At 50.2% G+C, this 70541-nt stretch overlaps 2 protein-coding genes across 2 annotated transcripts; one reads left to right on the top strand and one right to left on the bottom strand.

Annotated features, from left to right (window-relative positions):
* Nucleotides 1-41622: 41622 nt before the first annotated feature.
* On the bottom strand, nucleotides 41623-46163 carry Irx3 (iroquois homeobox 3). Its single transcript, XM_052728960.1, has 4 exons — nucleotides 44097-46163; nucleotides 42790-43930; nucleotides 42549-42615; nucleotides 41623-42076 (listed from the first exon to the last, which is right to left on the bottom strand). The coding sequence occupies exons 1-4, from the start codon at nucleotides 44370-44372 to the stop codon at nucleotides 42022-42024; spliced, it is 1539 nt and encodes a 512-aa protein (XP_052584920.1). The 5' UTR covers nucleotides 44373-46163; the 3' UTR covers nucleotides 41623-42021.
* On the top strand, nucleotides 44371-57392 carry LOC128104591 (uncharacterized). Its single transcript, XM_052729519.1, has 5 exons — nucleotides 44371-44571; nucleotides 45507-45646; nucleotides 47641-48086; nucleotides 48544-53033; nucleotides 56329-57392. Exons 1-4 carry the CDS (start codon nucleotides 44371-44373, stop codon nucleotides 48999-49001), a joined length of 1245 nt encoding a protein of 414 aa, XP_052585479.1. The 3' UTR covers nucleotides 49002-53033; nucleotides 56329-57392.
* Nucleotides 57393-70541: the final 13149 nt, after the last annotated feature.

Here is a 70541-nt window from a genome sequence, read left to right as displayed (position 1 = left end):
TTGATGTCTTGCTAGGAGTAATTTAAAATACTCAAGATTCGGGCTTGATTTCTAGATGAGCCGGTGGTCCAGTCCTTCCTGCCCTCACTGAGACCACCTTACCTGGGCCTCACTAGCCAACCCCAGGGTGGACAAGGACTGAACATTTAGGACACTCTCATGCAGCCTGAATCTGTTCCTGGTCTCTATCAGAAGCTGACATCTCAGCTTCTAAGGGCCATGGTGTAGAAGACAGCCTGTCTGAACACCACCTGGAGCAGCCAGAAGCAAAGACAAATGCTCAGAGCTCCAACCATCCGGCCTCCTGTTCTTGCCATTTCCCTAACATATGCTAACATATGCTCTCCTCGAGAACTTCAAACACATGCTTTTTGCAGCAATGAAAATAGGCCCATGCATCCAATTCAACTCTCCACTTCAGACTTTTCCTCTAATGCCATTACCTCATGTACAGAGGGAAATGTAAATCTAAAATATGCTGGTGATTATAACCTTTCTTCCTGACAGACATTGTAATATAAATGCACATAAATTGAATTTCTTCTTTAAAGAAATTTGAATACCTTTGGAGCATTTTAGCAAATCATCCCCAGCCCTTGTGGCACCACATCAATGATCTGTGGAAAACGATCTGTCTGTAGCATGACTTCTGCGATCGAGGGATGGAGCGCTGCTGGGACATGCCAAGAAAAATAGAACGTGCTTTATTGATATTCAAAATTTATTTTTATTAAACTTTCACAAAAGACAGAAGCGCAGGGAGCTGCCGGCTACCAAGAATGCAGCCTCAGATATTAACTGCCTATATCCTGCCATGGCATCTGCCTGCCAGCTTGGACTGGAGAGGAGGAAGAAGAAGAAAGATTACAGGCTGCAGGTGGGCACTGGACAGCCTTGGCTCCATGGCTGTGGTGGAGGCTTGGGGAACTACAGTCAGCAGTGGCCATTGTGAAGGGTGCTGGGGGAGGCCACATCAAGTGAGGAGTTATCAGGTTCAGGAGGTACTTCTGGTACTCCCAAGCATACACCTGTGTGGTTTATGGGCATCGGGCAGCTAAGATCTTGCATCACAGTCCTCAGAAGAAATAAACCAATAGAGTGCCCAGTCATTGCTCTGTGATGTCCAACAGTGGACCACACGTATGCTAGGGACTCCATCATATTATAATGGGGCCAGGTGTGATGACACACACTGATCATCTCAGCACTGGGGAGGCTAAGGCAAGAGGATGGAGAGGTGGAGACCACATCCTGCCCCTAGGCATAAACCTCCCCTCTCAAAAAGAAAAACTAAAACAAAAGACTAATGATGATGGAGGTGCATAATTTCTGTTGGGTTTCAGTTGCTCATGGCACTCAGTATAATAGCATGCCGTATAATGCTAAGTCTCAGAGCAACAGGCCTTCCCATGTGCCTGGCTGTGACCCTCTACACTTGTGTAAGTATATGCTGTGATGTTTGCATCATGATGAGGTTACCTAACAACGCGTTTCTCAGAACATACTCTGGTCACTAAGCCCTGTATGGCTACATACATGCACTCGCAGTCTTCACAACCTCTTCATGCACACACAAATATGAAGAAACGATCACAGGTTATTGGTTCACATAGAGGCTAAGTTCCACAGTCAACGAGTGCAAGTTGGAAGCTCAGGAGATCTGGCAGTGTAGTCCAAAGGTCTAAGAACAGGCATGCTAAAGGTAAAAAGAGCCTCAGGTTCCAGTCAGTCAAGGAGGGCACATTCAGCCTCCTCACCTTGTTCTAGATGCCCATCCACCCTGAGAATGCAGTCTGCTTTATACAGTCCCCAAAGAGCAACGCTAACTCCTTCTGGACACCCCTTTGTAGACACACCCAGAGAGAGGGTCTTATCAGCCATGGGACATTGTAACCTCTGGAATGTTTCAGAGAGGTTGGAAAAACCTCAGTCAGTGATGGAACTTTTAAATTAAGAATATTGCTTAGGTCTCCACCACCTGCAAACATCAAGAAAGCCATGAACCACACAGCCAGGCCTCCTCCTCTAGAAGTCTGTATAGTCCCTGCTCCCCAAGGCCCATCTGGTCTGCAGAAGCCACCACAGATAGTGGCCCATGTCTACTATTACACCCAAGCTTCATCCATGTCTGTCAGCCAGCAGAGGCCCACAGGTCATGGCCAGTAAGCCCCTTCCTAGGGCCACTGGTCTAGGGTCATAGGGTGAGTCTTTGCAGCTTTTCCTGGATCTGTTTATGAAACAAAAGCCCTCCAGGTCTGGATAACGGAGGACTGCTACAGCAGGCCTGTGGAGGATCGGGGAGCGGGTAATGCAGAGTGGGTCTCCTAGCCCCACCATGAGTGAGCATCCTGTGTTTCTCAGAACACAGCTAGACCCTCTCCAGGCCACTTGACTTCTCCACACCCCATTTCTCATGGCACCTAGGAAAGAAAGTCTGCAGATCCTGGGAGCATTCACTGTCACTCAGGGAGCACTCACACTCATTTGGGTGATTTACACAGCCCTTAACTACAGCGGGGCAGGAACATTCCAGAAGGACTGGTGAGAGACATCAGGTCCCAGAAGGCAGAACAATTTGTAGATGGCAAATGTGGACTCCAGAGTAAAGCTAGACAATTGCAAGAAGAATTCAGCTTCCAGAATGTTCCAGGCACGCAGCTCTGCACAAGGCCAATAACTGGCTTTAAACCTCATTTCCTCCCTATAAGATGGACTTCCTGGACAGAATTGGTCTGTGAAGCAGGAGGCTCAGCCCTGCCTGGGACACATTAAGTGCTCAATAAATACTGGCTGCTACTGAGAAGTCACAGAGCTGTGGGGGGATCATGCTCTTCCGGTCTGAAGGGTGAACTCGGGAAAGGGACACATTTACACTCTTCTGCACCTAATGTGGGGTCTGATAACGGTTGCCTGTTGAAAACAAGGTCAAGAAGGAAATGTCATATTGAGAGAGCTCTGTGACCTTCTCCTCTCTGGAACTCAGGGTTCTCATCTGTGAGGTGTGGGCTTGGCCTGGAAGCAACATGGTTAGTCTGGCAAGTTGGGGGAAAAGGAGGAGTCTGAATCCTTGGGTGTTTAAGAAAGTGTCACACAAACAGTAAGTCAGTTTCCTTGGCAGGACTTTGCAGAGCTCTATGCAGTCCCTGCTTCCAGTCACTCTGAGAGGTGCTAGACTCCCTCCAATGTGCTCCATGGCCTTTCTGTTCCAGGGAGTGACCTCTGAGGTGCTCTTGGGGTGGGTAACTGCTTCACTGGGCCTTTGCCGGGTCAGGAGAACCCTCTGCAGTGGCAGGGAAAGGAGGGACCTGGAAAGTGTCTGCAGCCCTCAGCTCAAGGTCAAGATTGGATAGGGGTTATTTACGAGGATCAGAGTGCATTAAGTGCTCAGGAGTTTGGGGTGAACAAAAACTAAGGAGGACCCCCTAGAGATCTCAGTGGGAGGCCCCTCAGCTGGTCTTAGCCCCTTCTTCCCTGCTGTTGGACTATGTTGAAGTGCAGGGACCACGTGGGTATCTGAGGGAACCAAGTAGCAGGTCCTAAGGTCCTGAGCTATGGACGTACTTTGCAGACTTAGGGAACAGAGAGGGCCCTAGTGGGTGGGTCATTACAGGGAAATGAGTGGAGGGGAGGTGGGAGAACGCACTTTTAGATGAGTCTGTGGACACACACACACACACACACACACACACACACACACACAATCACGAGGGAGAGAGAGCGAGAGAGAGTTCAACCTTTTTCAAGAGTACAATCCAGTGCTATAAAAAGGGTATGTTTACTGAATTCTGCAACTGTCACTCTAAATCCTTCTTTAAAATTTTTAAAAATTAATTTATTTTATGTATATGAGTATTTTGTCCACTTATATGTCTGTGCACCAAGTGTACACCTGGTACCTGCAGAGGTTAGGAGAGGTCACCAGAGGTCACTCCTGGAACTGGAGTTATGGATGGTTGGGAGATGCCACGTGGGTGCTGGGAACCGAAATGGCTCCTTTGGAAGAGCAGCCAGTGCTCCTAGCTGCTGAACTGTCTCTCCAGCTCCATCCTAAATTCCTTTTAGATTGTCGTCATCGCCCAATGCCACCCCTCTGACACACTTGCTGCTGAGTGCCCACCAGCTCCCACTCCACTGTTTGCTTCCCATAACCTCCCCTCTTTGGGCTACTTCACTACACAGTCTCTCCTGTGTGGATTCTTTGGAAGAGCCGTGCTGTGTTATAGCACCCACTAGGAGCTGCAGCACCCAGTAGGAGCTGCAGCACACACTAGGAGCTGCAGCACACAGCAGGAGTGCAGCACACAGCAGGAGTGCAGCACACACTAGGACTGTAGCACACAGCAGGAGCTGCAACACACACTAGGAGCTGCAGCACACACTAGGAGCTGCAGCACACAGCAGGAGTGCAGCACACAGCAGGAGTGCAGCACACAGCAGGAGCTGCAGCACACACTAGGAGCTGCAGCACACAGCAGGAGTGCAGCACACAGCAGGAGCTGCAGCACACAGCAGGAGCTGCAGCACACAGCAGGAGCTGCAGCACACAGCAGGAGTGCAGCACACAGCAGGAGTGCAGCACACAGCAGGAGTGCAGCACACAGCAGGAGTGCAGCACACACTAGGAGCTGCAGCACACACTAGGAGCTGCAGCACACAGTAGGAGCTGCAGCAAACAGTAGGAGTGCAGCACACAGCAGGAGTGCAGCACACAGCAGGACTGTAGCACACACTAGGAGCTGCAGCACACACTAGGAGCTGCAGCACACACTAGGAGCTGCAGCACACAGTAGGAGTGCAGCACACACTAGGAGCTGCAGCACACACTAGGAGCTGCAGCACACACTAGGAGCTGCAGCACACACTAGGACTGTAGCACACACTAGGAGCTGCAGCACACACTAGGAGCTGCAGCACACACTAGGAGCTGCAGCACACACTAGGACTGTAGCACACAGCAGGAGTGCAGCACACAGCAGGAGTGCAGCACACAGCAGGAGTGCAGCACACACTAGGAGCTGCAGCACACACTAGGAGTGCAGCACACAGCAGGAGTGCAGCACACACTAGGAGCTGCAGCACACAGCAGGAGTGCAGCACACAGCAGGAGTGCAGCACACAGCAGGAGTGCAGCACACACTAGGAGCTGCAGCACACACTAGGAGCTGCAGCACACAGCAGGAGTGCAGCACACAGCAGGAGTGCAGCACACAGCAGGAGTGCAGCACACAGCAGGAGTGCAGCACACACTAGGAGCTGCAGCACACACTAGGAGCTGCAGCACACACTAGGAGCTGCAGCACACACTAGGACTGTAGCACACAGCAGGAGTGCAGCACACAGCAGGAGTGCAGCACACACTAGGAGCTGCAGCACACACTAGGAGTGCAGCACACAGCAGGAGTGCAGCACACACTAGGAGCTGCAGCACACAGCAGGAGTGCAGCACACAGCAGGAGTGCAGCACACAGTAGGAGTGCAGCACACAGCAGGAGTGCAGCACACACTAGGAGCTGCAGCACACAGCAGGAGTGCAGCACACACTAGGAGCTGCAGCACACAGCAGGAGTGCAGCACACAGTAGGAGCTGCAGCACACACTAGGAGCTGCAGCACACAGCAGGAGCTGCAGCTCACAGCAGGAGTGCAGCACACACTAGGAGCTGCAGCACACACTAGGAGCTGCAGCACACAGCAGGAGCTGCAGCTCACAGCAGGAGTGCAGCACACAGCAGGAGTGCAGCACACAGCAGGAGTGCAGCACACAGCAGGAGTGCAGCACACACTAGGAGCTGCAGCACACAGCAGGAGTGCAGCACACAGCAGGAGTGCAGCACACAGCAGGAGTGCAGCACACAGCAGGAGTGCAGCACACACTAGGAGCTGCAGCACACAGCAGGAGTGCAGCACACAGCAGGAGTGCAGCACACAGCAGGAGTGCAGCACACACTAGGAGCTGCAGCAAACAGCAGGAGTGCAGCACACAGCAGGAGTGTAGCACACAGCAGGAGCTGCAGCTCACAGCAGGAGTGCAGCACACACTAGGAGCTGCAGCACACACTAGGAGCTGCAGCACACAGCAGGAGCTGCAGCACACACTAGGAGCTGCAGCACACACTAGGAGCTGCAGCACACAGCAGGAGTGCAGCACACAGTAGGAGCTGCAGCACACACTAGGAGCTGCAGCACACACTAGGAGCTGCAGCAAACAGCAGGAGTGCAGCACACAGCAGGAGTGCAGCACACAGCAGGAGTGCAGCACACAGCAGGAGTGCAGCACACACTAGGAGCTGCAGCACACACTAGGAGCTGCAGCACACACTAGGAGCTACAGCACACACTAGGAGCTGCAGCACACACTAGGAGCTGCAGCACACAGCACGCAGTAGGAGCTGCAGCACACACTAGGAGCTGCAGCACACAGCACGCAGTAGGAGCTGCAGCACACACTAGGAGCTGCAGCACACAGCACACACTAGGAGCTGCAGCACACACTAGGAGCTGCAGCACACAGCACACACTAGGAGCTGCAGCACACACTTGGAGCTGATTTCTCTTTACAGTAAGCAGCATCTCAGCTCTTAAAACGGATGGGATTCAGTAACTGATCTCATGTCTGCGAGAGAGGTACACCCCAACTGGCCCTGCCCCTTTTAGACAAGGTAGCACTTCTCAAGGAAGCCCATGGCCCTGCAGATATGCATGGGTTCAGGTTCCACCATGCAAGCTAACACCATCCACGGGTCTTTCTTTTCTGAGCTTTAGCTCATTTCTGTGTGTTTTTTTTTTCTTAATCAATTCTTGACTTTAGTAAGTTTACTTAACAATAATTGGTCACATCAGCCCTGGCGACGATACAGTGAACCACAGTAAGCAGTGTGTTTGCATTGCTGCCCAGCTGTCACCATGCCCATTTCCTGAATGTCTTTCTCTCTCAAACACAGCTTCCCAGGCCCCCTTTCCCAGCCCTTGGCAAGCGCCGAGCTACTGTCCCTAAGAACCTCACTGCTCGAGCGGCCCCGCACACATAGATCAGGACAGTGCTTGTCCTTCTGGGTTTGTCTGATGGACATCACATCTGCAAGGCTCATCCCTGGTGTAGTGAGTGTCAGGCTTCCTTTATTTTTAAAGGCAGAGTTCTCTTCCACTGTTAGGACATACCACATGCTGCTTACCTCTTTATCATTGATGGACATTTGAGTTGTTTGTAAAGATACTGAGTCCTGAGCGAACGCCTTCAAAGGCCATCTGATGACAACAGGGTTGTGACCGTTGATGATGAAGGTCTGAGGCCAAGCACTCAAGAGAAGTTTCCTAAGACAATAAGTTCACTGAGGGCAAAGGTTACTTCCTTCCTCTGTCCCTTCTCTTTTAGTATAGCCCCAACCTTAATTTTATTTTAAAACATTTTTCTTTTTCATTTTGAGAGATGAGGTTTGAATACATTGTCCAGGTTGGCCTTGAACTTACAATCCTCTTGCCTAGACTTGCTGGGATTACTATGTAACACTACCCCTGGAATCCTTGTGTGTGTGTGTGTGTGTGTGTGTGTGTGTGTACATGCACTTGCACACACATGTGTGTTGCTAGTGATCAAACTCAGGGCCTCAACACATGCTAGACAATCGCTCAACCACCACCCAGCACCTCCAGCCCCACTTAAAATAATATTTTTAAAACAGTGAAGAAAAGACACCGTCCATCCCCAGCCTCTTGAATGAGTTTCAATTTCCTCCCCCTTCGGTGAATTAAACAACCTTTCAGGTAGGAAGAACCTGGGCCCAGGGCTGGCGGGTTTCGAAAGAGCTTGCTGGAAGCCCTTTCCCCAGGTATTCTGTTTGGAAAACCCTGGGCGACGGGCTCCGCCAAGGAAGGGTGAATATTTGGCTGAGGCACTGGGAGAGAGGAAAGACAAAAAAAGGAAATATCGTTTCCTTAACTAGTAGGTATTGATAGCCCGTTTAATTTCATTTTGGCTTTCTGCGCCGATGAGCGCTTTCCTCCCTAACATGTAGTGTCAGCTTGGCAGGGGGGCTCTGACAGCATCCAAAGAGGATTTAGCTCTGAACCCTTGCCATGAAAGTGTCTCTGTCTGCACACAGAAGAGAGCATTGTGTCCCGCGAAGACGGTAATTGAGTGAATGGGGCCTGGCACCTGGGCCTGCCGTGGAGCCCTGATAAGGACATAAAGACAGGCTTAAAGGGCTTGCTTGCCAGAGGCAGAGCCACTGGAGGAGGCAGGCCGGTCGTCCCTGTGGAGAGCTTGAGCAGAGAGCCTGCTCGGCCCCTGCAGTGATGCAGAAAGGGGGCCCTGGACAGATGGAGGCCTGAGCGTTCTGCACTTTCACAGTGGACAGGCACTTGGGGGAGATAAGCGAACAGCGGTGGATGGGTGGTTCTGGCTCTGGCTGGCTGCTGTGCCCTCCTCTCCTGATAAGCACACTGTTCTTCTGTGACTGGTTTTGCAGACAGCAGAAGAGCCAAGATACAGCCTGAGCTGTCTGGGCTTGCTTGGGTTCAGCCTTGCCTTGAGATGCTGAAAAGCCACTCGAAGTGAGGTTGGAGCCGTAAGTCCTGTGGCGAATGTCTCTAGTAATTCTGTGTGCATCTGACTGCCCTTGCTCAGGTCTTACAACCCAAATAGGCATGTAAGGCTTGTGCTGTGGGATGTTCTGTATGGCAAATGTGTTGCTGATTAGTCAATAAATAAAACACTGATTGGCCATTGGCTAGGCAGGAAGTGTAGGCGGGACAAAGAGGAGAATAAAGCTGGGAAGTGGAAGGCTGAGTCAGAGAGACACTGCCAGCTGCCATGATGACAAACAGCATGTGAAGATGCTGGTAAGCCACGAGCCATGTGGCAAGGTATAGATTAATGGAAATGGATCCATTTAAGCTGTAAGAACAGTTAGCAAGAAGCCTGCCACGGCCATACAGTTTGTAACCAATATAAGTTTCTGTGTTTACTTGGTCGGGTTTGAGCGGCTGTGGGACTGGCAGGTGAGAGAGATTTGTCCTGACCGTGGGCCAGGCAGGAAAACTCTAGTTATAGGCTTGTCCCTTTGAGAACCCTGGGCTGAGTTCATCACCTCTTCCTACATTTCAGGAGAAGATCAATGACTATGGGGTCAACGCCCACCAGTCCCAGCTATCCACCCACCCAACTGCTCATCTATCCATCCATCCACCCATCCATTCATCATCCATCCATCCACCCATCCATCAATCTATCCATCTACTTACCTATTAATCTATCTGTTCATCCATGCATTCGTTCATTGATCTACTCCCTCAATCTTCAATCTATTCCCATCCACTCAGTTGCCCATCTACATCTGTTGACCCATCTATCCATTTCTCCACCCACCCACTCCTACCCACCGATCTATCCATCCATCCAACTTTGGAGAGTCTGTGATGAAACCATTTTTTAAAACAGACTTTTAATGGTAAAGACTGTGGACATGTAGCTGAAGCCTGACCCTCTTACCATATGATCCTGCCTGGGTCAGTGTTCCAGAGTCTGCACAGATGGGGTCTGCATTGGAGTCACAGCTCCCAGATTCCAGTGGGTTAACAGAGTACACACTTAATGCTTAGCAGCTATCCTGTGCTGTGCTCCTGACTGAGATAGGCAGCTTTCGCTCACACTGTGATCTGCGTTACGTCTGCCTGGGGACATAGCCTCCTCTGGTCCGAGCAGCCCTCTCTTACATTCAGTAAGAGAGAAATCAGAAATAGGTCTGTGAGGCCTGGCGGTAGTGCTCATCACATCTGCATGACCGCTCACACCCCACCGCCAGGATGCAGTCAGATGACCTAACTGTCATGGTGGCCTGGTGCCCGGGAAGGAGAAAGGAGCCATGTGCACGGGGATGGGGGTGGGGGTGGGGTGTTTCTGCTGCTGAGCCTGTGTTTTTTCGTTTTTTTGTTTTTGTTTTTTTTTTTTTGTCACAAAAAAAGGTAAGTTAGATGTTGGAAAAAAAAAAAAGTAAGCTTCCTAATATGTTTTATTCCCAGAGCAAAAAGTTAAAAAGTTAGATGTGAGCTACATTGCCTGATCCCCCAAAAGGGAGTGTCTTCAACTGTGCAAATAGCCTGGGCACGGTGGGTATAGTTGGGAGGGGAGAAATGGGGAGGTTTTCTGAAACCCTTCAGAATACTGTCCCGTACCTGAATACTATCCCATAGTGGAGGTGGGGGGTGCTGACATCTTTGAAGCATGTGACCTTGGAATGAAACAAAAGGGAGGTAGTCCCAGCATCTCTGGAAAAGAAACATGTGGGATATTATCTTCTTTTGTGTGGACTTGTGATGGGCAGGTTTCTGGCTAGGGCCTTTCAGAAACATATACATTTCAGAGATCCTTACAGCAGCAGACTGATGGGGTGAGTGTGGTGAGTACCCATTTCCTGGCATCAGTGGTCCTCACACCCAGGGCAGGGGATTGTATGTCTGTTTTTGCATGATAAAATGGGGAGGCTGGCGGACCTGCCTCTGTGGCAGCCTTCTGGAGGGAAGCACTTGAGAATGGGTTTGGAAGCATCATTCTGGGGGATGATGTCACAGCTGTGCAGAATCACTGCTCCTAAGCGCTAGCATTTGTTAGCCTTTTGATGTCCCCCTCTCTTAAAAGGGGGGTCAAGTGACTTATTCAGCAAATTGACATCTTATGACAGAACGCAGCGTTCCAGTTCCATCCCGCCTTTGTAATGGGGACCCCGGGAGGCCGGGAGGAACTGGGAAGTGCAGCACCTTCCCTCAGCCCTTGCCGCCTGCCCAGCTGTCTGTGGTTTTCCCAGCCCCTTCTCTCCAGATGTTTCCAGGTCTGCGGAGCTGTCACCATGTATAAGGGGCCATGAGGCACCAGCTCCGGGGCCTGCATCCTGCCGTGAGTTCCCTTCACCCTCCTCAACGTCAGTGCAGGGGAGAGTAGACAAAAGCACAGACATTGGGAGCTGCTTTGCACCTGGGCCTGCCTGCAGACTAGCAAGAGTGAGCAGCTGGGCAGGGGCAGCCAGTCTGAGGAGAGACCCACTCCTCTGCAGACAATCCACCTGCTGGGGTGGGACGGATAGTTCCCTGTGCAAGGAGCCAGAGAAGCTCACCAGGTGGAGTGGTGGGTGGGTGGGGGTTGCTTTCTAGAGGTTCTGGGACCATTTTTCCTGAAGTCTCTCTGGTTCCGTCTGAGAGCTCTGGAAGTAGTTAGAACAAACAGCTGGGTATTTGAGGGAAAATGTCCAGTGTGTTTAACATCTTTATAAAGCTAGCACATGGTTAGAAAAGTGAGTGATTAGAATGGATTCTCCACACACTGGCTGGATTTTCCCCATGCAACAGGCTTTCCTGAAGCTTCCAAGTGTTTATAGGGTCAATTAACAAGCTGGAGGTCAACAATAGCAGCTGCTATTGAAACAGAAGCATCAGGGACTCCAGCATCTGATGACTGAAGACGCAGAAAGCCACTTGTGAAGTGTGCAGCCAGCCACCCCATCTGCCTTCCTCTGCCAATGGCTCAGAGAGTCTCACAAAGGTTCCGAGCATTAGGTCACAGCCTGGCAAAAGTCAGGGGAGTTTGGAGAAGTCCTACGAGGCTTTTCACATTTCCTCCCTTGGTTTGAAATCAGTCGGACCAAGCAGCTGATGCAAGCTTTGAACCAAATTACACATTTCAATAATGTGTAATTATTGAACCATGTAAGTCATGGTTTCAAACTGTAGTTGTTGGGAGGAATTCAGACCTGTGATTGGCTCCGAAAGAACATTCTTGAGGCTCTTTTGAAAGTCTCACCAAATGCAAGGCTGGGGAAGCAACTGGCTATCACTGTTCTCCAAAGACAGGACTCACTGGTTCCTGGCTGAAGGTCATGCAGATCAGCACATAAGCACAAACCAGTCTTCCTGAGTGGCCTCCAAGGACCATCACAAATTTAATAAACCAAGATCCAAGCACCTCCCAAGAGTGATACAGGCAAGACATGAGTCCTAGTCAGGGTACTGTTGCTGTGATGAAATACCATGACCAAAAACAAGTTGGGGAGGAAAGGCTTTATACGGCTTACACTTCCATCACTGAGGGAAGTGGGGACAGGAACTCAAACTGGAACCTGGAGGCAGGAGCTGATGCAGAGGCCATGGAGGGGTGCTGCTTACTGGCTTGCTCATCATAGCTTACTTAGCCTGCTTTATTATAGAAGCCAAGACCACCAGCCCAGGGATGGCACCACCCTCCATGGGCTGGGCCCTCCCTCATCAATCACTAATTAAGAAAATGTCCTACATCTGAGTATTACATAGGCATTTTCTCAATTGAGGTTCCCCCCTTTCAGATGACTCTAACTTTTGTCAAGTTGACATTAAACTAGCCAGAACAACTAGTTCAGCACATTCACACACACAAATAAATGTTTTAAAATACCTATCACATCGAAATATGTTCAATCCCATGGATTCAGAAAGCCTGAGAAATGGGAACTTTGAGTGTTTTCTTTTCTTTCTTTCTTTTTTTTGGGGGGGAGGGGGGCCTTGGTTCACCCACAAAACCATACCTGTGATATCCATAGCCACAGGATAAAAACATGCTCTCACCATGACCACTAACTTGTAAATGTGTCTCTGGAGCATGGTAGAGTGAGCTAGTTGCTATCCATCCACATTATCCCCCTTTTCCTCTTAGGAATATGTCTGCCTTACAAACCACAGAGGATTTAAGAATCTTATTCATACTGTCACCCTGATACTGCGGAGATGTCACCTTGAAGGCCTTCACCTCCCATCTGGCTCTGATACTGAGCACTAGATAATGTGTGCTAAGGGAGTTCTGAACAAAAGGAAATGCTGAAGGACCATGGCCGTCATGTGATTCTCTCCCAACATCATCTCCATGAGAACGAGGGTTTGTCCTCTGGAGTGAGATGTTGGAAATGAACTTGGCTGTGCAGGTAAACTTGTAAGAGTCTGGCTAATGCCTGGTGATTCTGTCAGCTTATGAAAACTCGGCCTTTTACTTGGCCATATTTTCAGAAGAGAAGACAGCTAGTGGGAGTGAGTTCCTTACATTAAAAATATCCTCACAGTTAACAGCAGCAAAGCACTTAAGTTGGCAGCCGACCAATTATTAATGAAATGAATGGCCTTTTATAAATCCCTCTGCAGCCCCAGGACAGCTGATGGCTTTATGGTCCTTGCATTAGGGAGCATGGGTCCTCTGTGGTTATAGCTATCCACAGTTTCTGCAATTTGTGGGTATGTTGCACCCCAAAATCTGTGGAATGAGCATGTTGTTCTGTGCTGTCATGGAAGTGAAGGGGGGAACTGAGGTGGAGGGAAAGACTGGTTCTAGTGCCCTTTGATCTCGGGAGGTATCTTGAGCAGCCTCACGCTGTGTGTGGACCTAGCATTCTAGATTTCCCTGCTCAGATCCCATCCCTTTTGCTTGCAATGCCTCGGCTCCCCTTCCCTACGTTTAGCCCATTTGGTTTGAGGAAGGGCTCTTGTCTTAGCTCTAGGAACGGACATGTGATTTGTGCCTGATCCATGCCAGAATGCTATCTCTTTCTGGTTTCAGTTAGCTCAGATCTAGTCTCTGGTGCCACAGAAACAGTGGCTGTCGGTGGGGAGCAGAGCTAACTTGTTTTTGTGTTGACAGCTTTGCCCATGTCTGAGAAGGTTTTCAAGTTAGAAGCTTTGGAAGTGAAGTTTCTGTGATCATCTTTAGAAACATCTGGAAGACTGGAAACCAATTGTATTCATAAGACAAGGCACAGAGAGTGGTGCTTTGACTCTCGGTGGGTAGGGCTGAGAAACACGGATTCTATGGAGAACTTCTCAGACCTCTGTTAATCAGTGAACATGCTTGGTGGCCTGCACACACACACACACACACACACACACACACACACACACACACACACACACGGAGAGAGAGTGCATTTAATTTTCAGTCCCATCACTGCCTCTTGACAGTGGGTAGGAGGGACTCCATGTCCAGGTTCTTTGCACCTCCTGGCTCCATCCTGCGTCTGCTGCATTCCTGTAAGGTATCCCCATCCTGACAGTAGGTGGCAGGGAGAGCATGGAGTGTGGTGCTGAGATCTGAGGGAAGGCTAGTAAAGTACACACCAGCTTTTCCAGAATTTAGTAGCTTGGCTATGCCAGTGCAAGGGAGGCTGGGAAATGTAGTCCCGTGGGATGCCCGAGAGGAAAAGGGGAAAATGTGGATGGATAGCAACTAGCTCACTCTGCCATGCTCCAGAGGCACATTTACAAGTTAGTGGTCATGGTGAGAGCATGTTTTTATTCTGTGGGTATGGATATCACAGGTGTGGTTTTGTGGGTGAACCAAGGCATAAAAGAAAACAAGAAAAACCCAAAGTCGCCATTTCTCAGGCTTTCTGGAACCATGGGATTGGACATATTTAGATGTGATAGGTATTTTAAAACATTTCTTTATTTGTGTGTGTGTGTGTGTGTGTGTGTGTGTGTGTGTGTGTGTGTTCCACTGCACACATGTGAAGGTCAGGGGACACCTTGCAGCAATTGGTTCTCTCAAGCTCAGATCTGCAGGGTTGGTGGCAAGGGTATATGTGCATGCAGAGCCATCTCACGGGCCCATGACTGGCTTTTTGTTTATCCTTTGAAACCTCCTCCATCTTAGGTGACTTTCTGGATAGCAGATGTGAAGGGTCCATGCTGATCCAGTTAGAACTAGTCTTTCCCGTGACACATGCACTCTCTTGTTTATGGCTGTCGTGAAGGCTCATCCCCGGCAGAGCTGGAGTTGCACATCCATCAAATCATTGTAAGGCTCCCCTCCAGTTCTGTGGGTGACATTCTGTGTGTTCATGAGAAAATCATTTCAAGGGCTACAAATGAGTCCTTTAGTAATCCCCAGGAGTCATAATGTCTGTGACATAATGAACCTTCCTAAATTACAACCTACACTAATTACATCACTTACTGCTGCATTCCAGACCCTGAAACAATTTGCTTAAAGTGATAGTTACCTCTAATGAAAAGATACATAACGGAAAATGTCAGCAACCTTTTAAGTCCTCGGTGACTTATCATGAGGACTGTCTAGTGCAAAGTGCCTGTGGAGCGACATCTGTGGGACCATTTCCTCCTAAATCAGGTGAGGATTTTATGATCTCAGGGACAAAGAGAGAATTTCTCAGGACTGGAAGAAGATTAGGTAAGGGCTGGCTCTACCTTGGCCCCGGTCTCTCCCAGCATCTTGACTAGGAAGCTCCATGGCTGCCACTACTCACCAATGACATGTGGATGCCTGGAGTCTCTGATCACCTGCAGGAGAAGGTTCCTTGGCCCCATGGAGCAGACTTCACAGCCCTTTCACTAAAGAGGTTGGAAGGGGTGCTCTGGCCCTGGGGCCGATGGAGAGCTGGCACTGTCGGGGTCATTCAAAGAGGCCTCTAAAAGGCACTGTCTACACATGTGGCGAACCTTGGGGGTGACAGTGATCCCCATCACCACCTCAGCCCCAAGGCACAAGAGAAAGGAATGCTTCTCGGAGTTAGGAGAGGGCAATGGGGGACCCTGAAGCTGTACCATGGAGCCTTGTGCCGAGGCTCACAGCCCCTCCTTAGTATCCCGTGGAGAGGGGGCAAAAGAAGGGATGCCTCACTTCCTTCTCCTCCTCCTGTCTGCTCTCCCATGGTTCTCTTGTCTTCCTGTGGCAGGACTTTGCTGTTCACTGTGTGCTGGGGGTCTGAAGGGGGAGTAGAAAGGGCATGGGGACTGATTCTGACCTTGAGATCTATTGGTTGTAGTATTAAGGCAACTCCACGTAGTTCAAAGGGAGGTTTATTTTGTGGGGTAACTTACAAGTAAAAGGATAGGTTACAGGGTCCGGGAAAGGTGTAGTGCAGTACAGCGGTGTTTTCTGGAGAACTGTGCTCCATCTACTTCCAGCGTCCAGGATCCAGGAACCAAGAGAGCCGGCACATCCGGGTCTTAAGGGCTCCTGTCTCGGCCCCGCCTTGTAGGCGTGATAGTTACCAAAACCTCAGTGGGGGTAGTACTTCCAGGTCAAAGCTGGAACAGCTACCCACTACAGAGATCAGCTTCCCGGGTCACAGAGCAGGGATGGAGGGTAGGGAACAGGTACACAGATGACCCCTCCATAGCGTCTTTTATCTAGGGTCCTTTAATCTGGGGAGCCGTCTTCCCCCCTGCACCGCTCTGCATCCTCCTTCGTCTCCGTGGTCCCTGAGCGATCATTCTCTTTCTCCTCTGGGCAGGCCAGGACCAGACCTCCGTGAGCTCCAACAAGGCCAGTTCTCACTGGTTTGAGGTCCTGCAGACTGGGCAGGCACATGCTGCTATCCTTGACCTTGGCTCTTTATGGTGTAGAGTGCCCGGTTGAGACATCTGATGACATCATGTCTGTGGTCTCCATCTCAGAAGGCAGCACAAACTCAAGGCTTTCTCCATGGACGGGCTCTTAACAGCTTGAGGGGTGTTCTCATGAAGATGAGGAAGGTCCTCTGGGGAAAGGTGAAAATCACACCCACTCGGAAGCCTGTTACACCCCTGATTCTTGGTGGATGGGTGATGGAATAGAGAGGGGAATATTTATTTCTTGAACACTGAAGCTCCTGTGGGTAGAGGACATTTTCATGGAAGTACCCAGGGAACTTCCTGGCATACAGCAGGTGTTGAGAAGCTATCGGGGGTGTCTAAGTTGCAGAGCCCAAAAACTAATTCATTGGGGTTTGGTATTCTTGGTAAAATTTACCCCGCTGTGGGACAGGTCAGGGGGCCGTTTAAACTGAAAACCATTTATGTGTCTTCAGGCTTGAGTGGTAGAATAATGGTGACAGCAGCACTCTCCTCTTTACATACATTAGGTGACTTCCCAAAATACTTATTTCCATCGGCTGGCCGTGGTGGCACACACCTTTAATTCCACCTCAGGAGGCAGAGGCAGGCAGAACTCTGTGAGTTCAGAGGACAGCTTGATCTACAGAGTGAGTTCTAGGATACTAGTTGGAGTTATTATGGAACTGTCAAAAAACAAAAACAAAAAGAATGATTTATTGTGTGTGTGTGTGTGTGTGTGTGTGTGTGTGTGTGTGTGTGTGTCTGTGTGTGATATGTATATGCAGTTGTACTTGGAGGTCAGAAGAGGGCATCAGATCCCCTGGAACTGGAGTTACAGGCAGTGATGGGTGCTGGGAACTGAACTTGCATCCTGTGGAAGAACAGCAAGGGTCTTAACCATTGAGCAGTCCCTTAGGCGACAGGGCAGTGTACCCAGAGAGGACAGTGAGGAGGTGAAGACGGGGCGGTGGGAGGCGCCTTTGGGCTCCATTGCTTTAGAGGCCTATACTGGGGAAAGAAAAGTTCAGAAGCATCATCAGATGTGAATGATCTCTCAGGGAGTTGCTGGCCTCACTGAGAATACAGGAAGATTTCTAAGGAAGAACTGAGAAGGCTGTATGTGAGTAAGTGTATCTATGTGAGTGTGTGTATATGTGTGTCTGAGTGTGTAATATGTGTGTGCATGAGTGTGTATGAGTGTGTGTTCATACTTTCTCCCTCTGAGTTCCTTAAGAATCAAAATTTGAGGCATGAGTTTGATTGGCTGAGGTGGAATCATACCCACACTCACTGGGCAGGGGAAGGTGGAGCAGCTTGACTGATAATCTTGCCAAGACAGTGGGAGAGGGGTAATACATCCAAAGGAAGCACAGTGGCTGCCACTCAAAGAAAACAGAATTGATTCCAGCCAATGGATGTCCACTGGGTAAGTCACCGCCTTGCTCAGACCTCCTCCCCACCCTCTGTATCCCCACATGGTGAGTAAAGAAGGTAGAATTGCCTAGGTGCAGGGGAAGTGCATGCTCAGAGAGGGGAGTAACTGTCCAGGTAACACACAGCACCTGACTGTCTGCCGCCACTGCCTGCCCACCCTCCCTGAACTTCACGCAACCTGTGTGTCTACTTCGGCCACCCAATTCCTGCCTGGCCAAAGAGGGACAGGGCATGCCACTTGTCCAGGACTGATCAGAGTGGGCCAGGGATGAATGCAGGGGACAGGAACAAAGAGCCGGCAGGGGTGGATGAGTACTTCCTGAGAACATGGGCCTCCACCCAACCATGGAGTCTCCGGGACTCTTGTTGGCTAAAGGAAGATTCTGGATTGAGAAGGCCGGGGCTGACTGTGGGAGAGGGGCTTTGGGTGAGCAGTGCAGGTCGGGAGGATCCAGGAACACAGGTGAAAAGCAAAGCTGACCATCTTGTACTGCAACACTGTATGCAGCCCTGAAACTCGGCCTCTGAAACCAGGGTGGGGGTGTGGGGGGGTGGTGGGAACCTTTTGAATCCCTGCCAAAGTCAAAAGGCCCTGACAGAAACTTCTCTTTCCCCTAGCTCCTGAGGTGGGGCAAGGCCAAGAGAGTTCCGTTCTCACTCGGCTTCTGCCGTTTATCAGCTACAGTCTTGCACAAAGCCCTCTGGACCTCATTTGCACAGCTGGAAATTTGTACTAGAAAATAACAGGTTAAAATGGGCTAAAATCAGCGAACACCTCCATAGGAAAAGCGCGGGGCAGACAACGTCTTCCTGCCCACTCAATATTTGAGCTTTTCCTGTCTGCCAGGAACTCAACCACTGACTACATTTCCCAGACTGCCCTGTATCGAAGTAGATCAGCATCCCAGGACAACCTTGTTTGAAGAAACAGGCAGGGGATTGGGCTTGGCCCAGGACTGTGGCTAGACTCTGCTGTAGAAGATGCTCAGTGGCATTTGCCTACCCTGTATGTGCTGTGGAGGGAATGTGATGGAGTCCTGGGTTTTACCGCTCAATTCTCCCAGCCGGAGTATATGGAGTCAGAGTCTAACCATGTGCCAGGTTCTTCCAGAATGAGACTACTGTGGCCAACAGAGATGGAGGGTCTGGGTGGCAGTGCAAGAATGGATGCGAAGGAAGCTTGTTAGAAGGGCATTAGCTCAGAGGCCAGGCTGTGATGACTTCACAGGGGTGTGCCATCCATGGACTCCTGAAGTTTTAGTGTCTCTGTCCCTCAACCCTGTACCATTCCTCCCTTCTCCCTGGGGCAAGAAGCAGACAGCTCCGAAACCTAAGAGATAATGGAGGAGGCTGGAGCTCCCCAGACCATCATGGCTCCCCCCCTTGAGCCACCCTGAGCTGTTTCGTGATGCCAACAGGTGTGGCAGTGAGGCATTACCCAGAGTGCATTTGACTCCGTGTCTAGCATCACTCAAATGGAGTACCTAATATCCTTCTTCTTAGTTAAGCTTCTGTGAAGTGGGGACCTGAACCACCTCCTCTGAGAGGTTGGCTTGTCTAAGAAGCACGGTAGTAACAGCCCGAACTCTAACCTGGAGAAGTCGGCTTGAAAAGCCCCACTTTTGACAATGCCTCTAGCTCAGATTCTGACCCAGATATGAGCCAGCCTCCTGTCATTCTCCACACCACAGCCCAGGAAGGAGGGGACAGTCCTGGTCTGGCACTTGTACTAATGGGACCAAGCAGGATTTCCCCACTGCAGGACCCCGAAGGCCAGAGGCCAGGCAGACTGAAAACCAGCTTTTCCAGAGGTTAGGACCAGACAAGATCCCCATGCCCCACACCCCAAATCCTCCCCAGACTGTAGTGAAAAAAATTCTAGCAAGGGCTCCGGAGGGCCTTTCCTTCCTGCTCCCTAGGACATGTTTTGCTTTGCAGCTCATCGGAGCCCCATGCTCCTTGTGGTCAGTGTGTCCAAGGCTATCAGACTGTAACTGCTCGCCTGCTTTTAAGTGTCAGGAGATGTAAATGGTTTTAGCCTTCAGTGGCTTCTGATTGAATATCCTTTTGAAGTAATGATAGCTATAATTTTAAGCAACAGTTACCATATTTTCCTTGCTGGCTGGCTCTCTTTGAAGCACTAAGTATAAATCTGCTTAAAGTCCTAAAATAGCTGTATTTCGGATTCAATATTCTACCAGGAGCCAGGGTGATGCTGCCTCTAATCGCCATCATCTGTAACTAATACGAGGTGCACAGTGGCTAGTGACAAGGAGGCTTGACTGTGGGCAGGAAGGTGGAGGCTGAGTCGTGGTCTCCCTTTAGGGACTTCGGCTTTGTTTGGAGTTCCAAAGAGACCTGAAATTGGGACCAAATGGGCACTGGGATGCTGGAGATTTTGAAGACTCTTTTCCAGGATCTTTCTAGAAGTCTGAGATGGAAGATGGGGCCTCCTTACAAAAACAAAAAACAAACAAACAAACAAACAAAAAACCCAGAAGGCTCCAGTATGGGTCACATCTTAGTCCCAGCCCATGGCATTCTGGGTAATGAATGTGTCTATCTGAGATGGGCTTTTAGGAGACAACCAAGGCTGGTCTGTCAATGTGGATGACCACTAACAGGGAACAAATGGGATCCATTGCTGTAGTACATATAAAATTTGTTATGAGGTAGGGTGTGGTCAGCCCCATTGTTTTCCCAGTGTGTGGGAGACTAAGGCCCGAGGGAGGCTAAGGCCCGAGGACCGCTACAAGTTTGAGGCTACCCTGGGCTGTATAGAGAGTTCTGGACTAGCCAGAGCTACAGTAGAAAGATCCTAACACAAACAAACAAGATAAAATTCATAGTGAATGTTAAATTGCAATGTTTTCATTCATTTGCAAGCATCCATTCACTCAGCTGTTCATATTGTGTGTCCATCATGCTGACAGTGCACTAGGCCATGAGAAAAGCAGTGTTTACTGGGCTATGCTAGTACCATAGAAATAAGGGGGATGAAGGGATATGCTAGGGAGCGAAATAAACCAGAGGAGGAGGCAGGGAGTGCTAGGGTGTAACTTTAAATAGGCTCATTACTGAGAAGATACCATTACAACATGTCACTAATTGATCCTTCTGCAACCTCACTAAAGATTGTGTGTGTCTGTTATGTGTGTGTACATGGAGGCCAGAGGTTGATGTCAAGTGACTTTTTTTTAGTCACTTTCTGTAGCTGGGGAGTTTCTCTCCAGGTCCCGCCAAGCCCCACAGTCTCACACCCGATTAAACATAATCACACAGATGTTTATATTATTTACAAACTGTATGGCTGCAGCAGGCTTCTTGTTATCTAGTTCTTATATCTTAAATTAATCCATTTCTATTAATCTATAAGTTGCCATGTGGCTCGTTGCTTACTGGTACCTTACATGTCGCTTGTCATGGTGGCAGCTGGCAGTGTCTCTCTGCCTCAGCCTTCTACTTTTTAGAATTTTCCTTTCTCCTTGTCCTGCCTATACTTTTTGTCTGGCTACTGGCCAATCAGTGTTTTATTTATTAACCAATCAGAGCAACACATTTAACATACAGAACATCCCACAGCACTCCCCCACTTTTTTCTTTTTAAAAAAGGAAGGTTTTAACTTTCATATAGTAAAATTACAGATAACAAAACAATTATCAAGCAAGACTTACAGTTACAATATCTAGTCTATTTATAATAACTAGTCTATTTGTATTTGGCAAAATTAGAGAAGATATCCTATCTATCCTGTATTTGTGAGTCTAAGGTTTCATATCTAACTTATCTTTTATCATAACTAAGGAAAATTATAGTTGTATAGTCTTCAACTACACCAAAGAACTCAGAAGGATATACTATTACCTGAGAAACAGGAAAAGGATGCAAGCAACTTTTGGGAGTCTTGCAAGAGTAGACAGAGACAGCTGGACAGTCATCCAAAGTTCCTTTGTAAAGTTGGGGTAGCTGTCTTTAGCCCATAGGCCTAGAGTCTCTCAGTCACTTTTTTCAGTGTCCTGTAGAATGTCTGGCAGTTTCCTCTGCGAAGCAGGAACCTGAAGGACCATTTTGTCAAGCAAAGTTCAGTGGTTACCTTCCCATGGGTCCTGCATGTCCAGTTGACCAAGCAGTCCAGGCAAGGACAGTTTCTTGCCCAAATGGCTATTTTTGTCAAGAAGAAGATAAACTCCATATAGAGTGTCTTCAGTGCCCATCCTCCTCTGAAGTAAATCAGTGCTGCCAGGAGCAGACATGTCTCACTTTCCAGAAAGTCTAAATTTTTAAAACATTTTAAATGCCATATTCTGTAGGTCTTTGAAGTGTTTCAAGATTACCTATCTATCTGAAATATATCTATGTATACCTAGAAAACTTAACTACATGGCTACAAGTATGATTATCATAGATGACTAATTATTAATCTGGATTTCTTAATTATCCATTGCAATCTAAATGAGTTACATAAACATAACACCTCAAACGAGAATAGAAATATACATACAGTATAACAAAATTAAGTTTAAACTTATATCAGTAGACGAAAATCCATAGCAATGTAAAACATTTTAAACAAGTTGCTCTTTAAAAGCAGGTTCATTAATCTACCCTTTTATTCTAGTATATCTGTATCAACTCTCCACCTTATCTTTTTATTTATTCACTAATTTTTATTTTATATGTATGTCTGTGTAGGGGTATGTGTAGCATGTGTGTGCAGTGCCCATGGGGGCCAGGAGAGGGTGTCAGATCCCCTGGAACTGGAATTGCAGGTGGTTGTGAGCTGTCTGGTGTGGGTACTAGGAACCAAACATGGCTTCTCTGAAAGATCATCAAGTACTCTTAACTGTTGAGTCGCATCTCCAGCCTCCACCTTATTTTTAAGACAAGGTCTCTCACTGAACCCTGAGTTCACTGATTGGACAGTTTTCTACATGGGTGCTGGGGAGTCAAGCGTAGGTTCTCGTGTGTGTGTGTGTGTGTGTGTGTGTGTGTGTGTGTGTGTGTAGCCATTTGTCCAGCCTCTGTAACACCACTTTTGTATAAGTGTTTGGGAAAGAGTCTTTATATGTGCATACTTAGGCATTCTAAACAAAGCCCCTGATGGGAAACATTAAGATTTATAGTATTTACCTTTGAGTGACAAAGTTTCTCTTTTGTGCATTTCAATTCCTTCTGAGACAGAGTCATACAACTGGGGGAAAATATTCATTGGAATTGGTAGTTTCTCAATAAATGAAGCACAGAATTATTCTATGACCCATCATAATATTCCACTCCTGATAAATGCCACAAAGATGGAAAATAATGTGCATGATAGTTGAGGACGTCAGTAAAAAGTCTAAGAGGCCACACACGCCTGGTGTCTCTGCAAGATGACAGGTACAGGGAGACTTGTGGAGACTCTCTCTGTTGGGAAGTCTGTTACTTCACTAAGCCCACAATTACGAGACAGGGTATATGCTGTAGCAACAAGTGACCACAGGCCTTGCCAGACAGGGTAAGCAGGTGTGGGGAGCAGGGGTGAGGTTAGTCACAAGCCATGGGTATAGTTGCTTCTAGACTGAGGACACCAATGTCAGAAGAGGCCAGACCGATGGGCCAGGAGTGTGCCTAATGCATGATGGGAGTTGGTTGGGTAAGCAGGGTGGCTCCATATCCCATTAAGGGATCATCCACGACCTGCAGATAGATCTGGATGGAGATAACCTACAAAGAGCATGTGTCCTAAGCCTGTGTGTCCCAGTCTTGCTGGGATGTGCCATGTTATTTCAGGACGGTGAGAGCCGAGGTGTCCTTTCATGTGGAAAGCAAAGAAAGAAAGGGTCCTTTCTGTCACTGGGGACAGGAGGGCAATCTTATCTCCTTGTGTCACCTCCCCTACAGCCCTGGAACCTGTCCCTGCACGCCACCCCCAAACCTCTGTGTGCCCTGAAACTTGCTGGATCTCCCTGCCCATGCTTTCAGGACAAAATGTGGCAGGGCAAAGCTCATGCCGCCTGAGGGTCCCAGGCAAAGTTCCTTGATGTGTCTTTAATGACAGAGGTCAAGGACTGCCCCCCAAAATATGGCAGTCCATGCACAGTAGTGGCCAGACACCTACTCTATCCCAGGAGAACTCTCTGTGCTCTGGGACTCGTTGTTGGCCTGCCCTGAAGTTAATGCTACTCTATCAGCCTCTGTGTGTCTGACCCACACCCTGGCCACACCCGAGTCCTTACTGTCCTGGCTTGGCTTCTACCCTTCCAGCCTCTAGGCTTTGTCCCTCCTGTTCGTTCTGGCATGCCCTCCACCAAAGTTCTGCCACTGGAACCCAAGCCGTCCTCCTCACCCCATCTCAAATGCCACCACTTCCTTCATGAGCCCCCTAATAGCTCCTGGGATGCTCTCACCCCTGCACCTGCTCATCCTCTAAGACCCCACAACACCGCCAAAGCTTTGCCTTGAGTCTTTTCCCACATCGTCTCTGGTTCAGAGGCATCTGCTCCGACCCACTTGAGCAGGTGGCTTGCCCCTGGCCTTGCTTTGCTTATCTGTAAGATGTTAATAATAACCTACCTAGAAAACACACTGCTTCTGGGGTTGAAATGGAAAAGGATCACTGTTCTGTGCAAAACAGGACCGGGGGTGAGGTGACGCTCATGCGGGAGGTATGTGTGCGCAGGTGTGTGTGAGAAGGCAGATCAGCTTCCAGAACTTCGCTTCTTCGCTGCCTCACTGGATGTATTCGAGCAAAGGCACCATGACAATGTGGCTGGTGGAACTGGGGAACAGTGACAATACTCCTCTAGAGCGGTGGGTCTGGTATTTGATTCAGAAGCCACCCCTCCATGGAGGCAGAGCCAGGGAACGGGGAAGAGCCGTGGAGGGGGCAAAGTGCTCAGCTGCAGGAACTGGAACCATAATGTCCAGGCCCGAATCCTCCTGCAGCTGCTCAAAAAATCTACGATCTTGAACATATCACTCCGCCTCTCTGAGCCTCGATTTCCAGTCTTCAAAGTGGGACCTAGTGTGATGAAAGTGCACCTGGATCCGAGCAGGCAGGTGACAGAGGCACATGTGTGATTGAGCAACCGCACCAGGTGGCGGGTAGGAAGGGTGTCAAGCACCAGGCAGGGAGGTGGCTGGGGGCAACGGGCCAGCTTAGTCACATTGGGAAGGAGCAGAGGGGCGGAGTCTCGCAAGAGAACAGATACAATCTAATGAGCTTGGCAACTGATTTGAAGTAGGAGCCAAGGCAGCGTGGGGGAGAGCGAAGGCAATGGATGAGGAGAGAAGTGAAGAAAATGTCCTGGGGCCTGGGAGGACACCGGAGGTGCCTCCAAAGAACTGTGTTCTATAATGACGTTGGGCTGGGCATGCTGAGTTAGAAAGAGCGTGGGAATGGAGGCTGAAATCTTAGAAATAGGGAGGGGTGGCTCCTGCAGAAGGTAATTGATGTCAGTTTCCCAGTCACCTTTGAAACAGGCTCCCGACTTGTACTGTCTGGAGGTCTTAGAACTGGTTGTTAAAATGTACTATCACATGGGAGCCCGACTTGTCTTTCCCTGGGGTCCCCTCTCTTCCAAGGAAGGGTGGCGTTTCCAGAAATACATTCCACACCTAGGCATTCTAGGAAATGAATAGCAGATAAGTTTGGGAGGTGTTCATTTGAATAAATCAACATGTTCCTGTAATGCTGGACTTGTTAACATGTTCCTATAATGCTGGACTTGTCAGGACCTTAGAAGAGCTGCTGTGTTTTTGTGGGGAGAGGAACCTGATGTGCAGGATTTCTCAAATTTATCCACCTGCAGAGCGGTTTATTCATTTGTCAAGAGCTAAGTTATGTGAACCTATGGCTGGAGTAGAGGAGGACTCCAGGGTATCAGGGTTACCAAGTTAATCATGTATTGTTGGGGCATTCAAGGGTGCATAGCTCACACAAGTTCGCAGGTGATGCTGATGAGCCAGACACAGACCACATTTGGAATTTTTTTTCCTTTCTAGTATTGGTGATTGAACTCAGGGCCCTGGTGCATGCTAGGCAAGCCTTCTAGCACTGAGTCACATTCCCAGGCCTCTTTAAAACAAACAAACAAACAAAAAACCTTATTTTATTTTTGAGACAGGGCCTCTTTAAGTTTCTTAGGCTAGCTTTAAACTCACTCTGTAGATAGACTTTGAATTTGTGATCCTCGTGCCTTAGTTTCCTGAGTAGCAAGGGATTAAACCTATGCCACCAGGCCTGGTGATAGACTCCATTTTGAGAAGGAGTCTTAGGAAACCATGTGCCTTGATGATGACAGGAGAGTCCTAACTAAAGGGTAGTTTCTGCCCTTACGAAAATCACTTCCTGCCTCTTACTCCAGGCTAGCAGAAAGGGAGGAAGGAACAGGCTAAGTCGGTTCAGACCACACCGATCACGTAGCCCCACAGGGAGGCACACACACCCACAGGCCTTGGGCCTAGTGTAGATGTTGCAGATGTTCCAGCAGCCTTGGGTTGGCCTGGGTTAGAGTTGGTGGCTAGCAATGGTCCTGTGTATCTGCACACATTTCAGAACTACACCATCATCTCGGCTGGGTACGGGTCTCTCATTAATAGCAGCATACGTAGTCCAAGCTCTGCTTTCCTTTATGGGGAAGAGAGATGAAAAGAAGTGGATTTTGTATTTGCTTTTAGAGACGGGCTCTCAAACTCTCCATCCACTTGCTTCAGCCTCCCGAGGACTGGATGATGGCTTGTGCCACACATGTGATGTAAACTCTGGTTTGACTGTGATAGAGAACCCAAGCAGGTGTCTAGACATGGGGCAGAGGATGCTGATGGCTGAAGACATCATCAGCCATGAATCTTCTTTTAATTATTAAATTACATTTTGTTGTTTGTTTGTTTGTGGGCACATGCCACATGTGCATATACTCATATGTGGAGGCCAGAGGCCAGTTTCCACGAGTCAGTTTTCTCTTTCCATCATGTGGGTCCTGGGGATGAAACTCAGGTTTGTCAGGCATGGCAACAGGTGTCATTACCCTCTGAGTTGTCTTGCTGGTCCCTACCCACAGATCCTCTGTTGGCAGAGGCAGGGGGCTCTCTACAAAGGACTCGTGTCCATCCTCTCCCATCCAAGTTCCACTCTGCGCTTATGTAACAATCTAACTTTGTAAGATTGCTAGAGTCCTATGGCACTAGGCTTGGAGGCCATGCTGTTTACAGGCTCCATGACCTCAGACAAGCCTGTTAACTTCCCAGGCCCAAGGTCATCTTTGAGAGAATGGGGACAATAATGTATGCTCTAAGGGTGACAAGCAAGATAAGGACATAGTGGGTGCTTAGTAAATGGCACAGGACTGCACATCCAGGGGTCCCTAAATTACAGGGCGACACCACCCAGGAGGTTAAGACAGGAGCAGAGGAGCAATGTCCTCCTATATAGGAACTGTGGCTCTGTCATGAGACAAGTGGGAAACCCTCTTCAGTATGGCTTGCTCTCCTGGTCTCCCTCAGGCATTCCAGCTCCAGGCCTCCCTCGGGAAGGTGTCTTCAAACTGTTTTCTGGAACCTTCCACCCAGCAGAAGGGTCTGGGCAACTTTCATGGCAAAGGAGATGGCATCAACTGAGGACCAATCTCTCCAGGCATGGCATGGTGGAGCATACCTGTCATCCCAGTATTCAGGAGGCTGAAGCAGGAGGATGGAGAGTTCAAGACCAGCCTGGGGAAAATGGTAAGACACTGTCTCAATGAGGAAAATGAAAGACAAAATAAATGCCAGAGACTCACTTCCCAGAACCATGAGCCCTTAGTTATTTTCACATATTCTATGCTGGTGGTCAGTGTGTGGATGAGAAATTGAGCCCAGAGAGGTGAAGCATCGCTGTGGTGGCCACAAAGCATGCTGGAACATGAGCTCAGCTGTATAGGACTCCAAGACCCCAGCGTTTCCCACATGCCACCATGGGAGTCCCATTTCTCTTGTGCAGTACAGATCTAAACCATGAGCCTTATTCCATACAACCAAGCCTCATTCCTTCACAGCCCTGGACCCCAAACTCTCACCTAAATTGACTTTTCTGCCACCCTGGGCATCATCCCCCAGCTTTTCCTAATGCTATGTGGGATGACAGTCCTTGCTCCACCAAAGTGAGCACAGGTATGTCTTCATGCCTCTTAATGTGTTTGTTTTTGTAGATAATGTGGAATATATCATTACTTTGACCCATGGTGACATGTGGCTTCTTTCCTTCTGTGCCTACTGAGGCGTCTGTGTTTCCCTCCTGGAAACCTCCAGACCTTTATGATGCTGTGTGCAGAACCTTCCCATGGATCAGGACCACAGGTCCAGCTAGTCACAAGGGAGGAAGGGCCCACACTGATTCTGTTATGAGAATATGCCCCAGATTGTCCTAAAGTGCCCTGGGCAGAGAGGTGAGGTTTTGGTTACTCATTTAAAGGAAAGACTTCCTGGTTGTGTGGTCACAATGGGATGAGATGTTGATGGTGGTGACATATGGTCAACACTACCAGAGCCCCAGCTAACACCAAGCCCCACTCTTCCTCTTCAAAGGGATCCTACTCCCTAAGCACACTATTGTGACCAGCTGCAAGAACTTCTCCCAACCTCCCTTGCAAATGCAGTTGTTAGAGGGTTTCAGGTGTCTCTTTAAACTAGCAATGGAGAAAGGAGATTTCAGTCCTTCCTTTTCCTGGAGCACACATATGGTGTGTTTCCTTTTTCAGGAGCACCAGCAGCCTTTGCACATCATGAGGTCTATGGAAATAATGTATTAAGACTAGAATAGGATCGTTGAAAGAGTTTGGGTCCCTCACGACCATGATGTCACAACCTTGGCTTCTTGGTACTTTTTAATGTGAAATAGCAAAATCCCATTTTCTAATTTTGAGTTATTTTGAGTTTTCTAGGATGCATGCCTCCAACCCTTCCTAACATGTAATGCTCTGATGTATGGCACTCCAACCAGGTGAAACTGCACCACAGATGAGAGCTCTTTGTGGTGATGTATTGTGTCCCCAATACATTGTGTACCCTAATGAAGTTTATCTGAGGATCAGAGGAAGAAGCCAGCCACGTTCTCACCACTTGGAGATCCTCAGCCAAAGAGACTTACTTCTTCTATACCCACGCCTATATGCCTTTCTGTTCTGCCATCACACTTCCTTTCTCGGCCCAGCTACATCACTTCCTCTTACTGCCCAGTTCTGTCACTTCCTGTCTGTCTGTACAGACCTCCAGACCTTTATGATTAACCAGTGTTGGAATTTAAGGCATGTGCCACCATGCCTGGCTCTGTTCCCAGTGTGGCCTTGAACTCACAGAGATCCAGACTCCCGAGTGAAAGCATGTGCTACCATTGCCTGACTTCTATGTTTACGATAGTGGCTGGCTTTTTCCTCTGATCCTCAGATAAACTTTATTAGGGTGCACAATATATTGAGGACACAATACATTACCACAGCTCTTTGTGGAGGCATATACCTGTAATTCTAGCACGCAGGAGGCTGAGGCAGGAGGATGATGAATTTGAGGCCAACATGGGGTTCATAGCAAGACCCTGTTTTTTAAAAACAAAAACAAAAACAAAAAACAACAAACACAGAACAAAACAAAACAAAATAACAGCAACAACCAAAAAAACAACAAAAAAATCCCATCCTTTTAAGGTACATAGCATATGCCAGAAGGCCATGGGCTCAAAAGAGAGTTCTGGCAGAGAACCTTAGGTCAGTACAAACGGGCCTGCTCACCTGACAATGGTACAGAGGGCGCCTCACTCCAGAGCCAGGCCCTGATCCAGAAGCTTAGAGTTCGCAGACTCCATGCCTGCTCTTATAGGGCTTAAAATAAGGAAGGGAGGAAGAATGTTTGGAGAGAATTCAAACTAACCAGCACACTTAGGGAGGGACTGTCCAGGTTACAAGAAAACTATGGCTATTTATCAAATAACTGCCATACTGTTTCTCCGTGGCAGGCTTCATCTTACATTCCCATCAACACTGAGGGCTGAGATTTCGCAAAAGCTTTGTCAACATTTGCTGTTTTCTATCTTTTTCTACCAGCCCATCTGTCCTGGTTTTGTTGCAAGCTAGAGTTATCTGGAAAGAGGAACCTCAGTTTAGAAAATGCCTCCATCAGATTGGCCTGCAGGGAAGTCTGTGGAGGCATAGTCTTGATTAATTATTGGTGTGGAAGGTCCCAGACCACCGGGGGCGGGGGTGGGGGGCAGTACCATCCTCGGGCAGATGGTCTTGAGCAGTATGAGAAGCAGGCTGAGCCAGCCACAGAGAGCAAGCCAGTAAGCAGCAGTCCTCCATGGACTCTGCTTCAGCTGTTGCCTTCAGGTTCCTACTTTGGTTTCCTTCAATGCCTATGACTCAGGATATGTAAACCAAATAACCAACCCCCCCCCCCCAATTGCTGGTGGTCATGATCTTTTATTTATGATTTATTTTTATCTTGTATGCATTGACTGATGTTTCACCTGCAGGGTGTCGGATCCCCTGGAACTGGAGTATAGACAGTTGTGAGCTGTCATGTGGCTGCTGGGAATTGAACCAGAGTCTTCTGGAAGAGCAGCCAGTGCTCTTACCCACTGAGCCATCTCTCCAGCCCTTGTGGACATAATCTTTATCTCAGCTTTTAAAAGCCAAACTAAGACACCAGCCTGGTGAAATGGGATTTTGTGGTATCGACTTGCACTTCTCTGATAGAGAACAATGCTGTCTACCTTTCTGCATGCAATTGACCATTTGTACATCATTTTTGGAGAAATGTCTGCTCAGAATCTTGGCCTGCTTTTAAACTGGAGTATTTGTCTTTTGTTGTTGAATTATAATATCTTTATATATTATCGACATAGCTCCCAGATATATAACTCGCAGCCATTTCTTCATAGCTTACAAGTCTCTCTGATTTGAACTATTTCTCTCATTCTTTTGGATGTCCGAAAGAAGGTTTTGCTGGACCCAGAGTTAAAAAAGAGTTCCATCTATGTTTTCCTCTACGGATTTTGAAGTTTTAGGTCTTCTATTTAAGCTTAGGATGTGGTTTGAGTTGATTGTGTGAGTGGTATGAGGCAGCCTAACTTAATTCTCGTCAGTGTGGACATCCACACTGGTTTTTAAAATGAAGTCTTGTGCTATTGGTAAGCTGTGCTGTCTGTCCTGAGACAGTGTCACCTCTTCTTTTCTGGTCCTTCCCTGGACCCTCCTGGGCATTCCTGTGTCTCATAAACTGAGCTCCAATGCCTGGTGTCACAGGCCTCAGCATCTTGCTGGCTGTGATACTGCTTGTGAAGTACTTCAAACACCACAGCTGCAGGGATGCTGATGTCAGTTCTGAGATGTCCCATAGCCTTTCATAAAACAGGCTTATACCTCCGTTGCTGGAGCAAGGAGAGGTGCCAGCTTTGCATAACTGTCACGGTGATGAGGACCCATGGAAGAGAACGTGACCTAACAGGAGTTGGGCAATTGTGCATACGCCTCCGAGCTGACAGTCAGGAGGCTGAAGCTCAGAATAGTCCACCCTGGTGTCTCCACAGGCTCCTGTCACTGATGTCCCTGCTGGGAACTGAGAGAGTCAGGGGATTGGAGAAAGGTGAGGCCTGAGTGGACCCTTCCTCAGTTTCCCTCTAGACACAACAAGCTTGACTACTGTCTAAGGTTTCTCAGGACACAAGGGATATGCCTTTCCTCAGAAGGTTGGCCAGCCATGACAACTCCTTAGAAACCTATGGTTTGCAGACCAGCCTGGTGGTGCCTGGCACTTCCTACCCTACAATGATTGTCCAGCAGGTCACTGACAAGCAGGCCCTTGGCAATCTGTCAGAACTGGCTCTGCTGCTACCTGTCCAGCCATCTCCCATCTCCATGCTCTGCTCAATCCCTGGCTCCTGCAGTCTCCTCCTTCCACATTTCTGGATAATTCTGTTTCTGGCAATGGTCCTCGACATGCTGTGACCAAGTGGTAGAGTCTGTGGCCTTTTCCCTAGTCCTGTTTCCAGCTGGGCCATACCACTCTGTCCTTCTATTCTAGTCCCGGACATGAAAGGTCAGGGAAGATAGACCCCATGTGGCAACCTCCTGGCCTGAGTGCAACATGGACCAAAACGGGAACATCTTAGGAAAACCGGGAGCATATGATAAGACACCCCAGGTCCAGCCTCCCCAGCTGGCCTCATAAATGGTTCCAACTGTGCCTGTGTATTTGAGCAGGAGTCAGCGGGGGCTCTGGGTGTATTTGGAGTACTCAGGTGTTGTAGGGAGGAGACAGGAGACAACCCAAAATAGAGTGACTGCTGGCATTCAATTGTATTTCTGTGCTGACCACAGATACAGAGACATGGTGACCAGTCCCTGTCCATGGGGTAACTTGCCATAATGTCTGACTACTCCATTGGATAATGGTGTGTGAACTGTTGTGACATTTTATAACTATTAAATCTGTTCATGTAATTATATTGATGATGATTGTGTGAGTTACTGTTCTATTGCTGTGAAGAGACACCGTGACCAAGACAACTCTTATAAAATAAAGCATTTAATTGGAGCCTTGCTTACAGTTTTAAAGGGGCAGTCCACAGTCATCATGGCAGGAAGCAGACAGTAGATGACAAATGTCTGTCATGATCTGCAGGCAGCAGGCTGAGAGAGAGGGACTGGGTCTGACATGGGCTTTTGAAATCTCAAAGCCTATCCCCAGTGACACACCTCCTCCAACAAGGCCACACCTCCTAATCCTTCTCAAACAGCTCCGTTAACTTGGGACCAAGCATTCAAACATGTGAGCCTATGGGGACCAATCTCATTCAAACCACCACAATGATTATATTTATTTACTAGGTCTGTGTGTATGAGAGACAGAGTCTTTCTATATAGCTCAGTCTGGTCTCAAGGTCAAGATCCTCCTTCCGCAGTCTCCCAAGTGCTGGGATTATGTGAGTGTTCACACTTTTTCTTCATCGTTTTTATTTCATAAACTATTTGCAAGTGTTCTTCCTAAATATCAAAGAGAGATGTCTAGGTAAAGTCTGACTCTAGTGCTGAATTCCCAAGCAGCAATGCATTTGGTAAATATTGAGCACATGCTAAGACTAGGCTAGCCCAGTACCAGGGTAGTCCTTCTCTCCAAGAAGCGTTTGCCAGTTCCGGTTCGAGTGAGAGGGGAAGAGAGATGGAAGGGTAACCGAGAGAAGAGAAAGGGCTTTCTCTAAAGTCCTGGTGACCTTGTGCTCCGCAGGAGTCTTCTTCAACCCGATCCGTTTGTCCTTAGCCACCCCTGCTGGGGTCCAGCATTGCCAACCCCACAAGCCTAATTTCTTGAGTTGGCCCAACAAGAGCTCTAGGGTGTGTAACAGTACCCCAGCAGGCTGGGGACAAACAGGGGCTCTGAATGAGTCATTCTCTCTGCAGACTTTTGGGCAGAAAACCTGTTTTGGTAATAAGACAAGCAGAAAAGATCATGCAGGAAGATATGAAGTACTCTGTTTTCAGATAAAAATGCATGCATAAGCCTACTTCATGGGGCCATCTCTTCTTTAATCTCAGGGTCCTCATGGTGTTAGGGCTCCTCCCCCCCCACCCCAGGTTGTTCAGATAGGAAATCTGGTAACATTGTTGTGCAGCCCATGCCCAGCCTGGTGTGATCCAGAGCAGACCTCAGCACCTGGAAAGCTTGGGAAGGGTTCTGAGGCTGGCTGCCTCTGGTCTCAGCCAGTGCTCTGTTACCAGTCACGCCAGACTAGCATTTGGTGAAAGAATAGAGCACTTTGTGTGTGTGTGTGTGTGTGTGTGTGTGTGTGTGTGTGTGTGTGTGTGTGTAGTGTTAGAGATGGAACCCAGGATGCTGTGCCTGCCACATCCCCAGCCCACGACCAACACTCCCTCTTCTCTCTTCCTAGACCTTGTCCCTCACCCCTCCATGCCACATCCCACTGTAGCCTAGTAGACATCCTTGATGGTGTCCATCATGAGAAGCCAAGGAGATTCTCTTTCTGCCACACACCCTGGCCATTGTGGTTGTCCCAGCAGGAAGCATATGACCCACACTGAGCCCACTGGAGTACTTCCTTGGGATTTGACAACTGAGACAAAAGAGAAACCATTTCACTTGGTTGTTTCTGGTACCCAGAGGAATCTGTGAGCTGGCAACTATTGCTTCATGCCCCTGGGCTTGAGGTGACTGATTATGCAGTAATGTGTGAGTCGCCGAGGCAGAATGTCACCTGAACACTATTAGGGTGTTTCCTGGTGAAAAGTTCCTTATTCTGTCCACTGACATGGTTCTATCATGTTGGTGCTATGCTAAGGACTCAACATGTTGTTGTCCCAACGAACATGCTACAGTTTGGATCTCAAATGTCCCCAAAGGGCCAAGTTGAAGGTTGATTGCTCAGAGAATTAAGTGATGGGATCTTTAAAAGGTAGGGTTTAGTAGGGGGTGCTCAGGTCAGAGGGATGTGTCCTGGAGAGTGATCATTGAGATAGTATCTCCTTCCTCTCTCACATCCTGGTCACGAGGGGAGGAGTCTGGTCACGAGGGGAGGAGCCTGGTCACTAGGGGAGGAGCTTTGCTGTGCTCTTCCACCATCATGTGAGGTAGATTAAACCCTCTAAGACCAGAGACCAAAACAACCTTATTATCTCGTGTGTGTGTGTGTGTGTGTGTGTGTGTGTGTGTGTGTGTGTATGTGTGATGTGTATCCCCACAGCACAGTGACCTCCATGGAGCAAATACTGTCACTATGTCCCACGATTTTGTCAAGATAGCTCTGGGACCAAACTGGCTGGCTTAAGTCCCGTCCCCTTCACTCACAGACGCAGAGTCATGTACTTCAAATCCAGACACAAAGAACTGTGTCAGAGTTCCATTCTGGAACCAGGAAACCCTGACTCAGGACGCTGGCTTTTTCATTTATTGGCCATGTTGGGCAAGTAGCTGAGCCTGGATTATTTGTCCACTTACAAGATGAAGGCAATATCACCTATTACAGTTGTTGTAATTAATGAGAATGCTAACTTTATAAAATTGTGCATTAGAATGAATAAGAGTGGAGGTCAGAGGACAGTTTATAGGGGCTGGTTCTCTCCATATGGGTCCTGGGCATTGCACACAGGTTTTCAGGCTTGGTGGTGGGTGCCTTAACCTGCGGAGCCCATGGTTTGCATCTTAAATGTCCCTTCTATGCCCCTTTGAGGGAAGGTTGGTCTCCAGCTGACGGTACCATTGGAACTGGTAGCCGCTTCCAGGATCAGGCCTGATGGGGGTTGGTGAGGTCACTGGGAGCATACCCTCGAAGGAAATGTTCCAGGTGCAGCCCACCTCCCTCCCTTCTCTCCCACTCTCTGCTTCCCTGCCAACAGCTTTCCTTCACCACACATTTTTTGCCATGTTTCCACATTGCCACAATTCCAGAGCACCATGGACTGAACCCAGGGCCAGAATGCATTTTTGCTCCCATAAGTAGTTTACCTCATGCATTTCGTGTGAGCGGTGCAGAGCTGACTGACATGTGAGGATTGTGGTGTCCACTTTCCCTCCACTGTGGCATTCGGAAAAGTTACCGTCTATCATTCTTTCTCTCTCCTTCCCCACGTTTATTTTAGTTATTTATAAGCAAACAAGATGTTTAAAAGCCAACATATTTAAGTGATCCAAAAGGAGCAAATGAATGTACATCAGTGGTTCTCAACTTGTGGGTTGAGACCCCTTTGAGGGTTGAATGACACTTTTCACAGGGGTCACCTAAAACCATCAGAAAAAGCAGGGTGATGCTGTACACCTTTAATCCCAGCACTCAGGAGGTAGAGGCAAGGCAGATCTCTATGAGTAAGAGGCCAGCCTTAGAGCTAGTTCTAGGATAGCCAAGGCTACACACACACACACACACACACACACACACACACACACACACACACACACAAGCCTGTCTTGAAGACAAGACAAACAAAAAGACCATTGGAAAAACATTACGATTTGTAATAGTAGCAAAATGATAGTTATGAAGTAGCAATGAAAAAACTTTATGGTTGGGGGTTGCCACAACGTGAGGAACTGTATTAAAGGGTGTCAGCACTAGGAAGGTTGAGAACCACTGTTACACATGGAAAATTAGTCTTCCTGCCCTTGACCCCCAGCTGCCTGGTGCTTTCCTTACAGAATGAACTCTTACAGAATGAACCCACATTCTGCATTTTGACTTCTGGCATGCCCTGTGGGAGGTTCTGCCTTAGGTACTTTATCACTGGATGGAGATTGCTCTGTGTCTCCATATATTCCTTGACACCTTCCATCCCTGCTCCCCTTTCCCAGCCTTAGTTTTCTGCATCAGCAAAGGGGAGACAGTAACAGCTGTGAGCATTAAACAATGCGCAAGGGAATTGCTTCGCCAACATACTCAGTTCTGCTTTACTTTAGATGTTAAAGTCCGCGCTGGGTGGCTAGGTGAGGGGGCCTGGAATCCCAGCACTTGGCAGGTGGTGGCAGGAACATCAAGAGTTCAAGGTCAGCTTCAGCTACATACTGAATATGAGGCCAGCCTGGGCTATGAGACTATGACACTATTTGACACTATGAGACCCCTTTTCAAAAACAAAAGCAAATGAAACAAAAAAAGCAAGGCAGGAAAGTGAGCTGGAAAGTGGCCGCCACTTTAGGTAGTTCGAGAAGGGTGGACAAGACTTCTCGGTGGTGTCAGTCTGTACTCAGGAGCAGATCTCCTGGGCCAGGAAGGAGGGCAGGGAGGAAAGAGCAAGGGACTACAAGGACAGAGACTTCAAAGTCACTTTCTTAAAAGTAGAAATGTCCCCAGATACTAGGCAACTCCAGCCATGGACTCCCCCTTCATGACCTCTCACAGCCCTCCCCAGAACCCATTCCATCCATACCGTCTGACTTCAGACACTTTCACTCAACACTCCAATGCCAAGCACAGTGGGGTGGGAGGAAAGAAACACACGGGGTCACTTCACACGGAGGCCCCAGATTCCATGTCCTGTTGACAATACTGTAAAGCTCTGAACCCTGGAGCCACTGCATAGGAGTTAGGCTGGGGACGTCTTCTTCTCCAGGTGTGGGGGACAGGAACAAAGGCCTTCTGCTACAGTTTGTGGAGCTAAGATTTCAAGGACAGAGCAGGCTCCTCAGAGGACCAGGCCAGTCTGCCCAAGTGGGGTCATCTGCCGGGTTGAGAGGGGTCCAGCAGCCAGGCAGAAGCACCTACCTCTTGTTCACCCCAGTTCATTTGTCCTTTCATAGCCACTAGCACCCCACTTAAAAAACAAAACCTAACATGAAAATAATATTGATGGTATTTTATATATAAACAATTTGGATGCCGCTTAGAAGTTTCTTTCCTCCCGCAACATGGCCCCTAGAAGCTCCCACTATGTAAGAATTATTAGGAAGAGAGAGAGAGAGAGAGAGAGAGAGAGAGAGAGAGAGAGAGAGAGAGAGAGAGAGAGAGAGAGAGAGAGAGAGAGAGCGCCTGGAGAGGCGGGGAAGCTCTGTTCTGCTCTGTCAGGGAGAAGAAAATAAAGAGAAATCAGGCTGGCTTCAAAGGGCACATTTCCATAATTGCCCTGTAACTTTGGCAAAATAAATCTGAGCGTCTGGGGGCAGCACAGTTGCCAGATGAGTGCACTCCAAAGGCCCCGGAGGGCTGTGGCCCACTTGTTAGCGGCCTGGTGTAGTGAGAGAATGCAGGGCTGTCACCGGCACAAAAGAGACGACATCACAGCCTTCATGGCCAGGCCAAGCCAGGCTAGGCTACAGGCCAGTAGTCAGATTTGACCCGGCCTTTGTCTTTGTCCTGCTCCCTGACATGACGCACATACATGAGCGCTGGTCCTCTCTCTCTCCCCCCACCTGCCTCTCTTTCTCTTTCTCTCTCCACCCCCTGGGGGTGTGTGTGTGTGTGTGTGTCAAATTAAGCACCTAACTAAATGGATGCATTTTTGTTGTTGTTCTTGGAACACCCAGGGGTGACTGAGGAGCAGCAGTAATTACGGGCCCCCGCACTCTATGACTTGAGCTTTCGTCTGTGACCACCTACTCTTGGCATCAGTATCTACCAGAGAAAGGCCCCAGTGTTCTAGACCCGTGTCCTCCTTGGATGGACTCCTTCTTTGCCGTCTTGGCTGGAAGGGGGCTCATCCAGAACTGACCTAAGACCTCCTTTTGCTTTTACGCAGGCTAGTTTCCTGTTGGCTGTCTCACATCCCCACTTCCTTCTAACACCAAAAGCCTTGAAAGAACAAAAGTGGTCCACTTAGCACTCGGTCGGAACATTTCCTTCGACCAGCTATGGCTTCTGGGAGGAGAGAATTGCTGTGAGCACCACAGACACCTTGTCACCTCATCTCCATTGTCTCATAGCTTCAGCACTCCTGGCATCTCAGTCACATCCATGTACCCAGCGGGCTTCACCCGCTTGACTGGGAGGAGCATTGAGGGTGGTGCTGTGGACTCACTCATTCTTGGTGGAGGACCATGCGTGTCCAAAGGACCCTGAGCACTGATTCCGGTCTCTAGCCTTTGGTGCCAGCTCTATCCTTCACCCCTGGGGACTACACTGCTATTCCTAAGGCCTTTCCTATTGCACCCTACTTCGGAGGTTTTTCATCCAGAGACCTCCTCTTCCAAAGGTTCTGAGCTTATTCCTGGGAACAATCCCACAGTAGGCAGACATTTTTAACGTGGTCCAGCTGCATGGATCAGATGACAGTGGCCAGTTCAGATCAAGAAAGGCTATCTGACAGTGTATGGGGTCTTCTTACCCCACAATTATCTTTAGACCCATCCTTCGTTTTTAAGGCCCATTCTTAACTGTTGATGGATTTGCAAGGAAGTTTGGCTAAGTCTGTCAAAGCCAACCTTTCCCAGATGTTCAAAGTGAGGTGGAAGAAGTATGAGGCTTGTCCCCTCAAACGAGGGTTAGCTTCAAGCACAGACTTGGAGTTGCCTGTTTTTTTTTTCTCAACGGGGACACATGTAACCAAGGATTCTAGGAAAGAGTGGATGTTTCTAGGCGAATACAAGAAATCAGTCTCAAAGGGAGTCCTGCAAAACCTCCCAATAAACCCAAGCCAGAAGATATCCAGCATACAATTCTTACCTAGGCATCATTCTCTCTGGCTAGCTCCCCCTAAACAGGCAGGCCAGGGACCGAGGGGCCTTTGGGCCTCCCTGTCCTCCAAGTGTCCAGAGAATACCACCTAGTAGGTGGGACTTGTCCCCTCTTCCCTCCTGGTATAGAGCAAGTGAGTGGTGTTTCATGTCCTAGCCCCTGGCTCTTCCATGTCACCTGGGATTGCACTGCACTCCCCCTCCCCGAATCCCGCCCCCAGGACAGTTTAATTAGGAACCATTAATTGCAGGTGGACAGTCACCTGGGGGGGGGGGTAATTTTACTCTCCTTCGCCTCCCTGGCCCAGGAGGCACTGTCCCCACCCAGCTATGTGCAGATGTTGAGGAAATCACTACCTCTGACCTACTTGATCCCCGCACACCTTGGAGGGCTCTGAGTAACCAAGTGAATAGCAGAGCACTTCCGAGTAGGGGACTGACATATTTCATCTCTAACTGAAGCGGTGTCGGAGACAAGATGTTCCCTGCTTCTCACCCCTGCCACCATCTCTTCTGATTTTCCTCCTAGATTTTAGGGATCAATAGTATGGAATGGAGGGAGTTCCTGGGACCCCTTCTTCTTTTGTAGGGAACCTAGGAGCTGGTATTTTGCTTTGGTTAAGTTACTCTATTGAGGTCAACTTGGGATCAGTGGAGTTAGAATACACACTGCATGGAGCCATGCCCAGGGTTAGTCTGACTCCCCTGGCACCTCCTTTTGCTGTTCTTTCAAGACACACAGGCCGGGCCTAAGAAAACACCATCATGTGGGAATGAGATAGCTAGAAAAGCTGAGTGGTTCCAGAAGCTTCCCTGGAGAGAGGCCCTATGTCTCCTGACAGACCCGCCAGGCCTTGACTAGCCTCTCCACACCCATCTCCCTCCCATTGATGAAACTCCTCTCCCTGGGGCCTCCTTTCAGATGAAGACTTCTGCTGTAGCTACCAAGATCGCCTTTCCCTTGGGAACTTTTCTCTGTCCCTTAGTGGAGCTTTTGAGTAGCCCAGAGGAAGAAATCTCACTCTTCGGGGTGATGGGAGGGGGTAAGACAGATACCACCCCCCCTCCCCGCCCCTGGGAATGAGGATGTTTGTCTGAGCATCTACAAATGGCTGGACCTTCCTACTTAAGAATGAACATGGTCAGAGCATCCTGTCATCCTCACTCACCTTGTGAGGCGGGCAGCTGCTGAGAAAGGACCCAAGGAAGTCAGTTCTCTGCTCTTGGCTTCCCCAGGAAGTAAATGGGCAGCCAGTGTGGGCCACAGCTAAGCCCTAAGCTGGAGGAGGGGTGTGGTCCTTGTGCAGAGACTCATGGTGATAACCAGAGCTCTGGTCCTTGTCCTGGGGGTACTGACTTAAGATGCATGGCCTAACCTGTGAAGGACCTTGAGCCTCAGAAATACCTTAGCGAAGAGATCGAGGAGGTATTTGCACGAATATCTCACGCCTCTTCCCCCGCGGTCCTTGTCTTTGCCAGTGATCTGCCTCACTCCTCATGTCTCTGTTCTGGGGACCCGCCTTCATAAGGAAAGTCCCAGGTCGCCCTGGCGCAGGCAGCTGGGTCCTCACATCGTGGACCCGTACATGCCAGCTGCTCTCTCACCCAGACTCTCGAAGGTACACAATGTTAACTGTACCTGATCCAGACTTTTAGCTCTTCATACTCCCCAACAGCGCGCACGAAGGTCACAAGCCCTGCTCTGCAACTCCGAAGCATGGCGTCCGGCTAGCCTGAAAATCTAATGTTCCAGACAAGGGTGCCTCAAAGGTGCCCCTACTTCGAACCCCAAGGCGTCACTATCCTAAGCGTGACTCTCCACTTCCTAGAGTCAAAGTTGGGCAGGCCCGGGCCAGCAATGTCAAGTCGGGCTAGGGCCTGGAGGTCGGCCTGGCTGCAGAGGCCGGAGAGGCCGGACTCCCACGTCCTCTACGTCCTGTAGAGGGAGCTCCAGCCCCAGGTTTCCCAGTGTCGTCCCCCCCCCACCCCCCCCCACCCCTGCCCCCGTGGACTCCAGCCGCAATTCCAGCTCCAAAGGTGTCGGGGACTGGACCCCGAACCCATGCTGGCATCTCTGAAAGCAGCCCCTTCCCTGGCACTCAGGGTAAAACGCTCAGAGCACCTAGAGACCAAATGCCGCCTGGCTACGGCCTTGGACTCCGAACTCCAGCGCGGTCACACGCCACCAAGCGGGAAGCGTGAGCACCCCGGCTTCTCCGGCAGATCCCCTACACCCTTGCACCTATAAAGAAGGAGGTGCTGGAGAGGCAAGCGCGATGGGAGCGGCCCCGAAGTTGAGCGTGGACAGCGCCTGTGCGTGCGACTGAGAAACACCAGTTGTGCGGGGTCGGAATGGGAGCAGGGAGGGAGAGCCTCCCAGCCCACGCCCTGAGCTCCTGGAAGCTTCCCTAAGTCTTTCTGCTAAGTCATCAGAGAAGGCCCCAAGGCTACTCCAGTGGACCCGCCGACAGAACCCAGTTCCCCAGCCCCTCGTAGGGAGTCGACCCCATTTTCTCCTCCGTCTCGGCCCTTTCTCTGGGGGCCCAGGGACTACCATCGCCCCTTCTTGCAGAGGCCCTCGCCTGCCTACCTCTGTGCGGACCACTTCCGCCATTGCTGTCCCTGGACCATGCTTGTCTTTTCCCGTAGATTCTTTAAACAACCGTGGGTGGGGTAGGGTGGGGAGGGGGACACGCTAAAACACCAAAGAACCATCAAACAGATCGGTCCAGGTGGCAGACCCGCCGGTTATAGTCAAAAGTGGCAACAGCTCATTTATTTAGCCAAAAATAGATACTTTCTTGTACAATTTGGTTCACACGTATGTACATTTTTCTGTATATACAAAAAGAGTCAGACACGCTTATTCTCTCTGCACCCCTCCCCCAAATCAACAGAACAAACGAACCCCACAATCTAATGTGGGACAGTACAGAAGCAACTTGGGGAGAGCCAAGGGGGACTGGCTTTATTTCTTCTTTCTTTCGTTCTTTTTTTGTTTGTTTGTTTAGTGTTTCTTTTTTAGGTATTCATACACAGACATGCTTGCAAGTCATAACTATACAGAGCGATTTGTCTTATTTTTTTTTTACAATTAGTACAACGATTTAAAAATTGTTGAAAGAATTAAGATGAGGAGAGAGCTGATAGGACCAGAGCAGCATCCAAGTGGTTCTGGGGCCTGGAAGAGAGAGCGGAAGCAAAGGAAGTGGGATTTAGAGACATGGAGGCTGCTTAGGTAGGGGACATTCTACTGAGCCTAGGGTCAGGCATATGGAGTTGTTTAGCCCTGGTTGTATTAACTATAAGCTGGACAGAAGAGATCAGGATTCGAGGTCGGGGCTGGAAGGAGGTGGGCATCACGAAGAGGAGGCCTTGTGCTCCAGAGGCCTGTTGGAGTAGCCAGATTTCCCCACTCTGTACCCACAGACCCTGCCTGAGGTGCCCGAGCTGAGAATGGAAAAGCGGCTCTGGGTCCACAAGAAGTGACGGAAGAGTGGGCTTTGGTGCCTTTTAGAAATAGTTTCCCAGCCACGTTTCTCCCTTCCCGGGATGGGGTGCGGGGAGGAAACGGTTTCTGCCATTGGCTCTGCGTATTCCTCATCCCTCCTGAAGGGTCTCCCACTCTGCGTCCCAAACTCGGGGTCTCTTACCGCCTTGGCACGGGCTGGAAAGCTGTCTTGAGCAACTTTTTCTCCATTTCCAAGGCACTACAGCGATCTGTAGGAAACAAGGGGAAGAAAAAAAAAAAGAGGCCTTCAGAACTCGGGGTCCAGGCCTCCAGGGGCCGAAGAGGAAAACACCTTTTGTACCCCAAGTCCCCGTTCTTTCCCTCTAGCCAAGGCGAGAGCCCCACCAACACCCTCCCATTGTGCCCCACACTCCTGCAGTCACCTGTTCCACTCTCCGGCTCCGTAGGCCGAGCATAGGCGGCGGCGGCGGCAGCAGCGGCAGCGGCAGCCGGGTGACCCGTGGCTCCGGGAAGTCCCAGCAGGTGCTGTGGGGCCGAGCCCAACATGGACAGCGGGTGCGGCCGCGGGCCAGGCGGCGGGCCTGGGAAAGGCCGGTTGGTCCAAGCCGGGAATTTGCCAAGCGGCGCCGAGACGAGTCTGTGTGCGGCGGCTGCTGCAGCGGCAGCCGCGGGTGAGAGCTGCAGCGTCGGGGGCGCGACGGCTGCCCCAGGAGGAGAACCTCCGGCTCCAGGAGGCGAGCGACGTGGGTTGTCCGGGCTAGTGGCCGTTTCGGCCAGTGACCAGATCTTGGGCTTCTGCAGGGCGGAGGAGGGCGCTGGTGCGGGAGCGCAGGGGTCCAGGCCCGAGGGTGGAGAGGGTGGAGATGGAGGAGCCCTGGCCACAGGCGGTGGCGCCGGGGCCAGGCTCAGGACCGACAGCGGTCGCTCCTCCAAGCCTTCCGAGCTGTCGTCCGAGTCGCTATTTTTGCAGTCCGAAATGGGTCCTAGGCCGAAGTCGCCGTTCCTGTGCGTTGCCCCAGCCAGGGCCAGTTCTGGCCCGGCTGCGGCGCTGTCTAAGTTTTCCAAATCGATCTCTTCATCCTCCTCGTCGTCGGCCAGGCCCTCGCCCCCCGTGTCCTCCTCCTCCCCTGCGAGCTCCTCCTCCTCCATCTCCAGCTCGCGTTTGCCCTCTTCCTCATCTTCCTCTTCGTCCTCCTCCTCCCGCTCGCTCCCATAAGCATTGCCCTCCTCGTCGGTGCGACTACGGGGTGCCCACGTCATCTTGTTCTCCTTCTTGAGGCGCCGGCGGGCGTTGGCGAACCAGGTGGACACCTGGGTGAGGGTCATCTTGGTGATGATGGCCAGCATGATCTTCTCGCCCTTGGTGGGGTACGGGTTCTTGCGGTGCTCGTTGAGCCAGGCCTTGAGTGTGCTCGTGCTCTCCCGGGTGGCGTTCTTGGGACGGGACGGGTCCCCGAACTGGTATTGGCCGTAGGGGTAGAAGGCAGGGTGTGGGTGCGGGAACGCGGCGGCCGTGGCCGGATGCTGGACCCCAGGGCTGTCCTTCAGCTCATACTGAGCGCCCTGTACGCACATGGAAAAGGAAGGGGACACGCGCGGAGGAGCGCGAGTGAGCTCTAGCAGTCGCCGCTTCCACCCTCCCGCCGGGACCCTGGCTTTCTTCTCCACGCTCACTTCGCCCTGCACCCCAGCTCCAACCCCTTCTTTCCCGGGTTTCTCGGGCTCTTACCAGCTGTGGGAAGATGGGCAGCTCCGTAGCGTAGGGCAGGAAGGCGCCGTAACCCTGGGCGGCGGCAGCTGCGGCTGCGGCCGCGGCGTAGGGTGCCCCGTACACGGACGAAAGCACATTGGATAGGGACCCCGAGGCGGCCAGCTCTGAGGCTCCAACGCCCGGACCACTCCGGCCCCCTGCGCTGCCGCCTCCGCTGCCTCCGCCTGCGGCTCCCGGGCGCTCGGGTGGGTAGAGCGGGCGGATGTACTGGTATCCGAGCTGAGGGAAGGACATGGTGGCCCGCGGGGCACCTACGGAGAGGGGGCCCGGCCCCCGGGGCCGCGGTGCTCAGCGCCGCACGCTGGCTCCGGAGCGCATCGGGGGCTGGGCCGAGCCCGGGCCGCGTTGCCTCCCGCGCTGCGCTGCGCTCCGCGTTCGCCTATTGATCGGCTCCGCGGCGGCGGCGGCAGCGGCGGCGGAGGCGAGGAGTCAGGTCAGGTCCGAACAGATTGGCCGAGATTCCCCGGGCTCCGGGCTCTGATTGACATTTCTACGGGGCCGCAAGCCCCTCCTCTCTGCGCCGCGCTCCCTCCTCTAGGCCGGAGAGCCGCTCTGCGCTTAGCGCTCAGTTCTGTCCTCCTCTCCCGGAGCTGTGTCGCGCCTCGCTTCCTTCGCCCTCCTATAGTTTACACTCCCCTCCTGTCCTTTCCTCTCCCCTCCCCTCGCTGCGTCCCCCACCCCACCCCCTGATCGCTTCCGCTCCCTAGGCTCCTTCGCAGTCCTGGACGCTGGGAAACTGCGGTTCTTTTTCCTCTTTCCCTTTCTCACGGTTGGTTTTGCTCACCTCTCAGCTCTCTTCACTTTTCCTAGTCTGACTCCTCTCTTTTTAAAATCTCTTTACTCTCTCATTCTCTCTTTCCTCTCCCCGGTCTCTGTGCCCTGGGCTAAGGCGATCTAAAGTTGTAGACACTTAGAATGCTGTGCTGGGGGTGTGTGTCCGCGTCAGTGTCTGTGTGTCCGTCCCCGCCCTTCCACCCCCTCCCTCACCCTTCCCCAAATCTCGAGTCTGACGTTGCGCCCTCTTATTCGACTTTTCCTCGCGTCTCCTCCTGGAGTCTCCAATCACCCGGGAGCCTTCTGGGCGAGGCGGCCTTCCCTCGCGAATACAGAGCGACGGGCGGGGCGGGGCGGGACGGGACGCTGTCCTTTCCCGCCCCCCTCCTGCTTGCACAGGGAAGGGAGAGCCCAGACCAGGAGTGGCGGGTTAGTACAGGGTCACCTCGACCCTCGGGTCTTCCAACTCTTCAAAATTCTCAGCCCCCTCCGAAGCTGTAGTTCCGGGTTGGGACGGGACCCCAGACCTAGACAGGCCCCGGGCTTTTCTGTACGGTGGTGGTTCCCTTTGCAATTCTCAGCTCCGGTCCCTAGGACGATCTCAATAGCCTAAGCCGGCAGCTAAAAGAGTTGAGCGTGCAGCCTGGGAGTAAGGCGTGCTGCCCCTACGAGCTTTTAAAATACCGAATCTGTGCCGGGGAAACCCTGCTGTTTACCACGTTAACACCTCTGGGGTACCTCGGAGAGAATTCTCATTAGAAAGTGAGTTTGGCGCCCAGGTGGTCTTGCAGAACACGCTAAGAGTTGGAGCTCCTCTGGCTATGGGGTGGGGGAGGAGCTGAGAGCCTCACAGCGGAGGCTTTGGGAACTTTCCGAGAGCACTTCGAGAAGTTTCTGTGTTGTGTTTTTAGACGATTGCGACCATTCATTTCACTGCCCCTTCTCCTGTTCCCTGGGCCCAATGCCAGTGTTTTCTTTTGGTGATAAAATCCCCCAGCCGGGGAGCGTGTGCATGTGGGGGTGGGAAGCAAGACTTTGGTTTTATGAAGCAAGACTTTGGTTTTATGGTAGGGTAACTAAATGTTTTATGGTAAGATACCTAAATCTGACTTGAAATGATAGTGTCCAGTTGCCCACCTTCACGGATTATGGTGTGCAGTGGAAAGCCACACTGAAATTCTCGGAATAGCTGTGGCTCCCAGATAAGCGATTTAGACTGTGGCAGCGACCCACGCGCGGGCCAGGCCTGCTGCCGGTCTGCGGCCCACACAACTCCCGGGCTGCGATTTCTCAGTAGAAGGATGAGTCCCAGCTTAGGGGCAGAAACGCTACTCTCGAGCCTCCGGTTGATCTAGGAATCAAGTTTGAATTCTGCCAGCGTGGAGGGATCTGAGGGTCTCGGACTGGTCGGTTCTGGTATGAGTAGTTAAGTTAGGGAATGAAGATTTCTTTCGCCCTGGTCCAGTCAAAACTGGAGTCCATGTGCCACCTTCTGCTACATTCCATGGGCCTTTGTACTGGCCTTAGGTTCCAGGAGGTGCTAACTCAGAAGATCACTGGGGAAGCACAAACAGAAGTTGGGGGAGCTACCTAAGTTTAGACTTCGATAGCAGCATCTGGAATATCCCCCTAAACTGGATCTGTACAGCTTCTCTATCCCTTCCTGGCCTTCCTTACCTGATGCTGGAGGTTGGCTTTAGGTAAGCCTCGAAAGAGGAGGCACAGCAAGGCCAGCTCTGGCCTTTAAATGCTTTTCTCCAGCCTAATTCCGTTTCTGGTTAAACCTGTCTCGGGAAGCCGGGGCTCACCTGCTCAGGAAGGGTCTCAGGGTTACAGAATCGAGGTGACATTATTTCCCAAGATCTTTCCTATGCATAGAACTGTGAGTCTTGTTAGGCAGCTGTGAAGGAAGACCTGCCTGCACAGTGGTGGATCAGTTTGCAACAGAGCTGGATTCCAAGGGGTGAAGGGGCTTGGCTGTACGTGTCTGTGTGAAAACACGGATATTTATTTCTGGTTTTTTTTTTTTTCAGAAGGAAAAGAAAAACAGAACATAGAACCACACAACAACAACAACTCTCTCTCTCTCTCTCTCTCTCTCTCTCTCTCTCTCTCTCTCTCTCTCACACACACACACACACACACACACACACACACACACACACACGCTCTCACACACATACAGGAGCCTTTGAGATGCTCCTTCCACATTGCATTAACCAGCTATCGACCTAGTTGTGTCGGACTGCAGACTGAGAGGGAGAACACCGGAAGAGCCAGGCTGTTCTCAGGAAGGACTCACGCCGGCCAGGGCCGCCCCTGGCCCAGAGGGTGAACCTCTAGACCCAGAAATGAACCTAAGAACCTCGCTTAATTAGATCCCTCCAGGCATCCCAGGCCGGGGGCAGAAACAGCTTCCCCATTACCCCATGACCAACTGGGAAGAGCGTTGGCCAGGCCCTGAAATCTGCACTCCACGTCGGGATTCTGTATCCCCAGCGGCTGGAGTCACGACGTGGCTCTGGTTCCTCAGCAGGACCAGGCCAGTGGAACCCAGCTCCCAGACTAAGAACGTGAATCCGCGGGTAGCTGAATCTTTTCAAGGGATTTTTAATCCAGGAGATTAGGTCAGATTGACACACTCGCACAGCGAGCGAAGAGAGAAGCAGGTGCACGGGGGAGTTGATTGGAAAAAGACCCGAATGCAACAACGTGCCACCGGCTGAAGCGTCTCCAGCACCCCTCCTTCTTCCAACGGTCCTAGCGCACAAAGCGCGGCTGGCCCTCGCTGCGGATGCTCTCTGGTCTGGGCCCAGGGCTCCAGGAGCATACACGCTAGAAGACAACTGAGAGAGGTGCCCGACGTGTACGCAGGGCCAGAGATCCACCAGGTTCCGGGGTCTGAGCTGGCGCAATTCACTCACTCTCGGAGCCACCAACCCCCATCTCTTCCCTCTCCTGGTTTCAGCTCCCCCAAGTGCCTGCTTGTGTCCCCATCTCGGGGAGTCGCTGCAGCCCTGGGTCTCCCAGCCGGGCCAGTGTTTTCCTCCCAAGGCCCAGAGTCCCCCCAGAGGCGGTGCGGGCTGGCCATCCTTCAGCTTCCTGCAGACGCTGTGGCGTGCGCTCCCACTGCTCACCCCCCCCCCCCCCCCCCCCCCCGCGCTGGGGTTACAGGTTAATGAAACGCTCGTTTTCCTCAGTCATTTGTTTTGTTTTCCTGCAAAGTTCTGATAAGTAGCTAACCAACGAAGCTTGTAATTACAATCTTACAGAAACCGGGCCGATCTGTATATAAATCTCACCATCCAATTACAAGATGTAATAATTTTGCACTCAAGCTGGTAATGAGGTCTAATACTCGCGCATGCGATAATCCCCTCTGGATGCTGGCTTGATCAGATGTTGGCTTTGTAATTAGACGGGCAGAAAATCATTATTTCATGTTCAAATAGAAAATGAGGTTGGTGGGAAGTTAATTTCTCTCCGCTCTGTGAAGCGTAGACAAGAATTTAATGATTTAATTACAGTTGTAAGCCCTTTCCATGAGACTTAAATTGAGCTGAGAATATTTTTTTTTCCTTTTCTCTCTCTCCCCCTCTCTTGGTTTCGCGTTCTCTCTCTCCGCTATTAGCAGCCACACGGACTTGCAGATGCGTGGCCTGGCGTAGCACCGGGAGGAATTCACATTTGACTGTGAATCTGGCCTCGGAGCATCCCAGGAGGCGCGGGCCGGGCGCCGCCACGTCTGCCGTGCAACTCTGGCTGAGCCCTGTAAGCTGTCAGGGCCTCGGAGGCTGTCCCTGGGTCCAGAGACGCCACGGGAAACTTCGGGGTAAACTTTGCAAACTTCTCTCCCCGCGCCAGAGAGGCCGCCGGTCGGAAAGACTTCAGCAGCGGCGGCGTGGACCCCAGGCCGGATTTGTGCACCGCGGAGCGGCCCGGCCTCCCCAGGATGGGCGCGAGGTTCTCCAGCCGGCCCTCCGCGCTCCTGATCCTCCCGGACCAGGCCCTCTGCCACCGGCCTTCGAGTGGCCAGATCTGCGCGGCAGCTCCCGGAATCCCAGCATGGATGGAAAACCGTGGCCCTGAGCTACAGTAGTTTTATTTCTTTTTTCCTCTTCAGGATCATCCCTTTTCCACCTGCGCCAAGCATTTCCGCTGACCTCCTTGTTTTTTTCCGTCCTGTCTATTCCTCGCATTTTCTGTGTGTTTGATTTCCGGGGCATGTTTTTCCTCTTTTTTTGACTCTCTATGTGTTGTTTTTGGTTCCTTTTTTTCTGGGTATTTTTTTTTATTTCATTTTTTTCAACCCCGTTTTGCATCTTTCATCCCTCTCCCTTTCTCCGTTTCCTCTTCTTCTTTTTTTCCCTCCCTCTCTTTCGTCCCGATCCGTCCTATTTCAATCTTGGTCTATCCCAGGCTCTCTTCTCCTGGTTTATTCTCGCTCCCTTTCCTCTACAGAGTCTGTCCCCTCCCCCGCCCGTGGAGCTGCTTCCCCGGCATCCCCTTCTCATCCATCTTGGGAGATGAATATGTCGCCTTATTGGATGCTGAGGCCAGAGCAGGGCGATGGGGCTCGGCCAACGTCGCACATTTTCTTCATGCATATTGAGAATATGGTAATGAGCGCTTTTGCATTGTTGCATGGAAATGATGCGTTTCCCTCTGCTGTGCGGAGTGGGCAAGGTTGGTGTGGACCCAAGAGAGCCCGATAGTGGGCACCCGGCCTTGTGGCCCTAGTTATCCACTGGGGGACGAAGAAATGACCTCTAGGAGCGCCCTGCCTGCCCTCCGCCTGCTCTGCCTTCCACCAAGGCGCCGTTGCCCAGGTTAAAGCCTGGTGAAGGGAAACCAGCTTCTCCCGCTCCCGACTGTCTGGCGCGCCCCAGGTCCAGCGGCCTCGGAACCTTTCCTGGCAATCAGAGTCCTGTGAAGGAGAGCCTGGCTGTGTTCTCTAACGGCTACACGTTGTTTGCGACTCGAGTGACCTTTTAGAATGAAACATAGCCGCACCGCGTGCCCTGCGCCACACGCGTCTCCTTCATCCTGGGGGTGCGTGGGCATCGTTTGACCCTGTCAGGTTGACCCAGCTGGCTGTCAGAGACCCACTTCTTTTCTAGACATGGGCTCAGCGGCGACGAGGCTGACTCCCAGTAATCCAACAGAGGCAGCCAAGCTCGGGTGACGGGCCCAGGGCCCCGAGAAGGGTGAATGTAGGGATAACGCCCGCGCCATCACCACCCGTTCACCATGTCCGAGCGAGGGGCTGTGGATTAAAAAATAAGGGACAAGAGACAGCGAGTCATTCGCCACGGCTGAATGCCGAATGCCAGCCAAATGCCGTTTATTGAAAGAGGGAGGAAACCTTAAATACAGGTTTACAGCACAATGGCGGATCCCCGGAGGGCAGAAGTTTGCTACATTTTTGCATCTAAGCTGTTTACACCAAATGCAGGATACAGGAACAAAGAACCTCCGGTAGAACGTTAGGTGAGAAGGAAACCGGCAGGGAATCTGAATAGGGAGGACATGTGGTCAAGGTCGGCAAGCAAGGCGGCTGCCACTCACAGTGGGGGGCCAGGGCCCACAGGTGAAAGTCGGCAGAGGCAGGCCAGGCTCTGCTTGGGGCTGGAAGGGAAGAGATTTATGCTCGCTGGGAGCTCAGGGCCCCAGGGCCCACATCTAGCGGGCAAACCCCACAGCCCACCGCAGGACATTTTCCTGCCTCCTTGTCCCCTACTTCCTACTAGGGAAGTCCCTAGCGGGGGCTCCGCAGGCAGCCGAAATGCATTGTGGAAAGGCGGCCATTGTCTAGGGTCAGGTTTCTCAACCTTCAAGCATCCTGCCAGCACTCTACTGTTAGGGACTGAAGATTTTTCCTTAAATTGAGTCCTTTACAAAACTCAAACGCATCGTTTTGGAAAAGTATTTGGTCCATCCACCACCTCTGCAGACGGGAAAGTAGCTGTTGGCAGAAAAGAAACACGGCTAACAGCAGCACACCATGCTCCTGAGCCTTGCCCCTTCCTCCTTGGGGTTCAAGTACACCCGGTGGTATTAACAAACGCTGGGGGTGTGAGTAGTGACTCTAAGAAATGAGAGCCTGAAAAGGGAATGTTTCTTTCTCGGTCTCCTATGAGCTAAAATGACATCAAGGGTCTCCAGGGCTGTCCTGACTTAGGGTTTGCTGGCGCTGTTAAAACAAATGCGAACATGTCAAGGCAAAACTTAACATGCTGAGTTATTATTACCAAATCATCTCATTCAACGTTTTTAGGCAACACTGCATTTAATTCTCACCATCCTTCAGTGGGCAGACTGTTGAGAGGCCACACATGGTTGTGTAGGATGTTTGCTGAGAAGCAGACTTCCAAGAGGGTAAGAGGGTGCCGAAGTCACCCCCTCTGTGTCCACCAAGCTGTGTGTTCTGGTTTAGGCGAAACAGGGAAACTATTCCTCTAATCTGCACAAAAAGTTAGGAGGATGACTCAGTCCTTGAAAAATTGGAAAACTGAGGGTTTGGGAACTTGGAAAAGTGTGGACTGATGTTTTTAACTGTTCCCTCTGGGACCAGAGGGTTGGAGTCTTTGAGAACTGGGGCAGGGATCTGGGAAGACTACCCACTGGATGGGTTGAAGGGAAGAGCCAACAGGACCCCAGATGCCTATCCCTCACGCTCCTCATTCTTTACCAAGTCCTTGGCCTGGGCTGGAGTGAACACTGAGCGGGTGTCCAGGCTTCAGTGCCCCTGCTGGGGTCCCACTTTGGGAGGGAAGGAGAGGTCTACAGTTTTAGGTCTAATGATGGGTATCTGAACAACGTAGACTTTTCAGAAGTTTACAACATTTGCCATCCCCCCCCACATTCCCACCCACACTGCTGGAGCTTCCAGACTCCCCCCTGACACATGGAGATGGTCTAGTACCTCTACTTTTGTGGTTCATCTTAGTAGTGACTTCTCCATTGATCCAATTGTCTACATGGTATTTTAAGACCACTCAAACATTTAGATCTCAAGGTTTGTTTGACAAACTGGAAGGCTAAAATATACAAGACCTGTCCTTCAGACCCCTCGTCCATCTTCCTTCCCTTCCCTCCCCCCTCAACTTCTCTCTTCCCCCTCCCTTCTTCCCCCTTCCTTTCTTCCCTTTCCTTCCCTTTTCCTTTTCTCTCCCCCTTCCTCTCCTCTTCCTGCCCCTCCCCTTCATTCCCAGTTAGGCAAGCCTTTTGCCACAAAGCCACACACTCAGCCCCGACCACCTTCCTATCTGAGTGCAATCTTCTAGAGCCCGCTGTGGTTCAGTCCCAAGCTCATCGGCTTCTCTCAGGGACCTCTAGGTAGTAGGGCTGGTAGCCACTCGTGATGTCCATGAAAATGGATCAGATCCTCTGGTAGACAGTCCTACTCATGAAAAGAAGACCTAGGGATGGAGAGCAGCTGCTGCAAGGCTGAGAACCTCTTCCTGACTTTCTTCCCTGGCCCTCTCTGCTTTCCCGGGGCTCACCCAGGGTGGGGTAAGGTTGAGCTCCCATTGGTTGAGGGCTGCTTTCTAGAAGTCCAAGGGATGGATAGTTGTGTCCTTTTGCGCTGTGGTCACAGAGTTGTAGCAGGGCTGATCCTTGAGCTTCTAGGAGAATCTAGATAGGCTGCTGCCCAGTAGGAATGATGGAGCCAGGCCCTCCCAATGCCCCCCGTGGCTTAGGCCTGTCTTGGTTCTCATGAACCATCTTGGAGATGAGTTCCGTCTCTTCCAGGAGAGTTTGTTTCTTCTCCGTCATTCTCTCACTCTCTCCCTGCCTTGTCTTCCTTTCCCTCTTTCTCTGCGTCAAGCAGCTGCAGGAAGCCTTCTCCGCTCCGAGCGCTGGGCGTGGAGCGGTGAGGGTACACAGACTGGCTCGAATGCCCTTATGTTTCAGTGGGGGCGACCAAATGAGGACACAGGTGAGAGAAGGCGAGAGGCCAGGGATGGCGTGGATAGAGCCCTACCCGACCCAGAGCCTCCTGGAACACCAGGAAGGAAGCCTGTTTGGAAGCGTGATGACAGCTGACGGGATCCTCTACGGTACACGGCTGCTGTCATTTTGTCTCACGTTCGAAGAGGGAAGGATCTTCTCAGTATGGTGAGTACCTTTATAACGAGATGGAAGACATAGCTTGGGACCCAAAGGAGACGGAGACCAATGCATGCAGCCACCACCTGAGGGAGGCCAACAGCAGCAAGAGGCAAGGAAGGATTTCTTTTCAGAGCCTCAGGAGAGTGGGGCTGTCTTGCTCTGAAGCCATAAGAGAACCGCTTCTTGTAATTTCAGCCCTCCAGCGTGGGACCCTGAGTGACAGAAGCCCTGGAACCCAGTAGATGGGGTGATGTGGTAGGGGCTAGAAGACCTTGACTTTAGGGGCACAGGCAGAGGATGGGTTTGGTGACATTTTAGCTGAGATAGAGCAGTTAAAAAAAAAAAAAACCTCTGAGGGAAGCGCATTTTAGGATTGCTTTCTATGATAGAGGGATCACTAGCTACAGGTGGTATTGGCCACCTAAGATGCAGTCCTCCAAACTGAGAGATGAGCTAGATGCAAAACACATGGTTAGCATCAAAGACAAGGGCCGAAAGGAAGGCTGGGAGCTAGACTCGAAAAGGCTGACCACATATCCAAGTGGTGCTGGTTTGCATTTATTAGATTAAATAAAGTGTGTTATTAAAATTAATTGGCCTGGTAAAGCAGATTCGTGATAGAGCAAATGTCTAGCATGCATAGACTGTGGACTCCATTCTTAACACTGCATACACTTTATACCATCAGCCAACACACACACACACACACACACACACACACACACACACACACACTCAAACACACAATTTTACCTCTTCTTACCGTTTAAAATACAGTTGCTAGCCTGGGTATAGTCATGCTTGCATATAATCACTGTACTTACGTGACAGAGGCAGGAGGATCACTGGGTTGGAGACCAGCCTGATCTACATAAAGTGAGTTCCCAGCCAACAGAAGCTAGAGTGTGAAATCTTGTCTCTAAAACCAAAACCAAAACAAAACACACAAAAAGTAAATTAAATATTAATTAAGCCCAAATGTAGCTATAGAGAATTTAAAATTGCATTTGCAGCTCACGTTTTATACTTGTTGTCCAGTGTTGTTCCAAACAAAAGGCAGGGCATGTGCCATGTGCCCAGGGTGGAGATGGAGCTCCAAGTGCTTGCCTTGTCTCTCCTCAGTTGGCATGTGACCTCACTAAACCTGGAGAGCTAATTGGGAAACACTGCTGAACTCAGAAGAGGCGAATAGGCTCACACTGAAGTGAACACGGAAGCACGTGAATGAATCACCAGTCGGAGGAGCAAAGTGAATTTAGGAGACCTGGCCCTTTAGCGAAAGGCCTCCTTTCTGAATCTTTACTCCAGCACTCCCTTAGGCCCCCGAGGAAGAAGGCAGGTAGACCTACACTTTCTGCTCCACAAACTCATCTCTCCCTGCCATCTCACTCTCAGTTAGAGGGACTTGGTCCTTAGGCCCAGCTCCCTAGGTATCCTGGTCTACTGATGGTTGCCTAAAGGCTATGTGATTGTATTATCAAGGAGAGACTCCCTCCCCCAAGCCTGCAGCTTGCATGTGAACTTCAAAAGCCAGTTCATTGGTTAAGTTGGACTTCCGCTGATTTACCATGGAGGTCATGTGGTGATGGCCCCAGGCTCACTCCCATCGGGTGTGGTCATTTTCTATGGTTTTGGAATTTTAGGTAGAGTTGGTTGTTGCCAGCCTGGGCTGCAGCTGGCAGCAACAACAGACAGCCCTCAGATCTTAATGGTGGCCATCTTCCCTCTGCATGTCCTTGGCTATGACTCCAATCCACTCTCTGGATTCTCGCAAGACAAAAAGGTGACTTGAGCACTGACTGTTGATGCTTCTGCTTGGATGTGAACTAGGGTCCTTCTGCTCACATTTCATTGGTCAAAGCCATCATGGGGTCATGCTTGAAGTCTACAAGGTGAGGGCGGAGGATACCTGACTTATTCCAGAGAGAGTCAACCCTGTGGATACCTGTGTGTCACTCTGGTCCCTTCAGTTCTAGTTCCAGTTACTGCTTGAGCAAGGTGGAGGCAGGCCTGTGCTGAGGACACCCTCTACATCTTCTGGATTCCTGTGCCAGCAGGACTCTCACACATGTGTCATGTGCAGATGCAGGACACATTGTGCTAACAAAGGAAGAAGCAGCCAGATAATTGTCCCCTTCACTCTTGGGGCCAGGTTTTCAGAGATTCTAACTACAAGTGCCTGGGAAGGTCCCAGTGGAAGCTATATCCTATAGCCTTGTCCAAACAGTGTGGCTCTCTCCTGTTCCCAGCTCACTCCCTGGGGGCCCTTTCCCCATAGACCCTGGCTCAGCAGCCCTGGCTATATGACTGCTGAGCCCTGAAGGGGATCAGTAACTCTCTGTCACCATTGCCCTTATTTAAAATCTGGAGACTTACTATCTCAACCTGCCCCTCCCCACTTGTTGCTGTCTTGGCCTCTCTTTCCCAACCAGCTTCTCTCCCTTCTTTCCTCCCTTTCTCCCTTCCTTCTTTTCACGATGCTGGGGATCCGACCCAGAGCCTCAAGGCAAGCACTCTACCACTGAGCTACATTAATAACCTTCAAGTTTTCCATTTTAAACTTGTTGAAACGCCAATCTGGCATCACTGAGTCTGAGCCCACATGAGGCTGGGCTTGAAAAGGGGTGGTGGTCATGTGACTTTAAACTAGGAAAGAGGCAACTGAGGGGGGGCGGGGGGGGCACCAGGCAGGGAGGGTGGATGAGGGAGAAGGTGGAGGGGAGAAAAATATATGACACAATGAAATTTAATTCTTTGTAAGGTAATTGAAAACTAACAAAAGAGATGGGCTTCTTGCTGTCTTGTCGACCTTTGCTGTGTGAGGGCTCCTTTAAATATTGGGCTTTTGAGTCTATATTATAGGGACTGTTGTTTGGCCGTGTGTGTGTGTGTGTGTGTGTGTGTGTGTGTGTGTATTCGAGTGTCATTCCTCAGGCCCCATCCACCTTAGTTCTTTCTTTCTTTCTTTCTTTCTTTCTTTCTTTCTTTCTTTCTTTCTTTCTTTCTTTTTTTTTTTTTGAGACAGAGTCTCTGGCTAGGAGCTTGCTAGGCACTGAACTCAGGGATCCCCTTGTCTCCATGTTCCAAGTGCTGGGAGATTAGAAGTATGCACTAACACACCCAGCTCTTTATTGCCTGGATCTGAGGATTGCACTCAGTCCTTTGCCTGGATGCCCAGCACTTTACTGGCTAAGCTACCTCCTCCCAGCCCCTATAAATCTGTCACATTAGAACTGGGATCACTCTTACTTTTCAAGTATTATTCACTCCTTGTGTTTCTCTTTCTCTGTTTTTATTACAGAAAGCTTAGAATTGGCTTCTGGTGGAGCAGTGAGATGTTAATTCTGCACGTGGGTTGTTGTGGAGAGAGCTCCTGGCTTCCCGCGCTGTTTTTTGGATCACATGGTTTTGGATCACATGGACAGCAGGTAGCAGTGTGGGGTGGTCTACATGGGAGTCACCAAGGCCTCCCCCCGTGTAGGTTATTGAGCTGCGTGGACTGGTGCATCCCTATAATCCCAATGGGCTCCCCAGACCTTGAATTTGGGGTGACTGTGGCCTCTGCTGCTCACTTCACTGCAAGTTCCTGAGAGCTACTAGCCAGAGACTCTAGCTAAGTCTCATGTGTCTGGATTCCTGACTCAAAGAGACTGTGACACAGTAAGTGCTTGTGTGAAGGCGGTAGATCAGGGTCCCTAAACCTCTGTTCACTGATTTTTGTAAATAAAGTTTTATTGGTTGCTAGCAATGCCCATCAGTGCCTGTATTGTCTCCGCTGCTTCTGTACTGAGCAGTAGCGGCTGGTGGTTTCATGAAGAGACCACAACTTGAGTATTTGCTACCTAGCCCTTGGAGGGAAAATTTGTTAATCACTGACACAATGAAGTCCAAAGCTAGAACAATGTTCCCCCGCCAACAGAATTTCCCATTTTACTTGAGCTCACTGTAGTAGGCATTAATTGAGAGCCTACTATGTACAGACATGGTCTCAGTCATACTTCAGGATGCTGCCATCGTTCTGTATCTCTGTCTCCTCCACTGGGGTCTCGTTCCATGCATGCTGTAGGTGGGCCAGTGTCCATGAATAGAAGTCCATTTTGTGAGTCTGGAGTGAGCAGTGAGCTCTTGACAACGTATTAGGTCTGTGACCTCCGGGAGGAGAGCAGGAACAGAGGCACGTCTTTCTGCGGTGTCCAAGCATGATCATTTTGTCTGGGTCCTCCTGTCCTGGGCCCCGAGTGTCTCACCCTCTTCTCTAGCACAATGATCCAGTAACTGAAGGGGTTCCGTGGGCGTGGTGGGGGCTGCCTCGGCATCTGACATCTGCTCTGAGTGGTCATGCCACTGAGTGAGCTTTGCAGGTTGCCCCAGGGGACATGCCTCACCTCTTGCTATCTGCCCCTCCATCCAGGCTTGGAATGTGGATGAAGAAGGACACATCGCTGCTGTCTTTCTGTCCAGAGCCAGGCTTCCCACCTGGCCCATAAACTGTGCTGGTGGTGTAATGGGGTTAGATGTTTCTGTTGAAGGATTGTTCCTCTTGGGGGTGGGTAGAGGATGAGGAAGCTACACAGAGCAAGAATGGGCCATGGCCTCAGAGGGGTAGTCGGATTCCCTGAGGACATCCCACCCTAACTCAGTAGCAGGCTCTGTGCGCTGGTCTCTGGAGGTGAAATGCAGAAGCATGTCCTGCCAGCTGTGTGACCTTTAGCACGGTGCAGCTCTGCCTCACTTGCCTCCTCCGGGAAAAACAGTGCATCCCACCCTCTAGCGCTCTAGTGGGGGCGAGCTGTCGTAGCAAGGACTAGGGGGTAACGCCTCTTGCTTATAAGTCCTTACAAACGGTACAGCATTCAGGTTCCTGTGCCCAAACCACGCATTCAGAGGGTAAGGAGATGGTGAGATATGCATTCTGTGGACTGACTGACCACTGACCAGGTCCTGGATTCATCTGTAGATTAGAATCAACAGGTTCTAGGCTCTGCATTCAGTGTATTGACTGGATAGATACTAGGTCCTGGGCTCTGCAGGAGACCCTGTGTGTATTCATGGGGCTGACTTCCTGGTCATGTGACCTGTTGTGTGGGTTGCTTTTCTTCAACCTGGCATAAACCTAGATATGTCTGGGAAAAGGGAATCTTGAGAAAATGCTTCCATCATATTGTTTACAGGCAAGTCTGTGGGGGTGTTTTCTTTATTAATGATTGATGTGGAAGGGATCGTCCCACATCGTTGGAGCCGCCCCTGGGCAGGTGGTCCTGGGATGTATAAGAAAGCAGGCTGAGCAAACCACGAGGAACAAGCTGGTAAACAGTGTTCCTCTATGGCCCCTTCTTCAGTTCCTGCCTCTGGGTTCCTGCCCTGCTTGAGTTCCTGCCTTGGCTTCCCTCCGTGGTGAATTATGATATGAAACTATAAACCAAATAAACCCTTTCCCTTCCTAATAGAAAGCCAATTAGGGCACCTGTGCCCTGCACCTTTGCTTGGAACTTTCCTGCAAGTGGCTTAATCTTCTTTCTGTTGCACCAGCTTGAAGGTTTTCAACACGTTTGGGAAAGGGGTTCCAGGTCTCATTTTGCACTGGACTAGTGGATGCACTATGGTGGAGTCTAGTCAGGTCTGTGTGGCAGATGCATCATCATAATTTATAACCTGGATGTCTTCATCAGGGTCTCTATTGCTGTGATGAAGCATCATGACCAAAAGCAACTTGTAAAGGAAATGGTTTATTTCATCTTACAGCTTATGGTCTATCCTTTAAGGAAGTCAGTTCAGAAACTCAAGGTAGGTACTGATGCAAAGACCGTAGAGAAGTGCTACCTATTGGCTTGCTCAGCTTGCTTTCGTCTAGAACCCAGGACCATCTGCCCAGGGGTGGTGTTGCCAGTAGTAAGCTGGGCCCTCCTGCATTCGTCATTAATGAAGAAATGTGCCACATGCTTGTTCCCGGGTCAATCTGTGGAGACATTTTCTTAATTCAAATGACTCTAGCTTGTGTCAAGTTCTAGCCAGGACACAGGGGTGTATGTGTGGTGGGGGCCCAGCTGGGTAGCAGCAACCAATGAGATCTGTTTAAAGCAGAGAAGACTGCTGTTGGCCCACAACTTTAAAAACCAAAAGAGGAAGGCCAGCCCAGTGCCAAGTCTCACAATACATGTGTTTAAGAGAACATGGGCTGTGTTTCTTTTTTGCAAGAGTCCAAGGTTTTGAATTTTGAAAGAGTTCTGGAACCTCTGGGAAATCCTACTTTAATCATTGGTGACAGTTGGCCGTATGTCCAGCCATTTAGAGGCAGTAGACAAGTCAAGTTGCTCAGTGTGGCTGGTGTGCTGGGAATTGTGTGGGAGAAAAGGGAGAGAAAAACAAGATCAAAAATAAAACGCCAAAGCTGGGCTCTTACAGAGTTTTACCAGCTCATGACATTTACATTCAAGGATTTTCTGAACAACTTGATCGGCAACTTTCCTCTCCTCCCTGCATCCCAGTCACCCCACTCTAGAGCACCACCATAGGAATTGTGGGGAGGGGCAGTCTCAGTGGCTCATGGGCACCGGTGGAACATCCTTCTCAGCATCATGTGTCTTCCATATGACACCAGGACTCTGGGTGCAGGCTGTGAGCCAGGGCATAAACATGTTGGCACTTCCCAGTTCTGCATCTTATTCTCGGGGGACCGCTGCCTAAGTGGCTTGGCTTCTCTGTGTCTCCATGTGTAAAATGCTGTGAGCAGACTTAGAGGACTGGATACCAGTAAAGTGCTAATAACAGGTAATTAGGTGCTCGGTGAGTGTCAGTTAACGCACTTTAAAAGCATCTTTCCCGTTATTAGTATGTATGGCTAGAGAAGTGTCTCTGTCATCATATTCCTATTCATAAAAGCTTATAGGCACCTAGCACTCATGGTGCCAGGTAGGGTTTTAAGCTCCTTACAGATATTCCCTCTTTTAAACCTCAAACAGCCCATTGAAGCAGGGGCCGCTGTTTCTTCTGTTTTATAGACAGTAACGAACACAACAAAGCAAAACAACTGAGGCACAGAGTGGTTAAATCACCGACTTGAGGTCACACCGCTAAAAGTGAGCGTGTCGGGCTTCACACTCAGGAACCCAGAGAGCCTGCAGCTTAACCACTGTGCTCTGTTGATGCATGTAACTCGTGTTTCGCTGGGCATTCAGGGTTTTTCCCTTTCCAAGAAACTTCCACGTTTCTTATTTAGCAGTCTTTCTATGAATGAAGTGCGTATACCGGAAGCATGGAGCATATGCCTTTTCACACAAACTGAGAATCCACGTGACCAGACAAAGGAAGGAGGAGGCTCCTGGGTAGCCCCTGATGCTCCTTTCAGCATTCACAGCCCAGTTTTGCGCTTTGTGGAAACGGAACCCCAGGGTCCATTCTTTCGCTTCTGTCATCCGTGGTTCAACATTGTGTGGTGATGTTGTGTTCCCCAAAATATTGTGCACCCTAATAAACTTATCTGGGGTCAGAGAACAGAACAACCACTAGATATAGAGGCCAGAAAATGGTGGCACACACACCTTTAATCTTAACATTCTTGAGGAAAAGATCCATCCGGATCTCTCTGAGTTCAAAGCCACACTGGAAACAGCCAGGCATGGTGACACACGCCTTTAATCCCTGGAAGTGATGGCAGGAAGCAGAAAGGTATATAAGGTGTGAAGACTAGGAACTAGAGATGGTTAAGCTTTTAGGCTTTTAGCAGCAGTTCAGCTGAGATCCATTTGGATGAGGATTCAGAGGCTTCCAGTCTGAGGAAACAGGATCAGCTGAGGAATTGGCGAGGTGAGGTTAGCTGTGGCTTGTTCTGCTTCTCTGATCTTCCAGCATTCACCCCAATACCTGGCTTCAGGTTTGATTTTATTAATAAGACCTTTTAAGATTCATGCTACAACACTGTGTATATGTGTGATCTATCTGCACTGGGGTGGGGGTGGGGGAATGGCAGGAGCTGGAGACCTCTTACTCCAGCTGCCCACAGTGGTTGGCTTGCAGTGTTTACCCAGGGTGGGCATTTGGGAACTTTCTTCAGTGCTGGTGCACACCTGCCTCATACCTTCCAGTGGTTATGTCATCTGTCCTGGGACTCGTACTGTGTTTAGCATCTGTAGATGTGGCCCCGCAGTTCAGGGGACATTGAATTAGTGCTGGGAAATGAAACAGAAGTTGGACATTTCTCAAGCGACTTCTCTTTCTGACCACCCAAAGAAAGTAGCACAAGTTGCTTGGTCCCGGGAGAAGGCAGGACGGTGGAGACCAGAGACCCACCAGGGGCTTATCTATGGTGTCTACTTAAGCACCCCAACATTCTTTAATTTCAGCGGGCTGTCCCATTCTTTCAAAGAGAGCTGAGAGCTCAGACTACGGGGTTCTATGACATTGTGACTGACCCTTGAGGCAAAGAACTCAGCTCAAATCAGAGTTGGAACTGTTCCCTCCTGGCAAGAATGATTCTAACCTCTCGGGAGCCAGAGTTCCCCTTGTGAGGTCAAGGGCTCATCCACTTGGTGACCAAACCCTGATGAAGCATTCTGTGTATGACCAGCCACGTGGCAGACCAGCCAGCCCCTGCTCTTTCTGAGCCTACAGACTTTCCAAGGGCCACACAAGAATGAGCCAATTTTAGCAGTTCTCTCCAGAGTGTGATGAGGAAACGCAAAGGCTCAAGTTGGGTTTGAAGGTGCTGCTGCAGATGCCTGGCAAGGGCGTTATGGGTCCCCATTTATTGACTTAGAAATAACCATCAAGCAACGTTGGCCCTGGGAGTGGGTGAGCCTGCGTGCTTGCGTTAATGCTCTCCTGCGGCTGGATTAAGAGTCATGGTTTTTGCTTTAAGGGAGCTGAAGGACCCGCCATGCCTGTGGTTAGTCCCATTGGGAAGCTGAAGATGGGAGAAGTCAGTACCTCTTCTGGATAAGGGAGGAAGAAATTGCACTGTAGAACATCCTCAAGGTGACATGTTGACAGATTCAGTTTACCTTGCCCTTGCCTCCTCCTTTGTTTTCTGTCTGCAACTTCCAAGTTCTGAGCCTGGTTCTGAAGCAAATCAGGACCCAAACAGAACCTTTGCTTTCCATGGGGCTTTACAAGGAAGGCTTGGGAGTCCTGCAGCGTGGGCCCTGGTGATTAACGACATGGGGCTTTCTCCATTGTGCAAGGCAGAGGAAGGAAGGAAGGAAGGAAGAACACTTAACAGGAGAGGGTGTCCACGTGCTGGGCCTTTGCACTTCAGATCCCCTTGGGAGGGAAGTTGAATCCTTCAGTCCAGGCCCTAGCTGGATTGGCTCGGGTGAGCCAGATGGGGCTATGACCTGGGTCGGGTCATAAAGCTGTGACCCTGGGTCATCTGGGCTGTGCTTTGATGATCTGTCACCACATCAGCCAAGGCCCAGGGAGCTACTGCTGAGGGCCGGAGACGTAATCTGCCAGGTCTACACCCTAGATCTTTCACTAGTATTTACCAGAGGGAAGAAAGACATCAGAAAGCCCCATTGACCATGGTTCTTTCCAGGCACTCGTCAGGGAGGGATGAACGTGTTTAATGAGCAGAGATGTATCCAGGCAATGTAGTTATTTGAAGACAGGAGTTGGATATGCCCCTTCGGGTTTAGATCTTTAGTCAGAAGGTGGAGAGTAGGAAATTTTGGACAGACAGCTCTGCTTTCCTGTCTCCCTGGGTTGACCCTGAACTTGGTTCTACCATGCTTCTCGGAGGGTCTGGGGGCATCAAGTCCCTTGGCCTCAGAGGTAACCCACTCAATTATCCTTATTGCCTTTGCTCCCTTGCCTGACTTGATTCACTCATGCTTTCTGAGATTCCTTCCTCCTCCCCCAAGTAAGCTCACTGTACCCCAGATCTCCTTACAGGGTCTGCTTTGGGGAGTCTGAATCAAGACTTGGCCTTAATGACTTGGATCTGCTGTATAGTCCCAGGTCCCACCTGGCCACCCCTCAGTCAGTTTATTTAAAATCCCAAAGTAACATCTTGCTGTTGCTCTTGGGAGGCAGAGTCTCACTCTATCCTAAGTCTTGCTATGGGGACCAGTAGGCCTGCAACTTGTGGCAATTCTCCTGTCTCTACTTCTCACAGACCTTCAAAGTCATTTGTCCCTGGTCTGAGTGGCTGCGAGGCCACCATGAAATAAGACCTTTTTTGCTAAGGCAGGGTATGGAGCCATCTATATATCTGCTTTTGAGTGTGAACAGAGATTTCCCTGGAGGCTTTCTCTCTGTCTCCAAAGTCACCTAGGTGGGTGGAGACATGTACAGTGGTTGCAGGTGTTGGCATGTGAAGCCCAGAAACAGGGATATTCCTAGGGGTAGGAAAGGAGAGCCCCTTGCCTGTGTCTGGTAGATGCTCAACAAAGGCTGTTTCCAAGGACAGAGGGCGTGTGCCCAAAGCTGTCCTGATGGACAGCCCTCCTTGAGGGACTTCCTGAACTTGCTCCATGAGGTTCAGTGATTGGAGTCATAGAAGGACAGGAAAAAGCCAAGTGAGCAGAGGGGTTCAGAGACAGAACTGTGGAGTCAGGCTGCCTGGATCCTGGCTCCACCCCTTCCTGTGTGGGTGACATTTGAGCAGTTCCTTGGTATCCCTGGGTCTCAGTGTCTGCATCTAAAGCTTGGGGAACCCTCACAGGCTTATGCTACCAAGATGGCAGCTCATGACAACCATCCCTGGACAGGGGAGGTGAGTGATAATTTTCTATCTTTTCTGATCTTTTTTGCATAATATGTATGCAAATGTTCTTACTGCTATTAGAAAAGCAAAAGGCAAATTCTGCCTTTTTGTTTTACTTTGAGACAAGATCTTTCACTATGAAATCCAAGCAGGTCTAAACTCATAATCCTCCTACCCCCCCTTCCTGACTGGATTATAGATGTACTCCACCCCATCCAGCAGAAGATAGCTTCTGAAAGACTGATATACCTTGGGCAAGAGGAAGGAGGTAGGCATGCCTAGGGTGGAATTTGGAGGTGACCAGCAGCCACTTTGGTGTCATGTAGCCAAGGGTCCATCTGAACCACCATTCTTTGTGGCAGGAACTTGGCAGCTCAAGGTCTCAGGTGGGCCATGAGAGGCTGTATTGTCGTGGGGAGCAAGACAATTTCTAACTCCTGTGACAGTCACTTTTATGTTACTGTAACTAGTTACCTGACAAAAACAACTTAGAGGTGTGTGTGTGTGTGTGTGTGTGTGTTTATTCTGAATCATGGCTTAAGAGGATGCGACCCATCATGATGGCAAAGGCATGGTGGTTGGAGTTGGGGGGGGGGTTGCTTAAAGGGGATGGGAGCTGGTATGTAGCTTGTTACACAGTGCTGGCCAGGAAGTGAAAGGGCTCAGCAGATTATAACCCTCAAGATCTGACTCTAGTGGCCAACATCTACTAGTACTACTACTACTAGGTCTTATGACCTCCAAAAACAGTACCAGCAGCTATTCAAACACACAGCCCTCAGAGGACACTTCATATTAATACTCTAACATGCCCCGAGGGAGGGCTGAGTTGAGGCAGCAAAGCTGGAGGGAGCTGAGAACACGAGCAGGGAGGGCAGGAATGGGAGAAGCCCAGGCCACAGGATCTGAGGAGGCTGCAGACAGGCACCCTGCAGGAGGCCTCAGCCCCTCTTATAAGGTTTATAAAAGGAGAAACAAAGAAACCAGACCTGGGGGCGCATGCCTATCATCCCAGCATGCAGGAAACGGAAGGAAGAACATTGCCATAAGTTTACCATCTATGAGGCTACACGCATAGTGAGACCCCGGAGGGAGAAGAGAGGGGTGAAAGGAGCAAGGAGAGATGGATGACATGTGTCCAGACGGTTCCATTCCTGATTTCAGCTCTGATGGGCTTCTGAGTCTGTGACAGGGCGCCCAAGAAGAGGAACACCTCTGTCTGTTACAGTTATTTTTTGGTACCACAGAAAGAATATATGAGAAAAAGGAAGAAAGAAAGGAAAGGAAGGAAGGAAGGAAGGAAGGGAGGGAGGGAGGGAGGGAGGGAGGAGAGAGAGAGAGAGAGAGAGAGAGAGAGAGAGAGAGAGAGAGAGAGAGAACACAACAACAAACGAATTGTTTTTGAGGCAGGGGTCTCACTATGTATTCCATTCTGGCTTTGTGATCCTCCTGCCTCAGCCTTGTGAGTGCTGGGACTGGAAGCTGGTGGTACCATGTCCAGCTTAAAACAAACAATCAGGAATTCTACTTCTCAGTTGGCTTAAACCAAATACGAACCGAGCCCCATGTGGGCCTGTGGGCCAGCCTTACCTCGGTGCTGTATTCAGAAAGAAAGAGTCTAAAATCGAAACTGTTTATAATCTTTAAAGGGTTCCATTTCTTTTCCTGGTGACTAGCAGAATGCTTTAATGTGGATGACATTCATCTCTAGAGAGATACCTCCCCGCCCCCTCCATTCCTCTCTTCCTTCTTCCATTTCCTGCGGCTGCCCCAGGCACACACTCATCTCCAGCCTACACCAGCTTCCTCTTCCTTCTCTCCACAGGTCTCCCCTGATTGCTTCGCTGCCAGATGTCCTTGGAATTTCAGCTCTGAGGAGCTCACTGGAAGGACTGGAGACTGTGAAAGATTTTTGCCCACAGCCCTTCCTCATTCTTTGCAAAGGGATTCATGCGGCGATCACTGGCCAAGAGAAGAGGCATGGGGTGGGGCTAGTGAATTTGGAACCCTGGGTCCTCTTCTTGTTCACCCCATGATGTGGAGCGTATTATAGAACAATTAGGAAATTCAGTCTCTGCAGGAGGAAAGCAGGGAGATGTAATAAATACGTTTACCTACACTGGCCTGGGACCGCAGCTCTCCATCTGGATGCTGCAGCAGGGCCAGGTTTGACTCAAGCGTGGATGACCATCACTCAATTCACTGTAGTCATCTGGGTTCTGGGACAAGATTGCCTGTGTTGAAATCTCAGCCCTATCTCGTATTTGAATCCAGATAAACAGCTTAATTTCCTCTGTAAAGCAGGATGAGTAATGGCACCTACCTTAGAGAATTTCAGTGAGCGCCATGCACACTGATCCTGTGTGATGTGGTTAGAAGGGCCCTTTGGCATGTGGCAAGGGCCCCCCAAGTGTTCATGGCATTGCCTAAGTAGAGTAAGAGCTGGAATCAAGATTTAAAACCAGTCCAGTAGAATTGCAAATCTGAGCTGGTAACCACAGGCCTGCCTCCTCCCCCCAGGCTAGTGAGGGACCACTAGGGGTTACAAATGTTCCCTCCTGACTGAGAGCAGAGTCTCAGAGAGACATTTGCGCACTCCCATACATGGCAGCAAGATAGTCACAAATGTGGGAGCAAGCCAAAGGTGACCAGATAAACAGAACGAGGTAGATTCTGACCCAAGCTACAGCAGGGATGGACCTCAGGACACAACAGAAGCCAGACTGTGCCATCCCACGTATGTGGGGCATTTCCGTCTTCGCAGCCACAGACAGAGAAAGCAGGCAGGCAGTGAGTGGCCTTTGGGCTGAATTAGAAATGGCTTCTGGGTACAGTTTTGGTTTTGCAAGGTGGAAAGGGGCCCTGGGTAGTGACTGTGGCACAGCAGGGTGAGTATGCAACATTGAAGGGCATGCTTAAAATACTTACGTGCTCAGGAGGGGTGATTTTTATGGGATAGCTAGTTTACCATCAATTAAACTTATATTGACACGAGTTTCCCTCAGGCTGGGGAGACGGTCCAGTCAGTAAAGTGCCACACACTCAGGAGGACCTGGGTCTGAGTCTCCGGAACCAGATAGAAATCTGGGTGTGACAACGCACACCCTAACCCCAGTGCCGGGAAGCTGGGGGTAGGGGCAGGTACCGTGGCTCCCTGAAGCACACTGACTAGCAGCCTAGCCAAATCATGAGCTTTAGGTTCAGTGAGAGACTGTCTCAAAATGTGGAAAGGGGGAGGAAAGGCGCCCATGCCAAGCTCTGGCCTCCATGTAAATACACAGCACTTGCACATTTGCAGGTAACATGTTCATGCGTGTGTCTACACATTCATACTAAAACATACATAACACACACAGACACACAGACACACAGACACACACACACACACACACAGACACACACACACACACACACACACACACACACCCCTCTTTAAAATTTTCAAAAGAAAAAGGAAGGTTTACCTCTTCTAGTCCAGGAAAAAGGGACCAGTGAGTCCAGAGTGCCTTTGCTGCTGTTCTGTGGACTAGGGGGTGCCAGGATCAGCACCACCGTCACTCACTCATGCCCCGGCCATGTGGGGGTGTCCAAGAAGCTGGTGGGTGAGCGGCAGTAGGAGTCCATGGGTGTCCTGCTGGGCAAGGTATGCAACCAACATAGCCAGTCCTTGGAAGAGGAAGTGGGTCTGCGGAAGTAGCCAGAGCGGTTGGGCCTTTCAGATGAATCTGTTTGGGAAGATCTGAAGGTCTTATTTTATCATTAGCAAACTGGTTTTGTTGTTACCCTATTGGTTTGGGTTGGGGGAGGAGTGGGCACATCTGGCTCTGCCCCCCCCCCCGTGGTGGTATTGTGTTCCCCAAAATATTGTGCACCCTAATAAACTTATCTGGGGTCAGAGACAGAACAGCCACTAGATACAAAGGCTAGAAAATGGTGGCACCCACACCTTTAATCCTAGCATTCCAGAGGTAGAAATCCCTCTGGATCTCTGTGAGTTCAAGGCCACATTGAAAACAGCCAGGTGTGGTGACACATGCCTTTAATCCCAAGAAGTGAGCCTTAATCCCAGGAAGTGATGGCAAAAACAGAAAGGTATATAAGGCTGAAGACCAGAAACTAGAAGCATTTGGCTGGTTAAGCTTTCAGGCTGTGAGCAGCAGTTCAGCTGAGGGCCATTGGGATGAGGACTGAGAGGCTTCCAGTCTGAGGAAACAGGATCAGCTGAGGAAACAGGATCAGCTGAGGAACTGGCAAGGTGAGGTAGCTGTGGCTTGTTCTGTTTCTCTGATTTTCCAGCATTCACCCCAATAACTGGCCTCAGGTTTGTTTTTATTAATAAGAACTTTTAAGATTCCTGCTACACCCCCGCCCCCTGCTTTTCCCTTTCTTTGTCCCCAAAGCTCTACACAAATGGCCTGGTCTGAGAGTGAGAAGAACCCTTGTACTAGGTGTGACTGTGATCGCTTTTCTCTTCCTAGCTGACTGGCTAATGCCCCCTGAGATTCCAGTGGAAGTTTTTTAGCCTCCACCCCACCCCACCCCTGTGGCACCCCACACTGGTGGATGGGAGACCCTGAGTGGGCAGGAACTGGTGGGTAGGAGACCTGAGCTGCAGGCAGGAGCTGTTTGCAGCCTTGATTGGAATCCGGCGGAAAACAAGACAATTTGGAACTTAGAAAGTCAGGAAGGCATTGAGCTAAGCAACAAATTGAGATTTTTTTTCCCCCTTCCCTCTCCTTCCCTTTTGTCTTCATTTTTCTCCCTGTCTTTCCAAAGTCCCTTATCCCATTTCTCTCTGCCAAGTGATTTCTATTCCTTACTTGAAAAACCTCATTTAGACCTTTTGGCCAGTGGCAACTCTGATTGTTTCAGATTCAAACCTTATTTTAGCTGGGCACTCCCCGAAATGGCTCTGTAGGCAAAGGCTGATGTGCAGGGGATTTCTTCATAAGGGACCCGGGGAGTAGGTGATCAGAATAGACAGGGGTGTGGAGGAGTGCTGGGCAGAAGGAACAGAGAAGGTGGGAGAAGCCACCAAGGGGCCGTAACGGAACATATTTCCTACTGTCTACCTGGGATGAAAGGAAACCATTTCTTCATCTGTGTCTGCCCACCCTGTCTATGGGGGTGGTCTCACAGGCTTTGGACCTCCTTGAATACTTGGGATGCTCATGGTTGGTGAAGTTAAATGGGTTCCTATTGGCCCAAGGAGCCCCAAAGTGTCAGAAAAGCCTGGGGACAGGAAACAAGATATGGTTGAGTCAAGAAAGTGAATATAACCGATCTGTCTGGGTTCCTGTTCTTACTGGGAAACGGAGATCTGCACACCTTCCTTCTGCAGATAGGATGCCAGCTGGGTTAAAGCTTAGCTGCTATAACAAAGGTCCTCAATCTCAATGGCTTGCTGCAATGGAAGTTTATTTTTTCCCCCCCTTAAGCAGCTGTCCTCCAGGATGGTAGCATGTCTTCAAGCAGTGGATGGGACCTTTTCCAGCTCTGATTCTTCAGCCCATAAGTATCTTCTCTGCCTCAGGATGAGGACAGTGGTCATGGCAAGGACAGTCCATGGTAGGCTGTAGGGGCCAGGCTGGAAGGAGCATAGATAAATTCTGTCTACATCTTATTAGCCAGCCTTCAGCCACTGGTGGTGTGCAGACATGCTGTTGTGCCTCTGGTCTCTTCTCCTGCTGTGGGAGCCAAGCTAGGCTGCTGGCTATCCCATCATGCTCCTGCAGTGTGAGCACATTCTTCTGGTGTGTTGGAACAGTGACTGAGCGCGGCAGAGCTATGAAGCCAGGCTCACCGGGGCAAAACCAGTGACCTGCCAACGGGCAAAGGCTCCAAGACTTCCTATCAGCCTGGCAAACACTTTCTTGGAAGAGTGATCCCTTCTGAGAATCTATGCTCACACCTCTTTTCTCCCTGTTCTGCTGCTGTAGCAATTGGATAGTCGATAGCCTGAGGGTTCTTCTGTTCTCTATTGCTTAAAACCTCTGCACATCTAGTGTCCAATCTCATCTTGGTGTCTATCTATTCTCGGTCAGTCAAATTAACTCATATAGCTGCCTTTAACGGCAAGGGAGTCTGGGAAGTATAGTTTAGGTGTGTGACCAAGAGGAAAAGGAAATGAATTTAGTAAGCAGTGAGCCAGCCCCTGACGTCATAAGGGATGAGATAATATTTAGAGCTGTCCTTAGCCCTGGGCTGGACACACAGCCATGCAGTGTCTTGAGGACATTGCCATTTGTACCAAGATAGATGGTTTCTCCAGGTGCATAGTGAGTCTTCCTGTTCTGACACACACATGACTTGGTCCATCAGGTTGTAGGACTGCTCTGTGGGGTTCCTCTGAATCAGAGCTTAGAGTGTCAGGAGGTGCCCAACTCTTCTATCTGGAGCATCTTCCTGGCAACAGTCACCATCTGGCATCACTGCACTTGGCTTACTCCTTGGTCGTGCACAGGGTACCACCATGTGATATTACCAGCTCTGCCAGTGCTGGCCCCTGGGAAAAACCCACAGGTCCTGCAGGAATCTCAGCCTATCCCTGGCTTCTCCCTATATGCCTGCTTCCAAGGTCCACCAACAACCACTTTAAGAGTTCCATAAATGCTGATAATTGCTGCATTAAACCTCAGTTTATTATTTTCTCAGGGTGCAGGTATGCCGATGATATGAGGCCTCACTACATTTACATACAAATTGAAGATTTTTATTAATCAGTCCAGTACCAGGAATCCAACGTTAACAGTCCATCAGGCCCTTAAATACATTTGGTGACACTTTTACCATGCATTAGCTTGATAGGGCAAGGC

Source organism: Peromyscus californicus, unplaced genomic scaffold (assembly GCF_007827085.1).
Source record: "Peromyscus californicus insignis strain IS unplaced genomic scaffold, ASM782708v3 Scaffold_8__1_contigs__length_139910024, whole genome shotgun sequence".
NCBI lineage: Eukaryota > Metazoa > Chordata > Mammalia > Rodentia > Cricetidae > Peromyscus > Peromyscus californicus.
This window is presented reverse-complemented; position numbering and strand designations above follow the sequence as displayed.

Coding starts and splice junctions, on each gene's coding strand:
- Irx3 (XM_052728960.1), bottom strand. CDS start 44,372: ATGTCCTTCCCTCAGCTCGGATACCAGTACATCCGCCCGCTCTACCCA. Junction 43,931..44,096: donor TGCCCATCTTCCCACAGCTG/GTAAGAGCCCGA, acceptor ATGTGCGTACAG/GGCGCTCAGTATGAGCTGAA. Junction 42,077..42,548: donor TTCCAGCCCGTGCCAAGGCG/GTAAGAGACCCC, acceptor TCTCTCTTCCAG/GCCCCAGAACCACTTGGATG.
- LOC128104591 (XM_052729519.1), top strand. CDS start 44,371: ATGGTGGCCCGCGGGGCACCTACGGAGAGGGGGCCCGGCCCCCGGGGC. Junction 45,647..47,640: donor ACCACGTTAACACCTCTGGG/GTACCTCGGAGA, acceptor CACCGGCTGAAG/CGTCTCCAGCACCCCTCCTT. Junction 48,087..48,543: donor CCCCCGCGCTGGGGTTACAG/GTTAATGAAACG, acceptor CTCCGCTATTAG/CAGCCACACGGACTTGCAGA.